The following is a 72,089-nucleotide window of genomic DNA, read 5'->3' on the forward strand; positions in this document are numbered from 1 at the left end:
ATACAGACAAAAATAAAAGATAATATTAATAAGTAAATATCACATAACTTAATAAATTTTGCCTTTGCACTGACCCTTCAATAACCTTATATACGAAGTACAGTAGCACCAGCATTGACGAATAGGTGTAGGTAAGAGTCTCATAAAATTTCATAAACAGTAAATACACAAAAAATCAGTTCATACAAATATTCACATAATATCTTTTCAATGGTTCAATAAACAAGCAGCATTCCTCAGAGTAGTTGACAGTTCCAACAGTAGCATCCAGAAACGGTCAACAGGTGCAAATAGCAGTCTCATAACATTTCATCAGCAGTATTTAAACAGCTCCAACAGTGGCACCCAGAAACGGCGAGCAGGCGCAGACACCAACAAGTGACATCATCTCAGTAGAAGCAGTTCCATCAGTGGCAACCAGAAATGTTGAACAGGTGCAGACACCAACAAGTGACATTATCTCAGTAGAAGCTGTTCCATCAGTGGCACCCAGCAATGTTGACAGGTGCAGACAGCAACAAGTGACATCATTTCAGTAGAAGCAGTTCCATCACTGGCACCCAGCAATGTTGAACAGGTGCAGACAGCAACAACTGACATTATTTCAGTAGAAGCAGTTCCATCAGTGGCACCCAGTAATGTTGAACAGGTGCAGGTAACAGTCCATAATATTCTCTATCACTAATCAGGCAGTTCATCAGAGTTTATCAGCAGAAATTAAACATTTCCAAGTGACACCCATCATATTTAACAAGTGCAAGTAACAGTCTATAATATTCACTATCACCAATCAGACAGTTCATAAGAGTTTATCAGCAGAAATTAAACATTTCCAAGTGACACCCATCACTGACGACAGGTGCAAGCTCGAACAACAGTTTGAATGCACACACAATTGCTTTTACAAAATCATTATCAATGCTCTTACACTAAACATACAAATTATAACATACACACAAATGATATCAGATAATTGTCATATTAACTATTACAATACACAAATAACAGTAAACCTATAATATTTATGGGTGTCAGTGCAAGCCACCACAAACAAGTAAAATAATATTTAGGAGGTAAGTCGGTACCAATTATTTGGGATTGGGAAACGAAGACACAATGTCCACACACAACATCTGTGTAATCCATCTGTCCCAAATCTTCTACTCATTATCAATTATAAAATACATTTTGGTTACCTCGTCCATCATTAAATAAAAGAAATGCATACATTACCTCTAACAGCCTTTACCTCGAATAACTTTCAGTAAGTAAGTACGAGTACGGAGTGTGAATGATTCTAATATTTCACAGTGTGTACACCACTTCAAGAATCATGGCAAAACAGAAGCAAACACGTGGAGTATTTCTTGTGTCAAGTGTCACTTGCTATTTTAATTGTTCACGAAGAATGCAGTGTAATAACTGTCAATGGTCTAAACCTAGTGCTGGTGTGTCGTGTCGTTAACTTCCTTCCTATTAACATAAATTTATACAGCTTCCATAAAACCTCCAGCTCATGTGACTTCCATGAAGTTTCTTGTACCAATGTCGTTCGTAGAATTATAGGAGTTCATTTTATTATCTTATAATATAAGGCACTGAGCGTAAGCAAAACATGCAATAGCGAGTAAATGTACCAGTAGAGAACAGAATGTTAACAAGTGGATGTAGCACAATCCTTATAACGAGCTCTGCCAAGCGAACAATCTATAATTAATACCATAGTGTGACCTAAACTCCATGTTCGTACACCGTTTATCAGCATTTATACATACCAAATGAAAGAGTAGTTATCACAACAAAACAGAAATTTGTAAATATGCAATCCATACGCAAAGCAGCAAATATATATATATCTTACATAATAAACAGGTCATTAGCATCATATCAGCATAAGCAAATAAATGTTCATATGTAATCTTAATAAGTAAACATGGAGGCGCAAGCAGATAAATCACAAATTATAACCTACATACATAACCATATCAGCACAATTAATCAGGTGACAATTATAATTTAAATAAATAAGCACAGCAGGCACATAATTAAAAAAAAGTGACATCAGTGAAACAGCAGTGCAGCGAAGCGATGCATAATATACATAACAACCCTGTTCATTAATCAATCATTGTCAAAATCAGATAACACAAAGTATAAATCACGTAATCGCGAGCAGCAAATTACGTCTAAAGTACGTACCCAAGTGGAAATATGTTACCTGAAAAATAAACTCAATTAATAGTTACCTTTTTAGTTCATTACTTTCTTCTTCGAAATTGCATTCTTCCTGAAATTTTCTCGATAGCAAGTCCTCTTAACGTCGGACACACACAGAATTTACCTGAAGTTCTTAAATATTTTATACAACTGTATCCTGAAAAAAAACTGAACGTTAATAACATAATTTATCAAGTCATTAAAGCTTTATACTGAATTTAATCAGAGAAATTAGATTGTGTATTTGCTTACGGCTGTCAGTGCATTCGCACTGAGCGCTCGATCAGCTGTAGGTACGCGTGACGTAGGAAGTAATTGTTTGCGGTCAACGACTGCCTTGTGCTGCACGCAGATTTGACTGTTGGTTTGAGTATGTGCCGCCGCCAAAACACGGCGCGGTATCCTTGTATTCTCTGCGTGTGTACGTATAACTGTTAGTTTCTCAAAAGTATGTTATCCCACAAAAATTTTAACGTTCGATATATGACGTATTCCCTTAGAGCGCCGAGATTTAAGAATTTCTACTTCGACAGTGTTATCATGAATAATTTTGCGAACTCTATATGGACCGTTATAAAGCAGAAAAAATTTGCGACACAAGCCTTTTCCTTTGTGAGACAAACGGTGAAACTTAATTAACACCTATTGACCAACTGACAAGGTTTTTAAACGACCAGGACGTTTAGCTGATTTCTCTCTTCTAGCAGCCGCAGATGCAATATTTTGTAGAGCCAGGTTGACAACTCTAGAACGCCGCAGTTTCCGTGAAGGCGGAAAAGGAACGATTTCAGAAATGCGGTTTGTCGGTGCATTATTTTTTAATATCAATATAGGCGGTAAAGAAGATGAATCATTAGGGAGTTCATTCAGAATGTTTTGAAAAATATGTAGATACTGATCCCACGTTCTGTGATTCTGATGACAATAAAGTCGACACAATTTATTGATTTCCTTCATCCATCTCTCTGAAGTGTTAGATTGAGGGTGAAAAAGTGAAATGAAAATTGGTTTAATCTTACGACGCCGTAGAGTACAAATCCAAATTTTAGAGCGAAACTGTAATCCATTATCTGATATAACCTTATCAACATGACCCACTTCTGTACGAAAATGTTTGATGAAAGCATTAGATACTGAACGAGCTGTTGCTTTGCGTAAAGGTGTAAAACACACATATTTTGATGTCAATTCTACTGCTACCAAACAATACACAAAACCATTAGTAGAACGAACCACTGGACCCAACAAATCGACTGCAGCCATCTCCTTTAATTTCGCTGGAATGATAGGAAACAACGGTGCTCTGTGAGAAATAGTTGGCGGCTTAGCCTTTTGACATAATTTGCATTTGGCAAGAACAGATCGAATACGTTTTTCCATATTACTGAAGTAGCAATTTTCTCGTAATTTATGAAAGCATTTTCTGGGACCAAAGTGTGCATAACTGAAATGTATATACCAAATCAATTTATTAACCCACTCATCAGGAATGTAAACTAACCAAACAGAGTTGTCGACAGATTTTCGTTTAAAAAGAATATCATCACGAACTAAATAATACTGTCTAATCGCTACGCTTTCCTTTCTCCTCCACTTCTCCTTAATGTCCTTCCAGATTGGATCCTTGTTTTGCTCCTTAGCGGTGTCCTAGGACGAAGACGAAATAAAGTTTTCAAACGCAACACCTTGAATATACATCAAACAATAATTGTTTTCTTTGCAGTCCTCCTCAGAACTTTGTTTCAAACCCATAGGTGCACATGATAAAGCATCAGCAATAATATTTGAACAACCATGTATGTAAACAATACTAAAATCAAATTCCTGTAGATACAGCGCCCATCGTGACAATCTTCCATGCGTTAATTTTGTTGACATAAGAAATTCCAGAGCTCGATGATAACGTAAACCTTAGTACATCTGCCATACAAGTTCCGTAATCGAATAATTCTTTTCTGATTTAGAGAGAACACGACTTCCTAATGCAATAGTTTTCTGTACTACAACACCGTTTCCTTCTATCTCTTGAAATAAGTGTGCACCTAGGCCTTTGTATGATGAGTCCGTCGCCAAACAAAAATCTTTAGATAAATCCGGACGTGAAAGAAGTGGAGCAGCAGCTAAAGCATCACAGAGTTGTTCAAATTCTGACTGAGCTGCCTCATCCCAACACCAATTAGAATTCTTTCCAGACAGTTCACTTAAACGAGGTGTGGCCAAATTGCCCAATCTAACAAAGCGTCTAAGAAAATTACAGACGCCAAGGAAACTACGAACATCACGTTTTGTAGTAGGAACAGCATAATTACGAATAGCGTCTAGTTTCTCTGGATCAGGAAGAATACCTTCTGTAGAAATAATGTGACCAAGAAATTTCACCTGAGTACGACCAAATTCAGATTTTTCCAAGTTCACTGTAATGCCAACCCTTGGAAACATACGTAATAATGAATTCAAAATTTAGTTATGCTCACTCCAAGAACGTTTAGCAATAAGACTATCGTCAGCATATGAGGAAATATTGTCACGAAGATAAACAGGTAAAATTTCGTTTAAACCACAAATGAATGCTGCTGAAGATGCAGTAAGTCCAAACGCAAATTTTCGAAATTGATAACAGTTACCAAAGGCTAAAAAGGCAGTGTATTTTCTACAATCAGGGTGGAGTTCTATTTGCCAAAAACTTGCGCGAATATCAATCGTGGATAAAACTTTAATTCCATGGAAATGTTGAAGAAGTTCATCTAAATTTTGTGGACGGTCGTCAGTTTCAGGAATTACGATATTATTTATCTGTCTGGAGTCCAGAACCAAACGAATTGACCCATCCTTTTTAAGAACGACATGTAATGGGCTGGTATAAGGACTGGCTGTTTGCTCAATAATGCCTTGATCTAACATGCATTGAAGTTCACTCTTAACCTTGTCTCTATAAGCCAAAGGAATAGCGTACGTTTTTCCTTGAAATGGTGTGTGTTCTTTTACTATAAACAAATATTGTAAGCCTTGTATAGTTCCTGTGTGATGACTAAATACTGTAGCATGTGAAGTCAAAATTTGGTGCAGTTCTTCTCTTGCAACGTCATCTGGCACTTCAGCTTTCTTAACCTTTTCATTAATTAATTCTTCGCTATTAATTATATCATCCATCCCGTCTCAGTATCTATTGTCGTTGTCGTGAATGAACACATTGTCGTTATAATGCTCAGCGAAAACATCTGAAGTAAGAAACCTTAAACATTTTGTGTCTGATTCAATTTCGTTACACACTCAAAAGATTTCAAACATCTCGGCATTCCGGCAACAGTCAAGTTCATACTTCCTTCTTTAAAGTTGTAAATTGCCTTACGTGTGTTAAGAAACTCCATACCTAATCCAATTTGTGTACTGAGTAATGGAACAATAATAAAATTAGCAGAAAATTCATATCCTTGACAAATGAAATTTAAGTTGGTTTGTTGTTTGATTTCCACACTTTTTCCAGAAATAGCTCCTCGAATTGTAGTTTTAGAAGCAGGTAACACAGGACAAGCAATAGTTCTTACACATATACGAAAAACTGATTCACTAATAACATTCAATGGGCTCCCAGAATCTAAACCCGCAGTGAAGTTATTCTTACCCACACATACTTCAATAACGGGATGTAAAAATGCGTCTACATTATTTTCCCTATCGTCTAGCAAAATGTCTCTCATGTGTTCCAGGCGCACGTAGTGTAAAGTCGTAGTGTCATTGCTTTCTGAACCGTCTATATTGCTGCCAGAAGCCGCAGCTACACGACATTGTCGATCGTTCGCGTCACGTCTTTGATTATTCGCGTCATGTTGCGGATCAATTTCTACGATTTGCACTTGTCTCTCTGAATTTCTGTCACGCGGAGGATGCCAATTAGGTCCCTCCTGTCTGTTACATGTAAATTCATATTAAAATTTCTATTTTCCTGGCTACCTGCATGGCTACTTCTTGTGTAATTTCGACTGTCACTTCTGAAATTATTGTTATGTCTACTACCCTGGTTATTTGTGTAGTAAGAATTCCTATTATTGTATGAATAATTTCTGTCTTGATGATACCGATTACTGTTTCCGTATGATTGATCATTCCAGTAGGACTTTCCGTTATTATAATTGTCTGTGTAATTTCTGTTAGAACGTCTGTTACTATCATAAGGCTGGTATCTATTGTCCTGTCTGTTTCGTCTGTCATTTTCAAAATTACCGCTATAACGTCCGTTCTGATCATTATCCCTTTTCTCTGAAAATCTGTTTTAATTACTGTTACTGAAAAAATTACAAGAAGTTCCGTCGTCGTTGTCATACTCAAGTTCCTCTAGCAAAGTCTTAAAAGTCTTAATGTCGTCTTTACATCTTCCGGCTAAAGCAATTTGTCTTATGGATTGTGGCAGCTTAATTAAACAAATGCGAATTAATTCAGTCGGGCTATAAGGGTTAGAAAGGAACTGATTCTTTCGAACCATGTCGTCAAAGTATTCTGCTGGCGTGCGGAACTAAGACTGCTTAAAATTACGCTGCACAATAAGACTATGTTTGACTCTGTCTTGCGTGTTTTCGGACCAATATGCCGATAGAAATGCATGATAAAAATCATTTAAATTATTACAAACTCTAATAAGTGCGCGCATCCGCGTCGCCGGTTCGTTTTCTAAATATCCACACATAAATCCAGTTTGTGACTTAGTGGCCAATTTGGTGGAAGTGCGTACATAAATTGATCTAACCATGAACATGGATGTATGTCATTCATAGAATTGCGAAAGATCTTAAATTTCCGAACAGTTAAAAAGTGTTTATAGTCAAAGTTTTCGCCTCGTGGCGACAAAGACCTACCGCGTCTGTCCCATTCCCGATTATTGTCAAGTTCGCGCGCCTGGCGCTCTCTTGTTGCATCTCGTAAATGAAATAAATTATTTTCTTCAAAACCCGCTGATACCTGTGATTCTAAATTTCTGATACTGTCATTTCCTACGATTTCGCTTTCAGTTTGTTTGACTTGCTTTCGTAACACCTCAGATTCCCTTTTAACGCGTTCATTAAATTTTCCCTGATTTTCAACATGTTTATTTATGTTCTGGTACTCTTCGGTTTCTGCAAATGGCAATGGAGCTGTATCATCTGAATCTGTGTCCCGATTTAAACTAAGACTTGTCAATTTATGTGAAATCTCCTCAACTCTTTCCGATAAGTCACCTATTTGTTCTTTCTGTTTATTTACGTCTTCCGTAAGTGTCGCGACTCGGGTTTCAGTATTGACACATTTAGTAGTTAACTGTTCATATTGTTGTGTTAGGTTAATTATTCTTTCATTTGGTACGGATCCCTCGATTCTTTCAAATATTTCTTCCTTATCATGTGCACGTTGTAAATTTAACACTGAGAATTTTTGTACATTCACGCGATCTCTTTCTTCCTGCTCTGTACCCTGTTCCTTTTGTCTAATCTCTACTGCAAATAATCTATTATTGTGAGAATTCAAAATCGGTTGTGCTTCTTCTCTAATTTCTTTCTTTAATTCGTCTTTCATGTTTTTAAAACATGTCCCTATTCTTGAGTCTAACCGTGTTTCCATTGTTCCCATATCAGTTTCTAACCGTGTTGCCACTGTTTTTAATTCAGATCCTGTGATCCCAGTAAGTCTAACCGTGTTTCCATTGTTCCCATGTCAGTTTCTAACCGTGTTGCCAAAGTTCCCATATCAGTTTTAATTGTTCCTATTTGTGATCCCACTGTTTTTAATTCAGATCCCAAATTTAATATTGCGCTCATCAACTGCTTCATTATAACTGGTTCGAAATTCTTTTCAACCCTAACATTTCCCGCAAAACCAGCTTCCTTCGTCATAGCTGTAAAGCTATCTGTGCTCGATACTATTCCAGAATCTTCTGTCGTTAATCTCGTATTCTGAAAATTTTTTGATTGTGATACGTTTTGAACTGGTTCCGGCCTATGTCCCCTGCTTATTAAATTATTTTCTACTTCATTATTCATCATACTGTTCTCCTGTGTTGGCGCGTTCACCATGTTAACAATTTCGTCATTCTGACTATCCATCATTTTTGCCTTTTTCATCGATCGCGTAATCATTTACAAAACATACAAAACTCGTCACTATACGAAAATTACACACAATATGACACTTTATCACCAACAATACCATTCACACGAAATGCTTCCCGACAAACACGCCTAACGAACAATTAAAACCTTCACAATTGCACAAAATTGTCAAACCCGTATACGACTTATCAAAAATTAAATTCCACAAAAATACCGTCAGAAGAATGACAAGACAACTACAAATGTTCAATTACAAAATCTATACATGCAATATAGACTACAATTACTAAACTACACATCACTACAACAATCCTACTGTCTGCTATTTTTACTATCAAAAGAATTCCAAGGGACGATCCGAAGCAGCGGTCGCCACGTGCATGGGGCTTAATTATTTTTAAATGAAAATATTTTTAGTAGCTGTATGTCCGGTTACGAAGTCTCGTAACCGGTTGGCCCTAAGTAGTATTAGTACGCAATCTGACTCCAGAGAGCCGGCCGCGGTGGTCTAGCGGTTCTAGGCGCGCAGTCCGGAACCGCGCGACTGCTACGGTCGCAGGTTCGAATCCTGCCTCGGGCATGGATGTGTGTGATGTCCTTAGGTTAGTTAGGTTTAAGTAGTTCTAAGTTCTAGGGGACTGATGACCACAGATGTTAAGTCCCATAGTGCTCAGAGCCATTTGAACCATTTTTGACTGCAGAGAATAACAATAAAGAATGAAAGGAAAATTGCGTTAACACAATTGATTAATAAGTCCCCAGCAACTATAAAAGCTACGAAACAACAAAGCACAAGAGTAACTGTTCTGTGTGTGGAAGTGTGATTCAACGCACACATCTGGCACGGTTCTTCCTCAATACGACAAGATATTTTAAACAGCATTTACAATGAAGTAATTAAAAAACCAGAAATACTATAATTGCATATAGAAACCAGAATTACAGTCTAATACATGAACACCAGCCAGATGCTTTGTTGACTGAACGTGTGACCAAGAGGCACTGTTATTTAGGAAATTTGAAATAAAAATTTTTTTATTACCTTCATATATATTGACGAAAAATACACTGTGATGATTGCAACATCCCCAATCAAACAACATCTGCTGTCTCACCCAACAGAACAACCGCACACGGCATGGCCTCAACTAATACAGCTATCGACATCCTCTCAACAAGCAGTGCCCACGGCAACCTCTGAACTACTACTGCCCACGGCAACTTCTGAACTAAAACTGCCAGTGGAGGCGGCTGAATAATACTCTTTGGCGCAATCTCTGGCGCTGTGACACAGTGTAGCCACCTTTCAATTTTCAATGGTTATTGAATGTTAAATGTTCTTTCTGTTACTCACAGCTGTTGGAAGACATGTGTCAGATGGAGTGCAATGACAGAGAAGAAAGAAGGTGAGGGCGTTTCCGTATAGAACGGTTGGAAGACATGTGGAAAATGTATAGTGAAGCGAGATGTATTGAGCGCTTTGGAAATATATCGAGAGGCCGGTGGAGAAAATCATCAACAACATGACAGTCGTTCTGCTAGTGTGTACTGTGTCTAAGACCGATGTAAAATAACTGATCAGTGATACTTTTTGTTGTTTCGTTGTGTCCTGTGTATAAAGTACTAAATGACTATATCTATCCTAGCTTATTGGTCGGAACTGGTACTCGGTTCATTAATCCAAAAAACTGATGTAAAGACCGTAGAGCTGCGTGAATGCTGTGATACATGATTGTAGAGAGCAGCCAGTAAAATGAAACAGAAGTGTGGTAACGCACTTCCTTGTCACACACTGACGTTAAGAACATTAATCTTGACTGTATGGTGAACCGATCGCCATTCAATTGGCGTGACTACAGTGAGTGTTCTGCACGGTACGGATTGTCTGATGTATAGCGTGGGTTGTTAATTCAAGCTACACATTTATTAACGCTGTTTACTGTTATTCCGTTGAAGGTTGCCGAGCCACGGTCGAACGGATAAACCATAAATCTGTGACCAGACACGGTTAACGAATATTATGACGTCGGGATTCGTCACCCGCTAAGTGAATGCAGCTTGTCTCACTTTCGTCGCTGCCTGTAGAAGCGCCAATTGAGATAATTCTACAAACGTCGTGCATCCCTGATGCGTTCACAACTAGTAGCTACGGTCGGGAGGCACAGCAAGATGACGATAATTGCTGCACTGTACGCTCAAGGGTTCTGAACCAACGACGCGAACGTCGACTTTTCACCGGCAGCACCAGCTAAATGGCAGCTGACTTTGAAAAACATTGCTAGAATGTTCAACTCTAGCGAACTGTCTCCCAAATAATCATCTAAAAGCTTTTGCAGAAGCAGGGGTAATTTCTCATTATCGATGATTATAAGTAAATGAAAATCATCACTCTGGTACCGCGCGCAGCGGAATTTGAATCCGCGCCAGACGTCAAGGACGTCGAAGACCCCCTAGAGGTCTCTGCATCATCGCGCCGAAAGCTGTGGCGGCGCGCGCCTCCTGGCCCGCTTTAGTGTGAGGTCTCGCTGCTCCTTTTTGACTGTCCTCTCTGTGAGGAAGTTCAAGTGGAAGTTTGTGGCCTGTTGGCCTTTACTCCCCTAAGAATCTTGATTAATCTTGTTTCTTGTACTATTTGGTTATATCTGGAACTGGCAAGGAGTAACAGCCGGGTTGGCCGAGCGGTTCTAGGCGCTACAGTCTGGAGCCGCGCTACTGATACGGTCGCATGTTCGAATCCTGCCTCGTGCATGGATGTGTGTGACGTCCTTAGGTTAGTTAGGTTTAAGTAGTTCTAAGTTCTAGGGGACTGATGACCTTAAATGTTAAGTCCCATAGTGCTCAGAGCCATTTGGCAAGGAGTGCCGATGATCTACTTCTGGTACTTGTCGATGTGACGCTTTTTCTTTTCCTTCTTACTGGTGACTGAGGATTGTTCCTCGGTGTCGGCTTCATGCGTAGCTTATTCAGCCTTCAGGTTTTCTCCGCAAACCAGAGTAGTGATTAGACAACGTATCTGCACTGCAGTGAAGATAAGGTAGGAATTGACGAGCTCATAATCCTCCCTGGTAAGTCCTAGAAGGCCTTCAGGATAGCTAACTGCTCAATGTGGGGGTGGCGGTATTGGATAGTTTGGTGGAACAAAAGAATAGGGATTTTCGTGGTGGCGGTATGTAACGTCGCGAAGCGAACTAGCAATCTTATTCATTACAGCACTTGCGCTGCACATGTCCGGAAGCGGCAGGAATGGTACTTCTTCCCACTCTTCTTCCTCTTTTGCAGCTGCTTCGGTGTCCTTTAGGCTGAGTCGCCTCCCCTTCGGCAGGCTCGTCAGTTAGCGTGGCTACCGTTGCGAATTCCTTCTCTCGTGCAGGAGTCGTCTGGGTGGCGGTGTCTTCTCTTGTGGCGGAGTCTTCTTTGGCTGAGCGAAGTTCCTGCGTCAGCACAGCAACCTGACGCCGAGCCTCGCCCACTTCCGCCAACATGGCAGCCCTCTCTTCCACCATGGCGGATTTGAAGGCGTCCTTTAGACGCCTGGAGACGTCTTCTTCTGTACAAGAGACCATCTCTTCATGTGTGGTGGTCACTTGCTTCTGCGTCTTCTTCTTGTCCGGTACGCGCCAATTCCTCTTGTAGGCGCAGGAACGGGCGTTCGCCGCGTGTGCGCCGCCGCAGTTGACGCAGGTACAAGGGGTGTCCTTCTCCTTCTTGCAGGCACATGTGTCATGTGCTTGCACACACTTCAAGCACGCAACTGTGCCGCTGCAGTGCTTGGCGACGTGGCCAAGCTTTTGGCAGCGAAAGCACTGCGCTACAGCCTCCTTCTTCTTGTTGCCGGACGTTCCTGCTACAGTGAGCAGCAACTCCGCTAGGGCTGCAGCTTTGCGTCCCCTTTCGCCTCCCGACATCTCGAGGAGCAGCAGTGACAACAGCGACCTCTCCGCAGACTGAGCGGGAATCCGTTAGTGTGAGGGCGCCACAGTGGAACACGTGGTTCCAGCGGCCAATAGCGGCGCCCCTGATAGAGTACTGAAGCACCAGCCTCTCGCTCAGCCAGCCAGTTTAATATCGCGTACGTCTGTGGACACATCGCCTAGCGTTAGACAACTTAGTTACTTTCTTGTTCTATGTACGAGTGGACGTGTTTGTTAGGTTTCCTTGTGACTCCGTTGTTCGATCTTGTTGTTGTTCGTTCTGTCCTTCGTTGGTCGTGTCTGTCCTCTACCGTGGTGTTGTTGTTCGCGGGCCTCTCCGCGCAGTCCCGCCGCGCTTTCCGTCATTTCAACCCCGCGACCGACCGGGTCGCAGTTACAATGATCACATTGAACTGCAGTTTATTAGTAAGATTCAGAATTCTAATTAAAACTTTTTCCGTTCATTAAAACATTTCTTGCTACAGATGTTATAATTTTACAGTCCCACTAATTTTCGACACGTCCTTATAATTGGAAATAATTGTTATTATTATTAACGAAACAAAACTTATTCAGTCTCTATTTTTCATTCGCCTTTTAATAACTCGCATGTTTACTTAGGTTCTTTTCTGTTGTAATTCTTTTATTTGCATGTTCCTTTGTTTTTGCGCCATTTCTCTTGCGGATTATTGTCGTGTGCTGATGAAATACACGCGTTGTGCAGTGTCCGCCATTACGTCAGCAGACAGTCATACCCCACCACGACCGGTCCAGTGTGTTTGTTGAAATACTTTGTTAGGGGGAAACATGTTTACTTTGGCAGATGGGTGAGCACTTATCATGTGGTATAATGAGCCTCGCTCACATGTGTGAGCGTAATATTTAGTAAATCCTGGAGAAACATTCAATGTTCTTGGTTTCAGTTATTCCAAAACGCAAGTACTTCAGAAACCAGAGGGGACGTATCAGGGTTCCTCCACTTTTAGTAGACGCTCACAATCATTTCTAGTTGACTGATATGCGAGGGGTGTTCTGCTTTGTCACAAGAGGACGTGCCACTTAAGGGAGGTGGGTGAGTATCGAGAAGTAGTAACAGCAGAATACTTATAAGCCCGCCCGGTTAGCCGCACGGTCTGACGCGCTGCTTCCCGAGCAGGAAGGCATGCCGGTCCCCGGCACGAATCCGCCCGATCGATTAGCGTCGAGGTCCAGTGTACCGGCAAGCCTGTGGGTTGTTTATAAAGCGATTTTCTGTCTGCCTTGGCAAATGTGGGCTTGTTCCCCTTATTCCGCCTCAGTTACACTATGTCGGCGATTGCTGCGCAAACACTGTGTCCACGTACGCGTACACCATAATTACTTACTCTACCACCACGCAAACGTTTGGGGTTACACTCGTTTGGTATGAGACGTTATCCGAGGGGGGGGGGGGGGTACGAACCACACAATAACCCTGCTGGAACCCTGGGTTTGGTTTGTTACGGGGTGGATGGACTGCTGTTGGCCTGGAGTTGTGAACCACTGAGGGCTATGGCGGGACGAAGCCTCTCCGTCGTTTCTAGGTCCCCGATTCAATATACTCATAAAAAACACTCACATCCCTATAAGTTGCTCATGTCGACTGTTGATGAAGTGATTGTAAAGTAGAAATGCAAAGAAACCATCACAGCTAAACCAAGACCAAGCATACTCATGTACTGACGGACATGGACGGTAGGGTATTGCGGAAGATGGCTGTAAAAAAAAAATCGAATTAAATCTGGGGAAAGAATCACGCATGAGTTAAGAGTGCTGCCAGCACAATGACTGTGTGTATGGATTTAAAAGAAAGTTGTACAGTGGTCGAACAGCTGCTCATAAGCCACGTAATTCTGCAGTAACATGCCAAGCGACGCCTGGGATTCTGTAAGCCTGATGAGCGATGACTGGAAACGAGTGATGTGAAATGATAAATCACACCACACTCCGTGGTAATCCGATGAATGGTTTGACTATAGCGAATGCGTGAAGAGCTTTGTTATGTCTAGTGAAGTGTGGAGGAGGTGGTGTTACTGTATGGGGATACGTTTCGCTGTCAGAATGTGATTCACTTACTGCGCTTGAGAAAACGCTAAATGCTGAAGGATATGAAAAACTTTTACAGCATTGCGTATTGTGTACAACAGAGGTACAGTAGGGAGACAATGACTGGTTGTATCGACACGACAATTCATCCTGTGGTGAAGCAGCATCTGTGAGGCAATGACTTGTGGACAAGACTATTTATGAAAATATGTCATTAAGTTCATGTTGTGGCTATGAGCTGTCTTGGGAAGACAACGGAAGCGTTTCCGGAATCGTTTACTTAAACAGCGTCTGCTCGGCGCCGGACCGAACACAGTTTATGCACACGTGGGGAGGCAAACGATCAGCGAGTGCGTGAATCAGTCCCGTGCCGAGCGCGTGACAGCGGCGTATGCTCCTAATGATCTACCCCAAATATGGTAATGGAAATGAAGTGGAAATGAGCGTTTGGCGTCATTGGCCGGGAGGCCCCTTGCAGGGCAGGTCCGGCCGCCTTGGTGCAGGTCTTATTAATTCGACGCCACATTGGGCAACCTGTGCGTCGTATGGGGATGAAATGATGATGGTGACAGCACAACACCCAGTCCCAAAGCGGAGAAAATCCCCGACCTAGCCGGGAATCGAACCCGGGCACGTAGGACGGCAATCTGTCACGCTGACCACTCAGGTATCGGGGCGGACGATATGGTAATTTTCACCACACACATGGCCGTTATATACGTCAGAGGGAGTCGTCTACAAATTTAGTCAGTGGTATAAAGAGAGGACTCGGCTTGAAGCGATGGAGGGACAGTTTAGTAGTCGTCTGGGACGCAATCCCGTTTCGGTCGTCGCCAGGCTGCTGGCTTCGATCTTTTGGAGAATGTCGAGAGGGTAGCATCACTGAGACACGGGTTCGCGAGTTCGGAGGCAGCTGACTAGTAGAGCTGAATAAGCCATATACAGCAATAGCGTGCAATGAGTTAGAGCAACTCCAGTCTGTAGTTCCAGAAGTATACTCACATTAAACTTTGTTATTCGGAGTTAAATAGGCCCGAGTTTCCTTGAGAATTACACCGAATTCTGTGTCTCCCAACACCCTTCCAGCTTGTAGATTCTTTACAGGTTTCAGTCCTGTAAGCTGCCCACACGGAAGCCGCTCTTCGATTGCATCGTTCGAGGTGAGCCCTTCTCAATCAAAACCTGTCCTTCTTACTCTCTGTCGTGACTCGGCACTAGAGTCCCGACCTGAACGAAATGGAAGACTTTGGGATGATTCAGAACGTGGACTACACTCCACAACCCAGCATCGAACGTCACTACCTTCTTCGTTCCGGGTCGTGTTAAAAAATTAGATTCTGTTCCTCCACAGACGCAAGGCCGAAAGGTGGACACACGCCAACCTACAGTCCGGTAACTGGTGTACGGATACTGTTGATCAGACTGTGTGAGGTGGCGCAGTGGCCTCGCATTCCGGAGGACCACATTTCAAACCCGCGTCCAGCCATCCAGATTTGCCTTCTTTGTGGTTACCCTAAAGCGCTCCAGTCATATGCTGGGGAGGATCCTACGAAACAGCACGACCGCTTTCCTTCCACATCTTTGACAAAATCCGAACTTGTGTTCCGTCTCTAATGACCTCGATGTCGACAGGACATTGAACCCAATCTTTCTTTCTTCCTTCATTGTGATTTTTACTCTATAATTTCTTCTAGTTTTGTATCTGTTCCCGATAAAAAATCCTTTCTGTCTAGCGCAATTTTCATCATGAGTTCTCCTGTACGCCGTTATTTCACAATGCTTATCCGGCTCCCTGTTGTTGAAGCACCCCACTGTTGAAACTCGTTTCCGCCCAAGAGAGGTTTTCGCAGGGTATAGCGGGAAGCTTCGGGCAGCGACCGCTCGAACGAACAGCGTGTAGAGGAGGGGCGGCGACGCTACTGGCGAGTCGTTCGTCTGCGGCGGCCATCGCTCTGGGGGCGGCGGAGCAGAGCTGGTGGGCGCTCACCGGCCGCGCCAGACCGCAGAGGCGGCCGCCAAATTGATAAGGCTGGAGGCAGCTCCAGCTACCGCCTCCATCTGCCGCCTCCCCCTGCCGGCCGCCGCTACGCCTCCGCTCCGCTCGCAAAGTAGATTAGGCTCGGTTGCGGCCGCGGCGGCGATAAATTCGGCCGGCCCTGCGTAACGCGCCGGCGATACAAAGCGCCGCTTTATTAGGCCCTTCCGCCTGCCCGAGATTAAACATCAAGTTAATTACGACACGGCGCCTGCATGTGAGCGTCGTATCGAGTCTGGGCCTGAAAGGTAGTCGAGCACTGTCTGAAGCACTATGCTCTCCAACGGCGGAAAACGGCCTACGATGGACAGGGCGCTAATCGCTTGTAATAGGGCTCTTGGGCGGATCGTTGTTTCCCCCTCTCTTCTTCTCTCCATCTAGCACTAGGGACTTGTCCATTGTGATGCCCATCTCTTCTTTGACTTTAGTTGATTACTTATTCTTTCTCATCTGTATCTTAATATTTTGTGAGTCAGTGTATGTCAGCACACACAACTAACGAGCGCTGCATTTAGTGAACTGATTTTAACATTTTTTAATTAGCTCGCTTTCTCGTCTGTCGACCTCTTTAGTACAAATTCTGCAGCTTATTTTGAAGTACCCGATGTGCTAGATACTTGAAATTTTAAACATAACTCGTAAGTGGATGTCATTGCAATATTAATTAGATTTCTTGTCTCTCTGACCACCTAGCTCTAATATTGCTTGCGGGGGTGGGGGTGGGGGGCGGGGGGCTGGGGGTGAATTAAATGATATTACATGTTTCTAGAGACCTTTACAAGTCTCAGACATCTATTATGATATAGGTTGAAGCGATGAATGAAAATTTGTGCCAAGGCTGGGCTTTGGATCTGGGTCTCCCACTCACTGAGTAGATGCACTAACCACTACGCCACCTGGCACAGTGGCTTTTGTTTTTCCACAACTGCACAGACTAGCATGCCGCCCTCCTCAAGGGGGCTCAAGTGTGAATGGGAATTTGGACTGAGGAGGGAGCCAAGCTAGGTTGTCTGTTCAGTTATCCAAAGCCACTGTGGCAGAGTGGTCTAGTGTTAGACACATCTTCCCAGTGGACAGGAGACTTGGCTTCGAATCCCAACCTTGCAACAGATTTTTATTCTACGTTTCCGTCAGCTTATAAAAATGAGCGGTGAAAAGATGCCGCGTGGTGTGGCCGCGCGGTTAGCTCCCTGGCACGGATTGCGCGAGCCCTCCCGTCGGAGCTTCGAGTCCTCCCTCGGGCATGAGTGTGTGTGTATTGTTCTTAGCATAAGTTAGTGTAAGTTATTGGAAGTAGTATGTAAGTCTAGGGACTGATGTCCTCAGCAGGAATTCACAAACATCTGAACATTTTTTAAAGAGGTTTTGGTAATACATGACATCTTAGCTGCCCTGCAGGATCAGCGTGTTGTGCAGTTAGTATCCAATGCACTTCAGGCGATATGCTTGGAACTCGACGACGGCGCCTAGACGGCTCTGTCAGGTGCCAGAGCGCAGCTGTAGGGTCGTGCCCACCTTTTCGGCCAATTACCACTCTTGGATGCGTTATAAATCTACTTGCTCCGCAACTCTGTCTTCCGCTTTGTATTATTATTGCTCTTGTTTATGTTTTATAGCTCCATTGCTTGATCTCCGATTTCGTTACGCCTTAGGTTTTGCTCTTCGATCGCTGGTTTGCAATTATTTACTTTGGAGTGCCGTCTTCATTGTCCATTTCACTCTTGTTGTTGTCCTCCTGTTCACTTACGGCTGTTGACGGCCCTTGACTGGAAAGACAGTACCTGCTGCTTCATTGAGTCATTACCGATCTTTGTCAGATTCCTGTCACAATACTTTGCAACAATAAAAACAAAAATGTTACAGAAAATCATACCAAATCACAAAAAGTATTTTAGAGAAACAACAGTTAAACAGACTATTATATTTTTAGTTGGTAGGTACAACACTATAGTCCAATCAATGAAGGAAAATTAGGTGAAGAGGGGAGACTTTTGTAAACAAGATACTAAAAATCTTGACGTGTGGAGTGTGACCGTGGGCGGATTGTAAAGGTTACTTGTTCATCTTTTTCTCAAAAACATAGAAAACCGTGGCTTCTGGCGATAATGTTTCACAGTACAAAATTAAACTGCATCAAATTGCCTACAAAAAGGTATATTCGTTGTTGCCCTAGAACAAATGTTTCTGTATTGCAGTGGATGTAAAAATCGCAGATTATTAAAAATACTGTTTTCACAGTATAAAGTTGGTCTTCGCTCTTAAATGAAGTGGATTGAGAAAAAATATTAAACATGTACCATATACAAATGAGGGAGAACCGTATTAAGGGATACACTGTATTCTAGGGCTGTAACAGAGAGTAAAGGGTGAATGGAGGTTAGAAGTCTGAGGAGAGATACGTCACTGGATTCCGGTCATGCACTTCCCTCATTCATGGTCTCCAGACTGAAGAGCGAGCAGGCGATTCTCACTTTACGAACCCCACCACATCACAAAGAGCAACTACAGTGTGCTTAAAAAGCATAGACCGAGCCTCCCGCACCTCGCCCTATCAATCACTGGCGAAGTAGCGTGTAGATGGACTGGAAGTTTTTATGTTCCACAAAAAGTGCGTTAACACTACATGAAATACAGATATGAATTACTAATAATATTAACATAAGAAATACGTTAAGCACAGTATCTACGAGAACGTAAATCTCTGCACGCTGCTCTACACTGCTAGAGGAGAAACTGATTCTTAGTCATCCTGTACTGCCGCTGTAGCGTTCTGCTGGGAAAGGAAACTTCCCCCACCACGAGCACTGCTTGCTTTTCAGTTTACGAAAAAAACTGTGCGTCCCCTGCTTTTCGTGTTCATTTCTCTCGTGTTTATATGGTGAAGTTACTTTCAGTGAATTAAGAGAGTATTTATCTGCTGTAGTTAAGTGAGCCACTATGTAACAAAGCGCCGCATCTGGAACTGTCAACTGTCTGCAACCCTGAAGAGTCTGTCGCAAGTCTAGCATGGTAGAGAAGTGTACTTTGCAATGTTGATTTCATCGTGTCCACTAATATTGGCTGGAATAGTATCTGCAGCATGAGAGATATTAAACCCATCACACTCATTCAGCACTCCCAACATCTGAAAAGACCCAGATGCTTAAACTGGCTGCCTCTGTAACAGACGTCGGTCACCAAGGTGCTTTGGAACTTCAGAAATTTCAGTCTAAGGATCACTTTACATTAGATTATTATTAGATTTGAACATGATCAGTCGTATTGACTCCTACCTTCGAAAAATGTATGCTGTGGAAGTTTTATGTGGCTCCACTCAGTGCAGCCCACACTGCAACTGCCATAATTCCTTAATTGAAGAGATTATGTAGTCTACAAGTAAAACAACTAATGGTAATGGAGGTGAAGTAACTTCGTCGTCATTCATTAATTCGCAACCATGTGATTACAACATAGCTACATCGATTTACAATATGCTGTTGACGACAGAGAGAAGCAAGGTGCCATATTTACCAATCCACTCCCTTTCCCACCAACACTAAATAGATCACGTACATCACACCTACAAATCAAACATTCTCATCCATCGTTTATAGAAACGTATTCTACGATAAAACTCACTTAACAGTTACAACTAAGTTCTCATTTAATAAACCTAAAATAACCCCACTACATAAACAGAAGGTCAATGAAGTCATTTTTTCTACTTACGTAAGAGGGCTGGACAAGAAATGCTGGGGAGGCGTAACCTGTCTGTAAACTGAAAAACGCTCTTGGTAGGGAAAGTCGCCTTCCCTGGAAGAACACTACACCTGCTGTTCAGGATGATTAAGATTCAATTCCCCCTCTACTAGTGTAAAACAGTGTGCAGAGATTGATTTAGAATCTGTCCATATCTCTCCTTGCGTTAGTATTAAAACTCCACTTAGCAATTGATATCTCTATTTAATACATTGTTATTACACTTCGTGGAAAATACCCCTCCCCCACCGGAGTGCCTGCTCACTGCGTCGCCAGTGATTCGTATAGGAGCTGCGGAAGGGTCGCTATTACTTTGTGAAACAGCGTGTAGTTGCTTTTTGTGGCGTAGTGGGGTAGAGATAGTCGGGAATCATCGCCTACTCCATACTCGGTCGCAGACCTATAAAGGAAGGAAGCATGACCACAATCTGGCGACGTGCCTTCCCTCAGCCGTCTACTCTCCAACCACCCCCGGCCACGAAGTCGCTCCAGCCCATCTCACACAAAGAACACAGTTTACCCCTGAACCGGTTTTAATGCACACAGTTAATATTTGTTCTAAAACCTCTTTATTTAACATTAGACTTCCATTTTACACCGTAAATGTGATGTTTAAACGCTTTCTACCGGACCCCAACCCACCCCACTCACACCTATACCCCACCGGTCAGCAGTTTCACTATGTTATTCATTACACTCCTCCCGACCACTGCACAAAAATTTGCGACAACGCGAATCTTTCCCCCAGTCGACGGTTTTCGGTCTTCGTTGACTGGGTTACTACTCTATTACAGATATGATCGGATAAAAAGACACTGAAATAAACCTTAAATTTACATATGACTATCTCATACTAGTAATTGCATCGAAATATTCAAAATCCATTGAGAAATCTCACACACGCAAGACTAAATAATAATAAATTTTGTTGCTGTTGATGCCGTTGACGTGTTCCAAGAAATCGACAAGTTTCTCACTTCGATGGTGCTAACTGGAAAATTGCAATGCTCTTCCTCGTAGTCCTCGTCCACCTCAAACTAAAGATACACATTGACCACAGTGTCTATAGATAAGCTACGAATACCAATCTGTACTGGCACGCCATCGTCATCATCTCCCTATATAGAACCGCACTCTGTTACGAACATTGGTACATCATGCAACAACGACAATGATAACAGAGCTGATAAAGTGGTCTATAAGCTGAGCCACCTACACAAAGTCTTTAGGAACAATGGCTAGCACGTTCATCAGATAAATGAAGCCATCTCAAGCAGGAGTCAGAAAAAGACCATCCACGAGGAACCGGAAAAGAGACTTGCTTGTTAGCTATTCTGAAGCTCTTCGACGGGGAAGAGAAGCCGCTTATAGAAAGGACACAAAGTAATGTTGATCTGAAGGCCTCCAACAAGAATCCGGCAGTTGTCGAAACCAATAAAAGATGCGGCAGTTCCAAGAACACCCGTTGTCTGCAAGAAACCTTGCGAGTGCGGCGTGTATTACATCGGAGAAACAGTGCGCTCTGTGGAATAAAAGAGGAAGGAGTCAGATGTTCTAGCCTTCACAACCTCAAAAACCCCGATTTATCTTACTCTAGGAAATGCTCACCAGATCAAAGTTGTCAAAACCACGGCCATGGCTCGCACTAGCGGATTCTCGAACTGTGTAATTAAAGGAGCCCTTCATAGAGGCAGTGGCCTACAGCTCAGTGCAGGGTGGAATCCAGCGACCCCGAGCTTGAAACCGAGGCATCCAACACGGAGTCACTGTACGTCCACATATGACGATGCCATGAGCACCAGTGACGCCACAGGCGGCAGCTAGAGTATACGAAGACCTATCAGCAGCCCGTCGGCTGTCATTCCATTTGACAGTCCCTAGGAGTGCTCTAGTGGAAGCTTGTGGAATTTTATACACTTGATGCGATTGGGAGCTCAAGAACATTTTATTCTATCTGCTAACGCTGTCTCACATGAGAACGCAGTGTCTACTAGTCCTTCATAGTGATTACTCAATATCTGACATTGTTCGTGCCCTATACATGCTCTACCAAGCCAGGTAACAAAACTAAACGAGAACTGAGCTAATACTCTATGGTGACCGTCCTTGCTATCACACAAGGAATGCCTTAAGTGTGAAGGCGCAAAATGGCCAATGATGTTTACGACATTCGACGACCCACATACTGCCTATCATGCAACCACAATATTTGCTGCTAATGACAACGGTAGGGGAGGATGGGAGGGAGGGGGGGGGGGGGGGGAGCGGGCGGGGCGGAACTGGAGGTATCCAATGACGAGCACAGCATGAGGCTACGGTGCGTGGCTGAACTGCTTAGTCGATGAGTAAATCACAACAGTGCATTGAAGTATATCTACAGAAACAGGTGTCGATGGGTACATTACGTCAAAAAGAAGAAACCCAAGGAATTTCATGGTGAGAAAGAAGTGGCCGATGAAATATTGGCGTTTCTGCAAGATGGGTTAGTGGAATGTGGGGTGTCGTATACGCTGGACTATGTGAACAATGTACATGAGGAGTATAATGATGAAGATGCGTGCTAAAAAGTGAAAATGATATTGGAAGAGATGTTAAACTACGCAGTTATTTATCTTCGTCGGAAAGCGAGCCACAAATTCTGTCTCCAGAAAAATGTAGTAAAGGACAACCGTTGTCCAAGGAAAGGATACCAACATAAAAACGTACAAGGAAAAATCATCCACAGCATAGTAAAAGAACAACTATGAATAGATCTCGAATAATTTAGCAGCAATGTAACCGTGTGGTGCATAAGAATAATTGTGGATATTCAAGGGAGGACAAGCCCGCATCTCGTGGTCGTGCGGTAGCGTTCTCGCTTCCCACGCCCGGGTTCCCGGGTTCGATTCCCGGCGGGGTCAGGGATTTTCTCTGCCTCGTGATGGCTGGGTGTTGTGTGCTGTCCTTAGGTTAGTTCGGTTTAAGTAGTTCTAAGTTCTAGGGGACTGATGACCGTAGCAGTTAAGTCCCATAGTGCTCAGAGCCATTTGAACCATTTTTTGAAGGGAGGACAAGGCGCAGTTATTACAAAAACTGGTGTTAGCGCGTGTCAAGGATGCTCGAACCAATTTACACGATGTGCACGATAGTGACCTTTTACGTCATGCACATAATTGGGAATGACGTTGATTACAGTGATTTCAATAGAAGAAGTCGACGTCTGCGTGTCTTCAAACAGAGCTGCATAACTGGAAGACGTAAAGTAACTAAATTCCAAACAAAGCGTCAACTTGACGATGGAAAGTTGTTTAATGTGCTGCGAGAATTTTGAGGTGCTCTGCCCCCTACGATTATTTCTCTTGTGCGTGATCTTGAAAGTACAGTAAGGAATATTTGCGTTACAGCGAGCAAAAGTGGGAAAACGGGCCGCGCGGGATTAGCCGAGCGGTCTAAGGGGGTGCAGTCATGGACTGTGCGGCTGGTCCCGGCGGAGGTTCGAGGCCTCTCTCGGGCATGGGTGCGTGTGTTTGTCCTTAGGATAATTTAGGTTAAGTAGTGTGTGAGCTTAGGGACTAATGACCTTAACAGTTAAGTCCCATAAGATTTCACACCCATTTGAATATTTTTTTTTTTGGGGGGGGGGGGGGGGGGGGAATGGGTGTAAGATATGAACTATGATACTCGCACTGCTTTCGCCTAATATCTGGCCAAAAAAACTGATTTTGTTTGGTTTCTGGTCGGCGCATAAAAATAATGCTCCTTTAGAGAAAAGTACCCCTCCTGAAAATAGTGTGAAATTCCAGTTCATACCATCTGGAAGCACTGGACAAACTGAGCTTCTGGATCTTTGTTTTTTACGTGCCAATAAAACACATTATGTCACTATCTGCAGCTACGCGTTAAGGGATAGCCAATTTCACGATATGCTCCACGGCAGTCTATTTCCCATTCGTTTGCATGTCATGACATTCCGTCAGTTCTCTTTACCCCGTTACACCAAAATGATCCAGTGATCCTACATGCGTTCTTGAAGAGCGAATACATACCTGAGCGTCATGCACGGTTTGTATCCGCCAAGGAGTTCGCCTCCGAACTTGACGGCGCGAACCTTGGTGATCACTGTTGCGCGCCATTTTTCGGTCGGTGTTCATGACATCGGGCAGTGGTTTGTTTTGAACATTTCTTGAATGTCCATTTTGTAAAGTGTAATACTTACGTCCCATAGAAGACTGATTTCAGCAACTCCCCCCCCCCCCCCCCCCTGCCCCCCCCACCCCTTATTTTCTGTCGCCCTCCTGAGTCATTAGCAGGCAATATTGTTCATGTCATAATTGTTAACGCAACAGATGAGCCTTGTGACCTCGCCCTAAATGGGTTCCTTGTCGTGAACTGCAACTCTTAGGGCTAGCGCGCACGTTTAATTGTCACCGTGACAAAGAATTTTCCGTCACTGCCATGCTACTTTAACAAAATGAAGTGCGCTCACGAAGAATAACAATCATCAAACTTTGTTTGAAATCCAAGCGTTATTTGTCGACATGGATTTTGAAGAGACATTATTTATTTGCCATTTTATTAGACGTAAATGAAAATTTGAAAATGGTTCAAATGGCTCTGAGCACTATGGGACTCAACTGCTGAGGTCATTAGTACCCTAGAACTTAGAACTAGTTAAACCTAACTAACCTAAGGACATCACAGACATCCATGCCCGAGGCAAGATTCGAACCTGCGACCGTAGCGGCCTTGCGGTTCCAGACTGCAGCGCCTTTAACCGCACGGCCACTTCGGCCGGCTGAAAATTTGAGACAAAATAATGGTGGGTGCACCCACTTTTGATTGACAGGCAAATAAGGAAACTCTTACAGAATGTTTCATAAGCTTCGACAGCATCCAAAGAAATTTTTATAATATTTTCCAATGAGTGTTGAAAGTTTTGTTGAATTATTTCGCACTTTACCTGCATTAATATATAAAAATAAAACATGAGATTGTATGTTCCACCCACCTGAAAATATTATTCTTCGGATTTCTTCCCTTCTATTTAATTTTCATATTTATGTCCAAATAATTCTTCACGTTTTTGTCGCTATGTGTTGGTCTACCTATTATCTGATGATGAGTCCCATACTTCTTTACACAGCTTAGGGGAGCGACGCGGGAGACCCGCGCCGACTTACTAGGCAAGGTCCTAGTGGAGGTGGTTTGCCATTGCCTTCCTCCACCCGCAACGGGGATGAATGATGATGAGGAAGATGACACAACAACACCCTGTCGCCTCGAGGCAGGAAAAATCCCTGACCGTGCCGGGAATCGAACTCGAGACCCCGTGCTCGGGAAGCGAGAACGCTACCGTGAGACCACGAGCTGCGGACACCTTTTATCTAAGAATATCATTACTGATTTCGTCTTCGTGCACAGTCACCTTGGGCGAAGACGTTGATGCTATGTTTGCGTGTCACGGTGTCGGAAATTGGAAAGCTAATGGGGAGCGGGGAACGAATGACGAATGACAATTTTGTCACGCGTGCGTGCGTGACTATCAAAGCCTAGCAGCGCAGTGACAGTTTTGTCACAGGTTTGTTGGAGAATCGACTTACAAAAGTGTAACCTAGCTGTCATGCCGTAAAAAATTCGCGTCTGTGTGTATAGACAAGAGTGACAAAACAGTCACGATAACATGTATCACCCGTGGGCGCTAATCCTAATCATTTACGTACTCGCCGATGACGTGCACGTGTACGAAGACAACCGACCATGTGTTCTGCGTGTTCTACTTTTTCTCAGGCAGTGTATTTTTTCCACCTCAAGTGCCCCAGCGACACCAGGTAGTGCTCATAGCGTTTTTGATCGTCATATTTTCTGTGTACATTATGCGTGCGACGTCCATGTAGTTATCGGTGAACTATAACGTAAATGAGAGGCAAGACACCGCCTTTTACTAAATCCATCGTGAATTTCGGTAATGGGTGCTGCTAAACTATAACAAGTACTTTGCAGTTTTTCACATCCGTGCGGCGAGACTGCGAATGTGTTCTCAACATACTTGTAAAAAAACTTGACTTCGTGGAATCCACGACCGGGGTGATGTCCTGAAAGACCATAAACCGGCTGCAAACTTGACGACGACAGGATGTGCTTCAGTATAACCACTATCGTGCTGTGAAGGAACTGCGAGATCAGATATAGCAAGAGTTTTTCAAAAACATGAGTGAATAATGATACCTCATCGAGTATCATCGTCTCCAAGGTGCAGGCGCTTAATTCGGCTGTCGCAGTCGGCCATATTCCTTATGTTATGCGCGCTGTGTCCCACATGGGTAGCAAGTACACTGGCAAGACGGTTTACCTGTCACGTACTGTGCATTTCATGACACACACACCCACACACGCACACACACACACACACACACACACACACACACACACAGACATACATACAAATACCGGTGAGCAGCCATTAATTTTCTTATTGACATGGGTGTATCAAAAAGGACATATTTTCCTTTTGAAAAATTTTGAGAAAACTATAAAATTCGCAAGTATAGTACTGTCCTCTCGCATACTTAAAAGTGAAAGAACTATTCCTAGTTTTCAAAACTATCAGTTCCTTCCTCATGGCAGGAACCGAGGGTAAGTCAATTAAGGATGGGACTGAGGGACAGATCACTTAGCCCAGAGGTTAAGAGGAATTCACTCACAAATGTATCCATCGAGTGTACTGCTATTTAACCTTGTGAAGGTAAATACAGGTTAGCCGTTCTATCAATTTCAATTTTATAATAGTTCATCTCACAGTCCTGTCCACAATCAGGATGTCCCAGATAACCCTCAGTTCTCAGTTTCCTCTGAATCAGTGCGTTCACCCTTTTTCGGGTAAAATATATTTTAGATAATTCTTTAAGGACAAGTTGTATGTGAGACCTCACATTGCCAGGAAACTGAAGGAAAAAAATCTCACATCCAGAGTTTCAAAAGGAAGATATCATAAAATTATTACCGCTGAATTGACCCGAGTTCTCTTTGTTTATTTTTTTTTATGTAAAGTTGTTTCACGCATTTCACCCTTTCGAGTACATCATCAATCTTAACGCCACTGGAAAACTGAACAACTGCTAATAAAGAAGCAAATACGCTACCTGATATGTTAATAATATCTTGTTAACATTGTAATGAAGAAAATAAATTTCAATAAGTTTCAACTTATATATAAAAGTGCTTTTTTTCATTTTCACGACGCAAAACGTGGTGCCCAGCTATTTAGAACCAAAATTGTTTGAAAATTATTACGAAAGAATACTACATTTTTCAAATTTTTTCATCGTAATGTTCTTTAAAAACACTTATCACCTTGTGCAAGACACTAAGTATCGTATTACAGTGCTACTGTCAAAGAAAAAGGCAGGGCTGTAAGGGAATGACGTGTGTCTGCCACAGGGAACTGTTTCGTATTAATCACTGAATTGCAGTAGAACAATTTAAAAGTCGCCGTCGCCAGATTTTATGGTACGCTTCAGCAATATGCATATAAAATAATTGAATGCAACACGAAGAACAGCAACGAGTTAGCTGTTCACGTCGTGCAGTAAGGCCAGTATCACTGAACAGCTGTATAAGATAGTACTGTTCACATACAGATCTCAAACTGCAGCTATATCATGGGGCGAGTGGACGATTACGGGATCGTCACCTTTGAATAACACAAGCTATCTCTAAAACTGGTGACAATCACCATGTTGCCACAGAGTTTTCATTTCATTTTTCTCTGTAGAACACCCCTTTCATACACTGTGTTTTCGATGTACATAAAAAACTTGGTAATGACAAATTAAGCCGGCGTCTTTTCGTCTGAAAACATCAGCAATCGATCAGATTCATTTCTTTAAAGTAAATTTATCATCAAATCCAAATCAGACATATACCGTCTTGAAATTCATACTACATAAAATTTTAATAATTCTACTGGTTCAATAGGAATTCGTACGACATCCTAAAAATTACAGTGAATGCGGAGAAATAAGCTTCTGTATGCCAAGAGGAACACAGCTGAATTTTTCACGCTGGAGGTTCTGTGATTTACACACTGCACTGTGTATTATACGAGCGGTGTATTGGGTGTATTTGCTAGCGACAACATGCTGCACGGAATCCTGTGGTTGTCGAGTGACGGATTGGAATTGCTTATTGAAGGCACACAGGAGCGTGGTCGCGTGCTTTGTTAGCAGCGTATTTCTTCTTGTTAACTATATATGATTAGCCGACTTCATCCTAAAGTCTTTTGTTTAAACCACGCCGTGAGAGTGACTGCTTAGAACTCATCGTGTTATTTTTTCTTTGAGAATAATCAATAGTTTGTGTAATTGTATAAAAATTTTTAAGACATATGCATAGGCAGTTTGGTAGAAATTTTGTGGCTTGTTGTTGTAGCTATCTGATGATGGTAGTAGCAGCAGACCATTACATAGTTGTGTGTCATGATTCTAGTTAACTTTCATAGCTGTTTTATCATTTTATGTTTTAATGCGGAAATTGTCTCAGATATGATGTCCGGCTATGGCTGAGGACCCGGCACTGTGAACTGTTAATACTCTGGCCTGGTTATGTGTATTAAGACAAAGATAGTATTTTAGTCTTTTATTTAATGGTAGACATTTGTCTATTGGTTGTGCGGAAATCTACTTAAGGTCCTTCACAGGCTAGAGCAATATTTTACTTTGGTGAAAGTGTGTTTCTATTCTGTTGTCATTAGTTAAAATAATAGATGAGATTCACCTCTGTACAACAACTATCCTGAACCCCACTCCACCCTAAATCCTTCGCTGTGAATCTACTTTGGTAAGTAAGTAGGCACAGTTACAAGTCAAATAAGACATGCCATCCGGAGTGTTAAAAGAATTGTTACACATACTACCTCTAATACCTAAAATATCTTCTCAAGCGACGTAATATAGTCCTACAAAATGCAAGTAATATTGTGGTGTCACCGCCAGACACCACACTTGCCAGGTGGTAGCTTAAATCGGCCGCGGTCCATTTAGTACATATCGGACCCGCGTGTCGCCACTGTGTGATCGCAGACCGAGCGCCACCACAAGGCAGGTCTCGAGATACGGACGAGCACTCGCCCCAGTTGTACGACGACTTTGCTAGCGACTACACGGACGAAGTCTTTCTCTCATTTGCCGAGAGACAGTTAGAATAGCCTTCAGCTAAGTCCGTGGCTACGACCTAGCAAGGCGCCATTAGCGTTACATAGTTTGATAGTTATCGTATGAAATGTCTCATCAAGAACGATGTATACAACAAAGATTAAAAGTTAAGTATTCGAGGAGCTGCAAACTTTTCTTATTAGCATTCACTACTTATCCTGTTCCAGAATTCACGCCCGTCTGCGTTAGATAGCGTGCATTTTGGCCTCCTCTATCTACAAGGTGTTGGCACATTTGCCAACACATCAAATATAGTTTCGGAAACCATTGCGGTTGCAGGGTGTCAGATGATATTTCACAAGTAATGCACGAGTAGCAGCTTTTCATCACTGCTCGGAAATAAATTCGCGGAATGTCGCACGTAACTTTGATACCCCTTCCCATCAACGACTCAAGATAGGGACATAGCGTTTTAAAAATGATGGTAGGCAACGTGACAGGTATTTAGCAGTGTGTACTAAACGCCTAATTTTTTTAGCTGCGAGACCAAATCGATGTAGTTTTGTTAACACTCTTTAATACCTATTTAAAAATGGTTACAGTGGTGGAATACTCGTCAAATTTTTTAAAATGGTTTCACAGGAATAACCAGAAAACTTATTGAAAATGAATGACAAACTGCTGGAACAGTGAACTTCCTCTTCAGTGGCCGCATAAACATCACGGAATGTGTATCAAATTGTGCTGCACAGAAAAAGCTCACCTCAGCCATTTCTGAGGCACGATCTGAGCCTGGCACAGACATGGAGGTGGTAACAAAGGAATCTTATTTGCATGAAATAGCTCAGTGACCACGTTGGTAATGGCTCTGAGCACTATGGGACTTAACATCTGAGGTCATCAGTCCCCTAGAACTTAGAACTACTTAAACCTAACTAACCTAAGGACTTCACACACATCCATGCCCGAGGCAGGATTCGAACCTGCGACCGCAGCGGTCGCGCGGTTCCAGACTGAAGCGCCTAGAACCGCTCGGCCACTCCGACCGGCCCGCGTTGGTAATGCTACTTTATGAGAATCTCGTGAAAACGTCGAATGTAGCAGACGTAGAACAGCATGGAATGAAGAACCTGCACAAAGGAAAGGGCGTGTGAAGAACGAACTATGAGTAACCGTATAAAGGTTCCGGGCGGGAAGATGTGCCGGTCCCTGGCACGAATCCGCCCGGCGGATTAGTGTCGAGGTGCGGTGTGCCTGACAGTCTGTGGATGGTTTTTAAGGCGGTTGTCCATCTGCCTCGGCGAATGCTGGATGGTTCTCCTCAGATACACTATGTCGGCGATTGCTGCGCAAACACTTACTCCACGTACGTGTACACCATAATTACTCTACCACGCAAACATTGGTGTTACACTCGTCTGGCGTGAGACGTTCCCGGTGGGGTCCACTGGGGGCCGAACAGCACAATAACCCGGGTTCGATGTGGGGCAGCGGTGGGGTGAGTGGACTGCTGTAGCCTGTTGTGGGGTTGTATACCACTGAGGGCTACAGCGGGGACGGAGCCCCTCCGTCGTTTCTAGGTCTCCAGTTCCATACAATACAACGCAATACAAGTATATAAAGGGATAGTGCGTGGTGACAGAATCGAGCAAGAGCAAGTGAGTTTAATGTGAGGCAAGTGCCCATCTAGAAGTTTCTCGTTTGTTTTTCCACTCTCGCACTCTGGTCTAGATTCCCCCTGTTTCTTGAGTCCATCAAGAAGGGGATCATGGGTTTTATTCAGGAGACTGAATCAAGACTTTCCGTGAGTGTATCCTGTTATGACAAATTCCCAGAAGTTGGAGGTCTGTATCACCAGCAACGTTTATCTCGCCCCAAGCAGTTCTACAATCGAACAAGGACAGAGTAATGCTGGGTATGCCGCACGTTAACTACAGCAAATGAAGCACGGGACAGGAGAGTGGACCAGGTATGGAGCCCCTGACCCGCCGACATCGCCCGCAGGTAGAAACCGTAGCCGCACCGCCAAGGTGAGTGTGGTTCACCTCAATAGACAAGCGTTTACGCATAAACACCTAGGAAATTCTCACAGAATTTGTCGGAGAGTGCTCCCCCTTGCAACTCGAATAAGGCAAGATGACAGCTACAGGCAGCTCTAGCTGCTCCATTAGCCGCCAGAATTGAGCGACGACGACGTGGAAAGTGATAACGACGGTACACAAAAGAGATGTGCAAAAAATCCACTACCGATGTGGCGATTGCGACGACGAGGTCTGCTAGCAATGAAAACCAGAGGCTAACCAATAGGTCAAATGGAAGAAGCACCGATGTTGACAGATTCATCGCGTCACGAAACCCAGTGCCAGCTGCTAAACTTCGAACTCCATCGCCAGTACTATGCACGGTGTGTACTTTAACCGCCCTGAAAAATAACGAACAAAATTGCTGTGTAGCCCATCGGAGATGCTCTACTCCACTGCCACTTGTGGCGGAGTGCTGTTGTGACTACATAGATGAGAACCACTATGCTCCAGGAAGGGGACTGGCTTCCATACATATGCAACAGTGCCGGAGAGGACTCGAACCAATATCTCGAGGGTTTCAAGTACGACGTCAAAAACGTCTAGCAGTTTTTGGAAGATGTTGGATGTATAGTGAGATCTGTAACTCGCCTCAAGTAGCCGGCGCGGAGGGAGATGCCATAAATCCCTATAACCCTTTCCGATACTGAGCGCAACAAGAAGATATACCAAGGCGCCAAACTAGCTGTGAGATGACTTCCGAGGAACTGCGGGCTAATCGAAGACATCTTCATCGCTTATACTGCCGAGGTCTGTGCCTTGTTGCTCTGTGGTAGGCCACTAAAATACGTGAAGTAGACAGAACCTCACCATCCTAACGAGTGCACCATCGACCGCCGGGTACAGAAGGCTGTCTGTCAGCCTTGAGGAGGGATGCTCATTCCACAAAGCAGTTGCGGCCTGCTAGCATAGAAATAGAAGATGAATAGGTAATGCACATCCTGGATTATCTTACACTGCAGCCGTCTAGTCATCAAAAACCGCGTAATCTTCAACTCAGCAGAGGGCGCACTACGAAGACAACAGATCAGACCCCCCCCTCCCCGCAAACGGCTTCACCGAATGAAAGTGCAACGGGTATACATAAAGAATCAAACGGCAATGCAGTCGTTGCAACCAGCCAGAGCAGAAGTGAAATTTACGTTTCTTAACAAACACCATCAGCCGCCCTAAGCAAACTGTACAACGACCTGAAAGTACGGCAGCGCGTCCCACTCAGCATTACAGCTTGCTTCAACCAAGTGACGGCCATCATGGCACAATGCCGGAGACGTTAACCAAGATGACATCCGCAAAAGATTGAATCTGCAGACCAGTCCAGCTACAGAAGGAGTCAGGTGGGAAGCTTCAGACAGCAGTATGGTTTCGTATTATATGGTCTAAGCAGACATCGTATGGAATGTCAATGAAATCCATCTGCAACAAGAAAAATACCACGAGACCTGGTTGATAAATCGTTTCTGTGACGCATCTGACGTAAGGAGTTCATACTACAACTACCAATTACACTTCACAGATCGTCTGGCTGTTGGTGGCGTCTCAGTAGTCTACACACACTCCACATTGAATCACGACCTCTTACACCTACTACAACAGCTGAGGCAATAGCCATAACCATCGACACCAGGCATGGTCTAATATCGTCGACAGCAGGCGAATGACCGACAAAAGCATTTCAGGACACCATTAACAATGAAGTATTGCTGAGACATCTATGCATGCAATTCCTAGCAAGAGACATTAATGCAAAGCATGTTGCTTGGAAGTCAATGACCACCAATCGCAATCGTGGAAGGTTGCTATGCGTCGTTGAGCAAGAGGACGTGTTGGTGCTAGAGTCATCTCGACCACAAACCTATAACTGGAGAGAATTTGGCAGCTGCAATTCAAGTGAAGTGTCTGCCCTTTTAAATCATTGCAGAAGTCCTGGATGTGTTGGCTCCAGATCATTCTCCTGCTATCTTTAATACTTATACAGCTAGCTCATGGACAACCACAAGTGCCTTTAACTCAAAGAGGACGAACTGGGACAGCTACTGAACTCTTCGCTGACCATTACTCTCTGCCAAACTCAGAAGATTAGAACAGAAGAAGCACTTTACCCTCATGCAAAGAGATGCTGTACGCCGCTAGAGGCACCACTCCCCATGAAAAGGGAATACCGCGCCAGCAAACCCGGCGTGTGACTCATGACGTATCATGCCGGCAGATTTGAGTGCGCTTCACCAGCTTTTGGCAGCCAAATCAGAGAAGAACAGGGGTCGACGCGAATGGTAGCTTACATGGAATTCTGCCACGAAAAGCCTGATTCAAAGAATACAGTGTGACATTCGCAAAGAAATTGATGACCAGGTGTTGGACATTAGGGTCGAGGCATTATGTGTGGTACGACCCGAGGTACACCTCCAAATCCCACAACTTCACATCCAGTACTTGGTCGCCAGCGACATCGACGCCAAAGCTGATGCTGTCACAGATGTCGTTGTGGACAACTTCACTCTGCTGAAGATCCCGTGGATACCGCTTAAGTTGCTCTGGTCAGTCAGTGTCTTCCTTAGTTCTTGGGTACCAAAGTGGAAGAAGAACATATTCAACAGATCCTGGCAGATAAGGTCCGCTGCTAACTCGTTCAGCTCAGCCTGAAGAAGTTGAGTGAAGCATACAGTCTTCAATCCACTGCTTAAGCAGGTGCCACCCACAGCCACTAACAACAATACGAGCCTCTTCTACGACATTCTGGAACCTGCCGAATATCCAGCACCAAGGAAGCGTGCAGAGATGGTCGCCGTTCCTAAACCGGGAAATTATTTGCGATCACCACAAAGCTGAAGACACATAATCATTTATACAGCGATGTCGAATGTGTCTGAACGACTTTTTTCGCAGAGCCTGCTGCAGCAAATTGAAGAAGGAGTCATCTTCTCAAACAGCCACTTCGGGTTTAGGAGTCGTCACTCGACCACTCAGTAGGTGCCGCGGCTCTCTAATGAAGCGAAGAAAGCCGCTGATCGCCAAGAGTTCTTCGGTATCATTCTCCTTGATGACTCCAGCGCCTGGTGTGGCATGATGAACCACTGGGGTCACATGTGAGGCTCTTCTGCAGCGACCTTCCACAAAGCAACTTCTACGTCTGTGCTAGGAATAGGATCTCTAAAGGACTCCAGATCCTGGCTGACGAACCTCTAGGATTTGTATTGATCCCAAATCTGTATATCTTGTATTCACTGAACTTGCCACAGACACGAAAAGTTCAGCTGGCATTGTATTCTGACAACACGACTCTGCCACCTACATCACTACCGAATGACTATCGATGTGTAAGCTTGCGGTCAACGTGGCGAAAACGCAAGCAGCCATCGCCACACAGCGGAGAGTTCCTGCAGCCTACCATTCCGCTGCGCCCGAGGTAGTCCAGTTGCATGGAACGCAGCAAATCTCTACTTTCGAGTCACACTGGAGAGGCGCCCACCATGGCGCCAGATCATCGTACTACAGTGCAAACCACTGGGAAGATTGAAGACCTCAGCCGAATACTAACTGATAGGTCAACATGGCCAGCAGCGATCAGCTTGTCATCTATAAAAGCCTCATACGACTGCAGTACGCAGCTATTGTACAGGGTGTTTCAAAAATGACCGGTATATTTGAAACGGCAATAAAAACTAAACGAGCAGCGATAGAAATACACCGTTTGTTGCAATATGCTTGGGACAACAGTACATTTTCAGGCGGACAAACTTTCGAAATTACAGTAGTTACAATTTTCAACAACAGATGGCGCTGCAAGCGATGTGAAAGATATAGAAGACAACGCAGTCTGTGGGTGCGCCATTCTGTACGTCGTCTTTCTTCTGTAAGCGTGTGCTGTTCACAACGTGCAAGTGTGCTGTGGACAACATGGTTTATTCCTTAGAACAGAGGATTTTTCTGGTGTTGGAATTCCACCGCCTAGAACACAGTGTTGTTGCAACAATACGAAGTTTTCAACGGAGGTTTAACGTAACCAAAGGACCGAAAAGCGATACAATAAAGGACCTGTTTTAAAAATTTCAACGGACTGGGAACGTGACGTATGAACGTGCTGGATAGGTAGGGCGACCGCGTACGGCAACCACAGAGGGCAACGCGCAGCTAGTGCAGCAGGTGATCCAACAGCGGCCTCGGGTTTCCGTTCGCCGTGTTGCAGCTGCGGTCCAAATGACGCCAACGTCCACGTATCGTCTCATGCGCCAGAGTTTACACCTCTATCCATACAAAATTCAAACGCGGCAACCCCTCAGCGCCGCTACCATTGCCGCACGAGAGATATTCGCTAACGATATAGTGCACAGGATTGATGACGGCGATATGCATGTGGGCAGCATTTGGTTTACTGACGAAGCTTATTTTTACCTGGACGGCTTCGTCAATAAACAGAACTGGCGCATATGGGGAACCGAAAAGCCCCATGTTGCAGTCCCACCGTCCCTGCATCCTCAAAAAGTACTGGTCTCGGCCGCAATTTCTTCCAAAGGAATCATTGGCCCATTTTTCAGATCCGAAACGATTACTGCATCTCGCTATCTTGACATTCTTCGTGAATTTGTGGCGGTACAATCTGCCTTAGACGACACTGCGAACACCTCGTGGTTTATGCAAGATGGTGCCCGGCCACATCGCACGGCCGACGTCTTTAATTTCCTGAATGAATATTTCGATGATCGTGTCATTGCTTTGGGCTATCCGAAACATACAGGAGGCGGCGTGGATAGGCCTTCCTATTCGCCAGACATGAACCCCTGTGACTTCTTTCTGTGGGGACACGTGAAAGATCAGGTGTACCGCCAGAATCCAGAAACAATTGAACAGCTGAAGCAGTAAATCTCATCTGCATGTGAAGCCATTCCGCCAGACACGTTGTCAAAGGTTTCGGGTAATTTCATTCAGAGACTACGCCATATTGTTGCTACGCATGGTGGATATGTGGAAAATATCGTACAATAGAGTTTCCCAGACCGCAACGCCATCTGTTGTTGACAATTGTAACTACTGTAATTTCGAAAGTTTGTCTGCCTGAAAATGTACTGTTGTCCCAAGCATATTGCAACAAACCGTGTATTTCTATCGCTGCTCGTATAGTTTGTATTGCCGTTTCAAATATACCGGTCATTTTTGAAACACCCTGTATGTGGAGACGTCATTTATATCCATGGCAGCATACTTAAGAGGATTCAGAACAGGGCCCTTTTCGATATTTTTTCACTTTCAGATGGTTGAAATGGCTCTGAGCACTATGGGACTTAACAGCTGTGGTCATCAGTCCCCTAGAACTTAGAACTACTTAAACCTAACTAACCTAAGGACATCACACACAGCCATGCCCGAGGCAGGATTCGAACCTGCGACCGTAGCGGTCACGCGGTTCCAGACTGAAGCGCCTAGAACCGCACGGCCACAACGGCGGGCTTTTTCACTTTCCCTGGGAATATCCGGACCAACAGCTGGGTGTACTCACCGATATTCAAGCACACAGTATAGTCGTTCTATGCCAAGAATGAGGATGCCACCAATGATAACATCCGTACCCTAGGTCGTCGACTCCACTGCCGCAGGGGGAACCGATAACCTGATGTGCTGTGGCACTGAACGTCTACCGCTAGTCAAGATCGTTTCCAATGAGGCAGAAACCCACCTGATAATTATGCATAAGGAAACAGAGTAAACAAAAAGACAGTCAAAAATTACTTCTAGACGTCGACTGCAGGAAAAACACAGTGTTGATACCTCACCAAAACCGGGGACAGTGTACGTCCTAAAAGGAAAAGAGGAATGTATAATGCGCCTATTGATGACAACTCGTTCTGCTGTCGAAATCTCTGATACAGCGATCGTTCTCTTCGTCCTAGGTCTTTTCCTTCGCATTACACGCCGGGAAAGTCTGGAGAACTAGCGTCACATCTGACTGCAATTGCACTGCTCCAAATTGTCATCCTGTTCTTCTGTACTGAATCAGTTGTTTAACAACAACAGCTTCTACTGACTACGGTTTGGTTCTCCTCGTTGTTGTACATATCAGTGTTTGAATTTTAATTGCACTGGATGCAGTGATGTTCCACTCTTTTTTTCTAAAAGTTTTATTTTGTAGTTTCCACATTACACTGCAGCGAGTTTTAAAGTTTCCACATACATTGAAGTGAGTAATTAAATAACTTATTGTAAGTGATATTCAAAACGTTCAAATGTGTGTGAAATCGTATGAGATTTAACTGCTAAGGTCATCAGTCCCTAAGCTTACACACTATTTAACATAAATTATCCTACGGACAAACACACACATCCATGCCCTAGGGAGGACTTGAACCTCCACCGGGACCAACCGCACAGTCCATGACTATAGCGCCCCAGACCGCTCGGCTAATCGCACGCGGCAGTGATATTCAGATTAACTTTGATATATATGGTGAGTTTCTAGCTCTTTGCACAAAACGTCTAGGGGTAACAGATCACGTCACAGATAACAACTTTGCTAGAGACGAAACATTAACTGAAGCTTTCCCTCTGAGGCTGTAAGGTTATGACTGGGTTGAGAGCGTTAAGGTACCGGTACCCGTCAAATAACATTTTATTTAATATTAACGAAAGGAAAAGTTTTACTTCCCCTTTTGTGTTAGCGACTTAAAAACAACACACCACCTGCAAAATAACATGTTAAGAATTCCACTAGGCTCAGTTAATCAGACTTCAGAGACTAACCAGAGACCAATCCAATCACAAAGAAAAGGAAGAAAAGATTAAGTATTCTCATACAAGTATCATGTATGTCCTATTCTTCACATCCACAGAAAAGAAATAGAAGCACAGTTTAAACACGCACTGGAGGCATCGATGTAAATCTGAGACACCACAAAGAAACAAAGGTGTATATATCTTCGCCTTTCACTTCTTACAGGGAACCTAATTAGGTATTCACTAAAAGGTGTTTCGTCCAAAATTTTACAATATGTGATTTAAACACACTTACAATTTCCGTCGACCCATGCAGCTATTCGCGCCTCCAGCTATGAACCTAGTGTTTCGAATCCCGGAGGCCGGAACAGAGGGTCCGTACCTTCCCTAGCCCCATCAATGCATAGTAACCAAATAAATTCAAACTATTCGGGGAGCTTACATAAGATCCAACTTAAAACAGAGACGGCGCTTATAGAATTACCAATTGCCGGCCACTTCTGAGACTTCACAGTTGTTAATAGCTTCGCTTTTAGTGACACTGAAAAGTGCCTCAAGAGCATACTTTGACAAGAATTGATTAAACAACAACACTACGTGGAACAAGAGAAATAGTACTGCCAAGACAGCCAGACAAGTTAATGATACATTAAAAAAAAAAAAGTACCCAAATCCGTCAGAAGAAATCATCACCACAATGCAGATCCCAGTATAGCGTCAAACAGAATGAATGTACTCAGATTATTATAACACACTGAGGTGATAAAAGTCATGGTGTAGTGTAGTGATATGATGCTCACATACGGAAGGCGGTAGTGAAATGGCAGAGTTACCATTTCTACTCACAAGGGAACCTCACCATCGCACCCCCCTCACATTTAGTTATAAGTTGGCACTGTGGATTGGCCTTGAAAAACTGAACACAGATCAATCGAGAAAAAAGGAAGAAGTTTTGTGGAACTACGAAAAAAATAAGCAAAATATACAAACTGAGTAGTTCATGCGCAAGATAGGCAACATCAAGGAAATAATCATACAAATGTTAGACAATCGTTCGATCCCTTAAGGAACTTTCTGATTCCTTACAAAAAATGGTTAAAATGGCTCTGAGCACTATGGGACTTAACTGCTGAGGTCATCAGTCCCCTATAACTTAGAACTACTTAAACCTAACTAACCTAAGGACATTTCACACATCCATGCCCGAGGCCGGATTCGAACCTGCGACCGTGGTGGTCGCGCAGCTACAGACTGTAGCGCCTAGAACCGCTCGGCCACTCCGGCCGGCCGATTCCTTACAGTTCGGAAAATATTCATTGACCTTGTTATTGAAGTCGAGAGCTATATTTGCTGGATTCATATTGCCCACGGAATACATCTCAAGTTGGCACTGTGGATTGGCCTTGAAAAACTGAACACAGATCAATCGAGAAAAAAGGAAGAAGTTTTGTGGAACTACGAAAAAAATAAGCAAAATATACAAACTGAGTAGTTCATGCGCAAGATAGGCAACATCAAGGAAATAATCATACAAATGTTAGACAATCGTGGCAGTTCAATAAGTAATGCAACACATTTTTTTTCTCGTCCAATTTTGGTTGAAAAAACCGGAAATTTCTTGTGGAATATTTTCAAACATTCCCGCTTCGTCTCGTATAGTTTCATTGACTTCCGACAGGTGGCAGCGCTGTACGGAGCTGTTAAAATGGCGTCTGTAACGGATGTGCGTTGCAAACAACAGGCAGTGATCGAGTTTCTTTTGGCGGAAAACCAGGGCATCTCAGATATTCATAGGCGCTTGCAGAATGTCTACGGTGATCTGGCAGTGGACAAAAGCACGGTGAGTCGTTGGGCAAAGCGTGTGTCATCATCGCCGCAAGGTCAAGCAAGACTGTCTGATCTCCCGCGTGCGAGCCGGCCGTGCACAGCTGTGACTCCTGCAATCGCGGACACACTCGTTCGAGGTGATCGACGGATCACCATCAAACAACTCAGTGCTCAACTTGACATCTCTGCTGGTAGTGCTGTCACAATTGTTCACCAGTTGGGATATTCAAAGGTTTGTTCCCGCTGGGTCCCTCGTTGTCTAACTGAACACCATAAAGAGCAAAGGAGAGTCATCTGTGTGGAATTGCTTGCTCGTCATGTGGCTGAGGGTGACAATTTCTTGTCAAAGATTGTTACAGGCGATGAAACATGGGTTCATCACTTCGAACCTGAAACAAAACGGCAATCAATGGAGTGCCGCCACACCCACTCCCCTACCAAGAAAAAGTTTAAAGCCATACCCTCAGCCAGTAAAGTCATGGTTACAGTCTTCTGGGACGCTGAAGGGGTTATTCTGTTCGATGTCCTTCCCCATGGTCAAACGATCAACTCTGAAGTGTATTGTGCTACTGTTCAGAAATTGAAGAAATGACTTCAGGGTGTTCGTAGGCACAAAAATCTGAACGAACTTCTCCTTCTTCATGACAACGCAAGACCTCACACAAGTCTTCGCACCCGAGAGGAGCTCACAAAACTTCAGTGGACTGTTCTTCCTCATGCACCCTACAGCCCCGATCTCGCACCGTCGGATTTCCATATGTTTGGCCCAATGAAGGACGCAATCCGTGGGAGGCACTACGCGGATGATGAAGAAGTTATTGATGCAGTACGACGTTGGCTCCGACATCGACCAGTGGAATGGTACCGTGCAGGCATACAGGCCCTCATTTCAAGGGGGCGTAAGGCCGTAGCATTGAATGGAGATTACGTTGAAAATTAGTGTTGTGTAGCTAAAAGATTGGGGAATAACCTGGTGTATTTCAATGCTGAATAAAACAACCCCTGTTTCAGAAAAAAAATGTGTTGCATTACTTATTGAACTGCCCTCGTATACAAACTGAGTAGTTCATGCGCAAGATAGGCAACATCAAGGAAATAATCATACAAATGTTAGACAATCGTTCGATCCCTTAAGGAACTTTCTGATTCCTTACAAAAAATGGTTAAAATGGCTCTGAGCACTATGGGACTTAACTGCTGAGGTCATCAGTCCCCTATAACTTAGAACTACTTAAACCTAACTAACCTAAGGACATTTCACACTTCCATGCCCGAGGCCGGATTCGAACCTGCGACCGTGGTGGTCGCGCAGCTACAGACTGTAGCGCCTAGAACCGCTCGGCCACTCCGGCCGGCCGATTCCTTACAGTTCGGAAAATATTCATTGACCTTGTTATTGAAGTCGAGAGCTATATTTGCTGGATTCATATTGCCCACGGAATACATCTCACATATTAAATGCACTCTCGTCCAAAGTAGCGAACAGTCAACTGCCAGTCATGGAGCCTCGTTAGCAGGAATACTCCCTCTTCCGTGGGCTGTAATCGACTGACGTCGTGTGTTTCGATGTTTGTTTAGGTGTAGCGTCCCCATACGACTTCGCAGTTACCTCGCATCGGACGGACGGACGGACAGATAATAATTGTCTGAAAATAAAAAATTAAACTTTTCACTCAGACTTGAACCAATGACATCTCGTTCCTCAAATGCTCACGCTAACCACGAGACCACGGCCCTCTTGAGTTCACGCTCTCCTTGATGTTGCTTATCTTGCACATGGACTACTCAGATTGTATATTTTGCTTATTTTTTTCATAGTTCCACACAACTTCTTCCTGTTTTCTCGATTGATCTGTGTTCAGTTTTTCAAGGCCTATCAACTGTGCCAACTTATAGCTAAATCTGAGGGGGGTGCGATGGGGAGGTTCCCTTGGTGATTTATGTGGAAAGGTTTCCGACGAGGCTATGGCCCCGCGAATTGAATCAACGGACTTTGAACGCATGGGACATACCATTTGGATAATCGTTAGGGAATTCAGTATTCCGAAGATACATAGTGTCAAGAATGTCCCGAGATGTTTAGGACGCGTTGTAGGGATAGAGCATAGAGCGACATTATACTGAGTGAACTATCCGAAAATTACCTCGAGCAATTAAACAGAGAACCGACTCGTGGAGATAACATCTTGGACCTACTGATAACAAACAGACCCGAGCTTTTCGACTCTGTTAGTGCAGAACAGGGAATCAGTGATCATATGGCCGTTGCAGCATCCCTGAATATGGAAGTTAATAGGAATATAAAAAAAAGGGAGGAAGGTTTATCTGTTTAGCAAGAGTAATAGAAGGCAGATTTCAGCCTATCTAACAGATCAAAACAAAAATTTCTGTTCCGACACTGATAATGTTGAGTGTTTATGGAAAAAGTTCAAGGCAATCGTAAAATGCGTTTTAGACAGGTACGTGCCGAGTAAAACTGTGAGGGACGGGAAAAACCCACCGTGGTACAACAACAAAGTTAGGAAACTACTGCGAAAGTAAAGAGAGCTTCACTCCAAGTTTAAACGCAGCCAAAACCTCTCAGACAAACAGAAGCTAAACGATGTAAAAGTTAGCGTAAGGAGGGCTATGCGTGAAGCGTTCAGTGAATTCGAAAGCAAAATTCTATGTACCGACTTGACAGAAATCCTAGGAAGTTCTGGTCTTACGTTAAATCAGTAAGTGGCTCGAAACAGCAAGAGTAATAGAAGGCAGATTTCAGCCTATCTAACAGATCAAAACAAAAATTTCTGTTCCGACACTGCTAATGTTGAGTGTTTATGGAAAAAGTTCAAGGCAATCGTAAAATGCGTTTTAGACAGGTACGTGCCGAGTAAAACTGTGAGGGACGGGAAAAACCCACCGTGGTACAACAACAAAGTTAGGAAACTACTGCGAAAGTAAAGAGAGCTTCACTCCAAGTTTAAACGCAGCCAAAACCTCTCAGACAAACAGAAGCTAAACGATGTAAAAGTTAGCGTAAGGAGGGCTATGCGTGAAGCGTTCTGTGAATTCGAAAGCAAAATTCTATGTACCGACTTGACAGAAAATCCTAGGAAGTTCTGGTCTTACGTTAAATCAGTAAGTGGCTCGAAACAGCATATCCAGACACTCCGGCATGATGATGGCATTGAAACAGAGGATGACACGCGTAAAGCAGAAATACTAAACACCTTCTTCCAAAGCTGTTTCACAGAGGGAGACCGCACAGCAGTTCCTTCTCTAAATCCTCGCATAAACGAAAAAATGGCTGACATCTAAATAAGTGTCCGAGGAATAGAAAAGCAACTGGAATCACTCAACAGAGGAAAGTCCACTGGACCTGACGGGATACCAATTCGATTCTACACAGAGTACGCGAAAGAACTTGCCCCCCTTCTAACAGCCGTGTACCGCAAGTCTCTAGAGGAACGGAAGGTTGGAAATGATTGGAAAACAGCACAGGTAGTCCCAGTCTTCAAGAAGGGTCGTCGAGCAGATGCGCAAAACTACAGACCTATATCTCTGACGTCGATCTGTTGTAGCATTTTGGAACATGTTTTTTGCTCGAGTATCATGTCGTTTTTGGAAACCGAGAATCTACTTTGAACGAATCAACATGGATTCCGGAAACACCGATCGTGTGTGACCCAACTCGCTTTATTTGTTCATGAGACCAAGAAAATATTAGATACAGGCTCCCAGGTAGATGCTATTTTCCTTGACTTCCGGAAGGCATTCGATACAGCTCCGCACTGTCGCCTGATAAACAAAGTAAGAGCCTACGGAATATCAGACCAGCTGTGTGGCTGGATTGAAGAGTTTTTAGCAAACAGAACACAGCATGTTGTTATCAACGGAGAGACGTCTACAGACGTTAAAGTAACCTCTGGCGAGTCACAGGGGAATGTTATTGGACCATTGCTTTTCACAATATATATAAATGACCTAGTAGATAGTGTCGGAAGTTCCATGCGGCTTTTCGCGGATGATGCTGTAGTATACAGAGCAGTTGCATCATTAGAAAATTGTAGCGAAATGCAGGAAGATATGTAGCGGATAGGCACTTGGTGCAGCGAGTGGCAACTGACCCTTAACATAGACAAATGAAATGTATTGCGAATACATAGAAAGAAGGATCCTTTATTGCATAATTATATGATAGCGGAACAAACACTGGTAGCAGTTACTTCTGTAAAATATCTGGGAGAATGCGTGCGGAACGATTTGAAGTAGAATGATCATATAAAGTTCATTGTTGGTAAGGCGGGTACCAGGTTGAGATTCTTTGAGAGAGTCCTTAGAAAATGTAGTCCATCAACAAAGGAGATGGCTTACAAAACACACGTTCGACCTATACCTGAGTATTGCTCATCAGTGTGGGATCCGTACCAGATCGGGTTGACGGAGGAGATAGAGAAGATCCAAAGAAGAGCGACGCGTTTCGTCACAGGGTTATTTGGTAACCGTGATAGCGTTACGGAGATGTTTAGCAAACTCAAGTGGCAGACTCTGCAAGAGAGGCGCTCTGCATCGCGGTGTAGCTTGCTCGCCGGGTATCAAGAGGGTGCGTTTCTGGATGAGGTATTGAATATATTGCTTCCTGCTACTTATACCTCCCGAGGAGATCACGAATGTAAAATTAGAGAGATTCGAGCGCGTACGGTGGCTTTCAGTTAGTCGTTCTTCTCGCGAACCATACGCGACTGGAACAGAAAAGGGAGGTAATGACAGTGGCACGTAAAGTGCCCTCCGCCACACACCGTTGGGTGGCTTGCGGAGTATAAATGCAGATGTAGATGTAGAACAGCAATTTTCACGCATTACCTCACACCACGGCAACACAGTGGCCTTAGGCCTTCGCTTAACGATCGTCCCAAGAACATGTGTAAGCAATCAACCTGCTATCTGTTGATATCCTAACAGAAATTGAAGAAGAATAGTAGACATGAATGTAGTGAGTACAAAATACGAATTGAGTGTAAATCGAATAAAGATGAGAGTAATGAGATTGGTGTTTCCATTGGCATCAAAATCGTTGGCAACAAATTAGTCAAAGTTAAGGAATTCTGCTGTCTTGAAATCCAAATAAAGTATAACGGATGAAGCAAGAAGGACATAAAAAGCAGAGCAGCACAGGCAAAGAAGGTATTTCTGGCTAAAAGAACTCTACTAGCTTAGACCTCAACCTGGAGAAGAAAATGGTTCAAATGGCTCTGAGCACTATGGGATTCAACTGCTGTGGTCATAAGTCCCCTAGAACTTAGAACTACTTAAACCTAACTAACCTAAGGACAGCACACAACACCCAGCCATCACGAGGTAGAGAAAATCCCTGACCCCGCCGGGAATCGAACCCGGGAACCCGGGCGTGGGAAGCGAGAACGCTACCGCACGACCACGAGATGCGGGCGGGAGAAGAAATTAATGAGAATTTACATCTGAAGCGCTGCATTTATGGCAATGAATCATGGTCTATGGGAGATCCAGAAAAGAAGAGGGGAGAAAATTAAGTGGACATGTAAGAGTTGATAAGGTTCTTCGGAGAATATATGATAAAAAGGGACTGGATGATAAGACATGTTATTAGAAAATAATTTCCATTGTACTAGCGGGAACTGCAGAGAGTAAAAGCTGGAGGGGAGCAAAAGCTGGATGGGAGCATAGAGGTTTTCCTGGTCTCTGAGTATGCTATGTTGCATTATTACTGCTGTGTGTTAAATATTTTACGGAATATTGATGTTTGTGTTAGTATGTAAAATAATGAGCTCCTGTACACTAATTGGTGTAATTTTACCGTTGGACACGAGTATTGTTTATCGATGCATGATTAATGAATTTTATTTACATTTTATAGTGTTACCGAGCACAGTACGCTGTACAATGGCACTCGTATCGAGAAGTGCCACACATTTCGAATGCTCTGTTGCAGTTTCTTCGGAATAGGCACGTTACGTAATATAGCAGACCGTATAAATTACAGTGTGTAAACTGAATTAAGATTGCAGTCTTTGTTATGTAAAATCGGTGACTCATCACACAACCACGGGAATCACTTGCACGTAGTTTACTTTCAAATGAAAAAATTTTATGTCCGAAGAAATGTATGCTTGCAAACGAACAATTTTTGGTCATCATTGTTGCATTTGAAATACCAGCCTTATTTAAAGGATGTCTGAACACTACAGCGATAAGGGTCATTTGTATTTGGCAGAAAGTCTTTCGTATTAATGAAGTTTGGGTGTAACTCGGAACACCAGCGGTACAGTATGTTACAAAGGGCTAGTAACTTTAAGCGGTTGTAGAAACAAAGTTTACTCAAAAGACAGTAAACAAATCACATCAGTAAATGGTGCTGGATGAGTTGGCATTGTTAGGTACAGATCGTTCTCAATAGAGTGAATTAGAAAGAGCACCACCATGAGAAAATTATTATTCTATTTATAGAAATAATAACAATGTCAACCACTACTGTACAGCATGGTTTTACTAGCTCATAAACTAACAATCGTGAATATGTCAATACGTTACGGAAATGTTAAAACATGTCAGAGCACAGGAACACCTTATAGTGCCAGATAACTGGATAACAGTAAAAGGTAGAACAATGCCGGTAGAAAGAGGAATGGGCATTGTCAGGGACGAAACACGTGGAGTGAGAGAAACTTCTAGCGTTCTATTACAGGCTTCAGATCGCTGCTGCTCCTCTTCCAAAGTAGCAAAATATAAATTCATACTTAGAAAAGATCGAGGGAAATGAGAGGATATCAGTTTCATTACTTCCTGTGCATCCAAAAATTTAGGAAGCATTCAGTGGATTGGAAAGTATACTCGGGAGCAGATATGGATAGAGGTCGCAACAGAGCAATTATGTACTGTCGGTTGAATATAAAAAAACAACAAAATGGTGGCACTTGAGTGTTTGAGCAGTTAAAAAATTTAGAAACAGTGAGAAGAAACTGATATAATCCAAGGTAATGTGTTGGAGTTAGGACAAATATTGAAGTTTTCGAAAAGAGTGAGAAATATTATGAAAAATATAATGGTGCTTGGAGAGGTGATTGTAGATTCATCAAAGCAAGGATATGTAAAAAAAATTACACTGCTTGCGTATCAAAGAATATAATTTGAGACCAGGTAGGGTAAGAAAGGAAGCCAGTCGCATACATTTAGAGATGATATTAACAGAAAGTACAAAATTAATGTAAATGAGAATTACATATACGAAAGTCAAAAAGTTAAGGAGAGAGATAATATTATCTTCTCTTTGATCAGTAAATGTACTACATATCTGGCCTAAAATGAATGTTGTCTTATTACTCGCCCAGTGCATGTTCCATACTAGAAATTTACGCGATATAATGCATTTTGTTACAATATTAACATTTGTTTTATGTGAACCTGTGAAGTGTTCCAGTGAATATTAAGTGGTATGTTTCTGCTTGACTTTGTATTGCTGCATTATCATTGATCATTATTTAATCACTGTGAATTACACATCACGCCGTTCCAGACTATTTCCCAATATTCGCTTTGGTTAACGTTAGTACGTAACCTTTACCTCCCAAATGTATTACTAATTACATGATAGTCTCGCTGGCTAGGTGCAGCATTAAAGAAATACGTAATATTTACATCGTATACGGTAACTCGTGTTACCACGTTCGCAAGTACATTAACCATTTAAATAGAAATTCCCATGATCCTTGTTACTCACACGAGACATAGCCTTTATTACAAAAAAAGGCTATTTTATAATAGGATATCAAAACTAAAAAATTCTGTGCGAATTAGCATTATCCATGTCGTAAATCAAGACCCCGTTGGTGTTTGCCAGAGTAATAGCTATTTTTTATTTGACATATTTATGACAGTAAGATCGTAAACCCTATTATCAGTAACGAATAAAAATTATTTATGCAAGTAAATACTATTCAAAAAACCATGTACAAAATGGCACATCTTCTGAGACCTACGCAGACTACAGAGTTGCTCTGAAATTGTTGATAATATAACCAGAGAACGAATGTATATGCCCTAGCAAAATGTCATTTTCTTTACATAAAAATTAGAGACATGATTTCAGAAACACGGTTTCTATGAGAAGGTATAAAGGATTTTACTTTTATCGGGAGGATTAGGAGGAAATTAATGTCCCGTGGAAAACAAGTCATTGTATCACAAGCTCAGATTAGGTTAGGAAATCGGGCGGGCCCTTTCAAAGGAACCATCTCGGCATTTGCCTGAAGCGATTTAGGGAAATCACGGAAGACCTAAATCAGGTATTTGGACCGTCGTCCTGTCGAATGTGAGTCCAGTGTGAAAACCACTGCGCCATTTCGCTCGACGATTTAACTTCTATGATTCTATAAACAGCGCTAGTGGGGTGCAAATTACAGTATGAGATATTCCCCATGTTTGCACCTCAAGATCATGGAACAGTAAAGAAATCAGTACATGTTGCTGTATATATGGTATGGAAAGAGACAGCGCATATAAAAGATAACGGCTATGATAATTTTTATTGTTTATATCTCTTAATACTGGACGTCGCTGATTTCAGTTACCAACAAACTGAGAGCTTCATAAATATTTGTAAACAGGCTGCAGCTACCTAACATGGCACTTCAAAACCAGCGACATTTTATTTTCTCACAGCGCAGAGACATGAAATAGGTGAACACACCGTTCTTGTGAAGGACGACTTTAGTATTGCAGCCGCGCTACATTCACGTAATACATTCACCTGTCGTTATGTGGACAAATAAGCTTAGAGCAGCAACAAATAAAACGTTGTACGCACGTGTGTCAACACTCTGAATCGCACTCATCGTCCGTGGTGCTTCCGCAAACAGGACATGCCCGCAATATAAACATCATTGTGGGCTTAAACACGGGGAACTGTTCGCCTGTTTTCTGGAAGCGCGTTCGCTGTAGCGTCTGCTTTTAACGAGGTGAAAGAAAAAGAGCCAGAATTCGTAGTACGTTATCCATGCAGTTTGTGTAAGATTCACTGCTGCCTACGCTGTAATCATGGCTTCCATTGTGAAGACTTTGAGATGCGGAGGCACTGAACCTATGACCAAACAGAAATTCTCTCATGCCGGTTAAGATATATTGCGCTTGACGGAATATTCAGTTTCAAGAAACCTAAAGATTTTGTTGTCCGTTATCTTCTTAAACATGAAAAATTGGTAATAAATGATATACTGGAGCAAAGAACGAAGATTCCGTATATTGTATATTACTCAATTTCGAAAACTTTTTGTAACTCGTCATTTTGAACATCACGTGGTTATTAATGTCACGCTAACAATTCCTTTGCATAATCAACTTATACCTAACAAACGAGGCCTAGAGAAGTATAAGGATTTCTTTGTACCTTTAAGTGAATCTCTGAACAATTTTATGGACTAATCGTGAGGAAGCAGGATCTGTTTATCAACAAAACTCATATGTAGCATCTGAAGTTTGGGGAGGCGACTGTTCATCTATGTTACTTGCGTATCCTTTGCGCATTTCTGCTGTGATCATGGATTTTATTGCTAACAAACGGCTGTTGTGTGTTTCCATGAACAGAAATATGGAAACATGTATATCAGTATTATCCATGACTCAATGTGATTCTGGTTTATTTATCATTCGCATATCGTTCACTTTATATTGTTCTATGGGATGCAGATCTTCAAAATAGTTTCATTATCAAACGTATTTTCACGAATTTATTTTAGTTATTGTGTTCCTAAATTTCTTTATTCCCAGTCGGGATAGAATCTGTACATATCGCAACCATTCACTAGAAAGTACACGAACTAATACTTTTCTAACAGTCTATTTTTTTGCCGACAGACGTTCTAGTGTCAGTATTACAAGTCAGAGGAAAACATTCCTCTTGTCCCACATGACTGCTGTAACGTATCACACGTGGCTACATACGGAACAATTAGAGCACAAATGGAGGGAGACTTTGGCGCAATCAGGAATGTTACGTAGCGTTGGTTCTAATGCTGTAAAGAAACTCAGTTGTTCTTCCACAAGAATGTGTCGTTGCGTTTCGTTGTTTGAAGTTCAGTTACTTCACATACATAAATTTCAAGATTTCCATATAGCATTTCGCTTCTAAAAAATTATGTAGCTTGACCGCTCCGAATTGGGTGATGCCATTCTTATCTGGTACTGGTCTCAAACTTATCTGCGTCATTTCACGAATCGAAAAATGCCAACAAGTTCAGGTTGGCTTGCAATGTATTTCTGAGAAATTACTTACATGTTCTTTTCTTTCGTATCTCTAGGCCACATTACGTCAGGTTATGATGTATCCATGGGCTACAATCGCATACATCATACACTTGCTTTGGTACGATCTGTCACACGTAAATCTAAAATTCTTTCAGTGGACTTAGTATTGGTTCGTATTGGGATGCGGGTTCGACTCCTGGCCTGGTCGGAGGCTTTATGCAGCCATGAGCAGGGTGTGGTGTTGTCCTCCTGCCGCCGGATTTTATGACGGGTTTTATTATTTCCGTTCCAATGCCGGAGGGGCGTCGCAATGTCAATAAATTTCGGCCTCTCACAATGATAAATAGCGACTAAAAAATCTTTATACGGCTACTAGCGTCTCGTCTTAAACTGGTGATATAGAGAACTATCTCCAACGGGAAGGCTTGCCTAAGGATGTAATACAACATCCACGCGGCTTTAAGCGAATATCGTGATGTTATAGCCCCAGCGGAAACGTGTCGACTGCGCGCAGCTCTAACTTCGGTGGACTTAGATCATGCCTTCTACAGGGTGAACCATGATATTTTATTGTCAGTTATGAGCAGAATGGCGGTTCCAGTCAGCTCCGTATTTACGAGACTTGATCCGAGAGTCTACCTCGAAGGCAAACGGCCGGGAAGCGGGCTCAGTTCACATGTACAGACCGGTTCATCAACGTTGCCCGCTTTCAGTGGTACTTTGGGAAAGCACTCGAGCCGATGACGCATATTATACGACGCCCTCTCACTGAAATAGCGCTACATAAGATCTCATTCATTCTATGTGCCTATGCGGACGACCTGATACTCCGTCCGTCCAGGACATCAAGTGCGTCAGGCTATAGGGCATTTGAACACTTGCGGGATGGCGGCAGAATAGTGTCGTTATCATGACAAACTGTTGAATAGTAAACATTGGACGAGGTCTGCAAGACTTTTCAGTTCCGTATCAGACTGTGGAAACTGCGATGCTCATGGATCATATTTACTCGTTCTTTGAGGCTGTCACCAGCGACGAGTTGTTGATGACTACTTCAGAACGTCAGATTGTCTATAAGCAACAGTTCGTCCCATGAGACAGCCCACGACAGGAAATCGATCGCTGCTTGATGGGTTACCAAGGCCGCAACGTCATGGAAATCAAACGTCCAACGAGAGCTTGGCAGCATATCTGTCGTGCAGTGCATAAGCCAGTACAGTCAACGGCATCACAGTCGACATGGTAGATCCTCATCAACCGTAAAATTGTCACACGGAACCGATTATATGCCATTTGTATGGTTGTTGGACACGGAAGAACATGGCTTAGTGTGTGGTGCTGTGAGGGATATTTGGATGATGAAGTGTCGAATATTGGTCTTGCATCGGCACCCCAACCATGCAGAGATAACGTCGCTTGCACTTTTCTTACCGGGCACGACGTTCATTCTCAAACATAAGAGCATAAGACGTATGCGGTTAACTGGAAGGCTGGACAGACACGTAACACACATTTTCACACTATATATTGTGTGCGATGCATTATTGGATAATTGGATATACATTTTTTTTTTTTTTTTTTTTGTCATCTGTCGACTGACTGGTTTGATGAGGCCCGCCACGAATTCCTTTCCTGTGCTAACCTCATCATCTCAGAGTAGCACATGCAACCTACGTCCTCAATTATTTGCTTGACGTATTCCAATCTCTGTCTTCCTCTACAGTTTTTGCCCTCTACAGCTCCCTCTAGTACCATGGAAGTCATTCCCTCATGTCTTAGCAGATGTCCTATCATCCTGTCCCTTCTCCTTACAAGTGCTTTCCACATATTCCTTTCCTCTCCGATTCTGCGTAGAACCTCCTCATTCCTTACGTTATCAGTCCACCTAATTTTCAACATTCGTCTATAGCACCACATCTCAAATGCTTCGATTCTCTTCTGTTCCGGGTTTCCCACAGTCCATGTTTCACTACCATACAATGCTGTACTCCAGACGTACATCCTCAGAAATTTCTTCCTCAAATTAAGGCCGGTATTTGATATTAGTAGATTTCTCTTGGCCAGAAATGCCTTCTTTGCCACAGCGAGTCTTCTTTTGATGTCCTCCTTGCTCCGTCCATCAATGGTTATTTTACTGCCTATGTAGCAGAATTCCTTAACTTCATTGACTTCGTGACCATCAATCCTGATGTTAAGTTTCTCGCTGTTCTCATTTCTACTACTTCTCATTACCTTCGTCTTTCTCCGATTTACTCTCAAACCATACTGTGTACTCATTAGGCTGTTCATTCCGTTCAGCAGATCATTTAATTCTTCTTCACTTTCACTCAGGATATCAATGTCATCAGCGAATCATATCATTGATATCCTTTTACCTTCTATTTTAATTCCACTCCTGAGCCTTCCTTTTATTTCCATCATTGCTTCCTCGATGCACAGATTGAAGAGTAGGGGCGAAAGGCTACAGCCTTGTCTTACACCCTTCTTAATACGAGCACTTCGTTCTTGATCGTCCACTCTTATTATTCGCTCTTGGATGTTGTACATATTGTATATGACCCGTCTCTCCCTATAGCTTACCCCTACTTTTTTAGAATCTCGAACAGCTTGCACCATTTTATATTGTCGAACGCTTTTTCCAGGTCGACAAATCCTATGAAAGTGTCTTGATTTTTCTTTAGCCTTGCTTCCATTATTAGCCGTAACGTCAGAATTGCCTCTCTCGTCCCTTTACTTTTCCAATAGCCAAACTGATCGTCACCTAGCGCATTCTCAATTTTCTTTTCTATTCTTCTGTATATTATTCTTGTAAGCAGCTTCGATGCATGAGCTGTTAAGCTGATTGTGCGATAATTCTCGCACTTGCCAGCTCTTGCCGTCTTCGGAATTGTGTGGATGATGCTTTTCCGAAAGTCAGATGGTATGTCGCCAGACTCATATTCTACACACCAACGTGAATTGTCGTTTTGTTGCCACTTCCCCCAATGATTTTAGAAATTCTGATGGAATGTTATCTATCCCTTCTGCCTTATTTGACCGTAAGTCCTCCAAAGCTCTCTTAAATTCCGATTCTAATACTGGATCCCCTATCTCTTCTAAATCGACTCCTGTTTCTTCTTATATCACATCAGACAAATCTTCACCCTCATAGAAGCTTTCAATGTATTCTTTCCACCTATCTGCTCTCTCCTCTGCATTTAACAGTGTAATTCCCGTTGCACTTTTAATGTTACCACCGTTGCTTTTAATGTCACCAAAGGTTGTTTTGACTTTCCTGTATGCTGAGTCTGTCCTTCCGACAATCATATCTTTTTCGATGTCTTCACATTTTTCCAGCAGCCATTTCGTCTTAGCTTCCCTGCACTTCCTATTTATTTCATTCATCAGCGACTTGTATTTCTGTATTCCTGATTTTCCCGGAACATGTTTGTACTTTCTCATTTCATCAATCAACTGAAGTATTTCTTCTGTTACCCATGGTTTCTTCGCAGCTACCTTCTTTGTACCTATGTTTACCTTCCCAACCTCTGTGATGGCCCTTTTTAGAGATGTCCATTCCTCTTCAACTGTACTGCCTACTGCGCTATTCCTTATTGCTGTATCTATAGCGTTAGAGAACTTCAAACGTATCTCGTCATTCCTTAGTACTTCCGTATCCCACTACTTTGCGTATTGATTCTTCCTGACTAATGTCTTGAACTTCAGCCCACTCTTCATCACTACTATATTGTGATCTGAGCCTATATCTGTTCCTGGGTACGCCTTACAATCCAGTATCTGATTTCGGAATCTCTATCTAACCATGATGTAATCTAATTGAAATCTTCCCGTATCTCCCGGCCTTTTCCAAGTATACCTCTTCCTCTTGTGATTCTTGAACAGGGTATTCGCTATTACTAGCTGAAACTTGTTACAGAACTCAATTAGTCTTTCTCCTCTTTCATTCCTTGTCCCAAGCCCATATTCTCCTGTAACTTTTTCTTCTACTCCTTCCCCTACAACTGCATTCCAGTCGCTCATGACTATTAGATTTTCGTCCCCCTTTACATACTACATTACCCTTTCAATATCCTCATACACTTTCTCTATCTGTTCATCTTCAGCTTGCGACGTCGGCATGTATACCTGAACTATCGTTGTCGGTGTTGGTCTGCTGTCGATTCTGATTAGAACAAACCGGTCACTGAACTGTTCACAGTAACACACCCTCTGCCCTACCTTCCTTTTCATAACGAATCCTACACCTGTTATACCATTTTCTGGTGCTGTTGATATTACCCGATACTCATCTGACCAGATATCCTTGTCTTCCTTCCACTTCACTTCACTGACCCCTATTATATCTAGATTGAGCCTTTGCATTTCCCTTTTCAGATTTTCTAGTTTCCCTACCAAGTTCAAGCTTCTGACATTCCACGCCGCGACTCGTAGAACGTTATCCTTTCGTTGATTATTCAGTCTTTTTCTTATGGCAACCTCCCCCTTGGCAGTCCCCTCCCGGAGATCCGAATGGGGCACTATTCCGGAATCTTTTGACAATGGAGAGATCATCATGATACTTCTTCGATTACAGGCAACATGTCCTGTGGATACACGTTACGTGTCTTTAATGCAGTGGTTTCCATTGCCTTCTGCATCCTCATGTCGTTGATCGTTGCTGATTCTTCCGCCTTTAGGGGCAATTTCCCACCCCTAGGACAAGAGAGTGCCCTGAACCTCTATCCGCTCCTCCGCCCTCTTTGACAAGGCCGTTGGCAGAATGAGGCTGACTTCTTATGCCGGAAGTCTTCGGCCGCCAATGCTGATTATCTATGAAAATTTAGCAGTGGTGTGGATCGAACCCGGGACCGAAGACGTTTAGATTATGAATCAAAGACGCTACCCCTAGACCACAAGTGCTTGGCTTGATATACCTACAAAAACAATATGAACTCATACTTTGTCATAATAAATATAGAACCTACTCCGCCAACTATTTAGGAAGCGTGTTTCATTATCCGCGCGTCAGCTGGGATATCCCAGGAATGACACGTTGAAAGGTGGCTACACTGAGTCACAGCGCCAGAGATCGCGCCAAAGAATTTTATTCCGCCGCCTCCACTGGCAGTGCTTCTTCAGAAGTTGTGGTGGTTAGTGCTTTGCTGAGAGGATGTTGATAGCTGTACTATTTGAGGCCATGTCGTGTGCAGTAGTTTTGATTGGCTAGACAGCAGATGTTGTTCGAATGGAGTGTATTTTTAGTCAATATATATGAAGGTAAAAAACAATTTTTTTAAATTTTTTTTTAAATTTCCTAACTAACAATGCCTCTTGGTCACAGGTTCGGTCAACAAAGCATCTGGCTTGTGTTCATGTATTAGACTGTGATTCGGGTTTCTATGTGCCATTATAGTATTTCAGTTTTATTTAATTAATTCAGTGTAAATGGTATGTAAAATATCTTGTCTTATGGAGGAAGAACCGTGTCAGATGTGTACGTTGAATCACACTTCTACACACAGAACAGTTACACTTGTGCTTTTTTGTTCGTAGTTTTTGTTTCGTAGCTTTTATAGTTGCTGGGGACTTAATTAATTAATCGTGGTAACGGAAATTCCCTTTCATTCTTTGTTGTTATTATATGCAGTCAGATTGCGTACTAATACTAGTCAGGGCCAACCGGTTACGAGACTGCGTAACCGGACAGACAGCGACTAAAATTAAAATTGTTTGCATTCTATTTAATTAAGCCCCCATGCACGTGGCGACCGCTGCTTCGGATCGTCCCTTGGAATTCTTTTGATAGTAAAAATAGCAGACAGTAGTATTGTTGTAGTAATTTGTAGTTTAGTAATTGTAGTCTATATTGCATGTGTAGATTTGGTAATGAACATTTGTAGTTGTCTTGTCTTTCTTCTAATGGTATTTTTGCAGAATTTAATTTTTGATGCCTTGTATACGCGTTTGACAATTTTGTGCAATTATGAAGATTTCAATTGTTCGTTAATCGTGTGTGTCGGGAAGCATTTCGTGTGAATGGTATTGTTGGTGATAAAGTGTCATATTGTGTGTAATTTTCGTATAGTGACGAGTTTTGTATGTTTTGTCAATGAATACGCGATCGATGAAAAAGGCAAAAATGATGGATAGTGAGAATGACGAAATTGTTAACATGGCGAACTCGCCAACACAGGAGAACAGTATGATGAATAATGAAGTAGATAACAATTTAGTAAGTCGGTAAAATAGTCCGGAACCAGTTCAAAATTTTTCACAATCAAAAAATTTTCAGAATACGAGATTAATGACAGAAGACTCTGGAATAGTGTCGAACACAGATAGCTTTACAGCTTTGACGGAAGAAGTTGATTTTGCGGGAAATGTTAGGGGCGAAAAGAATTTCGAACAAGTTAATATGGAGCAGTTGATGAGTGCAGTATTAAATTTGGGATCACGGTTAGACTCACAAATAGGAACAATTAAAACAGAGATGGGAACCTTGGCAACGCGGTTAGACTCACAAATAGGAACAATTAAAACTGAGATGGGATCAATTGAAACACGGTTAGACTCACAAATAGGAACAATTAAAACAGAGATGGAAACAATGGAAACACGGTTAGACTCACGAATAGGGACATGTTTCAAAAATATGAAAGATGAATTAAAGAAAGAAATTAGGGAAGAAGTACAACCGATTTTGAATGCTCATAATAATAGATTAATTTCAATAGAAATTAGACAAAAGGAACAGTATAGAGAACAGGAAGAAAGAGATCGCGTGATGGTACAAAAATTTTCAGAGTTAAATTTACAACGTGCACACGATAAGGAAGAAATACTTGAGAGAATCGAGGAATCCGTACCAAATGACAGAATAAATAACGTAACACAACAATATGAACAGTTAACTACTAACTATGTCAATACTGAAACCCGAGTCGCGACACTTACGGAAGACGTAAATAAACAGAAAGAACAAATAGGTGACTTATTGGAAAGAGTTGAGGAGATTTCAGATAAAGTGACAAATCGTAGTTTACACGGGGACAGAGATTCAGATGATACAGCTCCATTGCCATTAGCAGAAACCGAAGAGTACCAGAACATACATAAACATGTTGAAAATCAGGGAAAATTTAACGAACGCGTTGAAAGGGAATTTGAGGCGTTACGAAAGCAAGTCAAACAAATTGAAAGCGAAATCGTAGGAAAAGACGGTAGAAGAAATTTGGAATCACCGATAGCAGAGGGCTTTGAAGAAAATAATTTATTTCATTTACGAGAAGCAACAAGAGAGCGCCAGGCGCGAGAACTTGACAATAATCGACATTGGGACTGGGACAGACGCGGTATGTCTTTATCGCCACGAGGCGAAAACTTTGACTATACACACTTTTCAACTGTTCGGAAATTTAAGATCTTTCGCAATTCTAAGAATGACATACATCCATGTTCATGGTTAGATCAATTTATGTACGCACTTCCACCAAATTGGCCACTAAGACACAAACTGGAATTTATGTGTGGATATTTAGAGAACGAACCTGCGACGCGCATGCGCGCACTTATTAGAGATTGTAATAATTTAAATGATTTTTAACATGTATTTCTATCGGCATATTGGTCCGAAAACACGCAAGACAGAGTCAAACATAGTCTTATTATGCAGCGTAATTTTAAACAGTCTGAGCTCCGCACGCCAGCAGAATACTTTGAAGACATGATTCGAAAGAATCAGTTCCTTTCCAGCCCTTATAGCCCGACTGAATTAATTCGCATCTGTTTAACAAAGCTGCCACAATCCATAAGACAAATTGCTTTAGCCGGAAGATGTAAAGACGACATTGAAACTTTTAAGAATTTGCTACAAGAACTTGAGTATGACAACTTCGACGGGACTACTTGTAATTTTTTCAGTAACGGTAATCAAAATAGATTTTCAGTGAGAAGGGATAATGATCGGAACGGACGTTATATGGGTAATTTTGAGAATGACAGACGAAACAGACAGGACAGTAGATACCAGCCTTATGACAATAACAGACGTTCTAACATAAATTACACAGACAATTATAATAACAGAAATTCCTACTGGAATGATCAATTATACGGAAACAGTAATCGGTATCATCAAGACAGAAATTATTCATACAATAATAGAAATTCTTACTACAGAAATAACCAGGGTAGTAGATCTAACAGTAATTTCAGAAGTGACAGTCGAAATTACACAAGAAGTAGTCATGCAGATAGACAGAAAAACAAAAGTTTTTATAACAGACACAACCAAGAATTTACAACTAACAGACAGGAGGGACCTAATTGGCGTCCTCCACGTGACAGAAATTCCGAGAGACAAGTGCAAATCGTAGAAATTGATCGGCGACATGACGCGAATAATCAAAGACGTGACGCAAACAATCGACAATGATTTGTAGCTTCGGCTTCTGGCATCATTATAGACGGTTCAGAAAGTAATGACAATACGACTTTACACTACGTACGCCTGGAAGACCTGAGAGACATTTTGCTAGACGAAAAGAAAAATAATGTAGACGCACTTTTACATCCTGTTATTGAAGTATGTGTGGGTAAGAATAAGTTCACTGCGGTTTTAGATTCTGGGAGCCCATTGAATGTTATTAGAGAATCAGTTTTTCATATATGTGTAAGAACTATTGCTTGTCCTGTGTTATCTGTTTCTAAAATTACAATTCGAGGAGCTATTTCTGGAAAAAGTGTGGAAGTCAAACAACAGACCAACCTAAATTTCATTTGTCAGCGATACGAATTTTCTGCTAATTTTATTATTGTTTCATTACTCAGTACACAAATTATATTAGGTATGGAGTTTCTTAACACACATAAGGAAATTTTAAACTTTAAAGAAGGAAGTGTGAATTTGACTGTTGCCGGAATGCCGAAATGTTTGAAATTTACGAGTGTTTTACAAAATCTGAATCAGACACAAAATGTTTAAGGTTTCTTACTTCTGATGTTTTCGCTGAGTATTATGACGACAATGTGTTCATTCATGACAACGACAATAGATACAGAGACGGGATGGATGATATAATTAATAGCGAAGAATTAATTAATGAAAAGGTTAAGAAAGCTGAAGTGCCAGATGACGTTGCAAGAGAAGAACTGCACCAAATTTTGACTTCACATGCTACAGTATTTAGTCATCACACAGGAACTATACAAGACTTACAATATTTATTTAAAGTAAAAGAACACACACCATTTCGAGGAAAAACGTACACTGTTTCTTTGGCTTACAGAGACAAGGTTAGGAGTGAACTTCAGTGCATGTTAGATCAAGGCATTATTGAGCCAGCAGTCAGTCCTTATACTAGCCCATTACACGTCGTTCTTAAAAAGGATGGGTCAATTCGTTTGGTTCTGGATTCCAGACAGATAAATAATATCATCATTCCTGAAACTGACCGCCCACAAAATTTAGATGAACTTCTTCAACATTTCCATGGAATTAAAGTTTTATCCACGATTGATATGCGCGCAAGTTTTTGGCAAATAGAACTCCACCCTGATTGTAAAAAATACACTGCCTTTTCAGCCTTTGGTAACTGTTATTAATTTCGGAAATTACGATTTGGACTTACTGTATCTTCAGCAGCATTCATTCGTAATTTAAACGAAATTTTATCTGTTTATCTTCGTGACAATATTACTTCATATGTTGACGATATTCTTATTGCTAAACGTTCTTGGAGTGAACATAACAAAATTTTGGATTCATTATTAAGTATTTTTGCAAGGGTTGGCATTACAGTGAACATGGAAAAATCTGAATTTGGTCGTTCTCAGGTGAAATTTCTTGGTCATATTATTTCTACAGAAGGTATTCTCCGTGATCCAGAGAAGCTAGATGCTGTTCCTACTACAAAACGTGATGTTCGTAGTTTCCTTGGTGTCTGTAATTTTATTAGACGCTTTCTTAGATTGGACAATTTGGCCACACCTCGTTTATGTGAACTTCTCGGAAAGAATTCTAATTGGTGTTGGGATGAGGAAGCTCAGTCAGAATTTGAACAACTTCGTGATGCTTTAGTTGCTGCTCCACTTCTTTCACATCCGGATTTATCTAAAGATTTTTGTTTGGCGACGGACTCATCATACAAAGGCCTAGGTGCACATTTATTTCAAGAGATAGAAGAAAACGGCGTTGTAGTACAGAAAACTACTGCATTTGGAAGTCGTGTTCTCTCTAAATCAGAAAAGAATTATTCGATCACGGAACTTGAAGCCTTGGCTGTTGTTTGGGCTTTCACAAAATTTCGCATATTTTTGTATGGCAGGCATACTAAGGTTTACACCGATCATCGAGCTCTGGAATTTCTTATGTCAACAAAATTAACACATGGAAAATTGTCAGGATGGGCGCTCTATCTACAGGAATTTGATTTTAGTATTGTTTACATACAGGGTTCTTCAAATATTGTTGCTGATACTTTATCACGTGCATCTATGGGTTTGAAACAAAGTGCTGAGGAGGACTGCAACGAAAACAATTATTGTTTGATGTATATTCAAGGTGTTGCGTTTGAGAGTTTTATTTCGTCTTCGCTCTAGGACATCGCTAAGGAGCAAAATAAGGATCCAATCTGGAAGGACATTAAGGAGAAGCGGAGGAGAAAGGAAAGCGTAGCGATTAGACAGTATTATTTAGTTCGCGATGATATTCTTTTTAAACGAAAATCTGTCGACTACTCTGTTTGGTTAGTTTGCATTCCTGATGAGTGGGTTAATAAATTGATTTGGTATACACATTTCAGTTATGCACACTTTCGTCCGAGAAAATGCTTTCATAAATTACGAGAAAATTGCTGCTTCAGTAATATGGAAAAACGTATTCGATCTGTTCTTGCCAAATGCAAATTATGTCAAAAGGCTAAGCCGCCAACTATTTCTCACAGAGAACCGTTGTTTCCTATCATTCCAGCGAAATTAAAGGAGATGGCTGCTGTCGATTTGTTCGGCCCAGTGGTTCGTTCTACTAATGGTTTTGTGTATTGTTTGGTAGCAGTGGAATTGACATCAAAATATGTGTGTTTTACACCTTTACGCAAAGCAACAGCTCGTTCAGTATCTAATGCTTTCATCAAACATTTTCGTAAAGAAGTGGGTCATGTGGATAAGGTTATATCACATAATGGATCACAGTTTCGCTCTAAAATTTGGCTTCGTACTGTACGGCGTCGTAAGATTAAACCAATTTTAATCTCACTTTTTCACCCTCAATCTAATGCTTCAGAGAGATGGATGACGGAAATCAATAAATTGTGTCGACTTTATTGTCATCAGAATCACAGAACGTGGGATCAGTATCTTCATATTTTGAAAACATTCTGAATGAACTCCCTAATGATTCAACTTCTTTACCGCCTATATTGATATTGAAAAACAAATCACCGACAAATCGCATTTCTGAAATCGCTCCTTTTCCGCCTACACGGAAACTGCGGCATTCTGAAGTTGCGAACCTGGCTCTACAAAATATTGCATATGCGGCTTCTAGAAGAGAGAAATCAGCTGAACGTCCTGGTCGTTTAAAAACCTTGTCAGTTGGTCAAAAGGTGTTAATTAAGCCTCACCGTTTGTCTCACAAAGGAAAAGGCTTGTGTCGCAAATTTTTTCTGCTTTATAACGGTCCATATAGAGGTCGCAAAATTATTCATGATAACACTGTCGAAGTAGAAACTCTTAAATCTCGACGCTCTAAGGGAATACATCATACATCGAACGTTAAAATTTTTGTGGAATGACATACTTTAGAGAAACTAACAGTTATACGTAAACACACGGAGTGTACAAGGATACCGCGCCGTGTTCCGGCGGCGGCACATCCTCAAAGCAACAGTCAAGTCTGCGCGGCGTACAAGGCAGTCAATGACAGCAAACAATTACTTCCTACGTTACGCGTACCTACAGCTGATCGAGCGCTCAGTGCGAATGCACTGACAGCTGTAAACAAATAAACACTCTAATTTATCTGATTAAATTCAGTATAAAGCTATAGTGACTTGATAAATTGTGTTATTAACGTTCAGTATTTTTCAGGATACGGTTGTACAAAATATTTAAGAACTTCAGGTAAATTCTGTGTGTGTCCGACGTTAAGAGGACTTGCTATCGAGAAATTTTCAGGAAGAATGTAATTTCGAAGAAGAAACTAATTAACTAAAAAGGTAACTATTAATTGAGTTTATTTTTCAGGTAACATATTTCCACTTAGGTACGTCCTTTAGACGTAATTTGCTGCTCGCGATTACGTGATTCATACTTTGTTCTAAATTTCATGTTCTATGAATTTACTTGTGAAGCGACGTGCTTGCGTACATTAACTGATTTTGACAATGACTGATTAATGACCAGGGTTGTTACTTATGTATATTATGCATCGCTTGGCTGCACTGCTTTTTCACTGATGTCATATTTTTTTGTTAAGTGCCTGCTGTGCTTATTTATTTAATTTATAATTGTCACCTGATTAATTGTGCTGACTGTGGTTATGTATGTAAGTTATACTTTGTGATTTATCTGCTTGCGCCTTCATGTTTACTTATTAAGATGACATATGAACATTTATTTGCTTATGCTGATATGATGCTAATGACCTGCTTATTATGTAAGATATATATATATTTGCTGCTTTGCGTATGGATTGCATATTTACACATTTCTGTTTTGTTGTCATAACTACTCTTTCATTTGGTATATAGAAATGCTGATATACTGTGTACGAACATAGCGTTTAGGTCACACTATGGTATTAATTATAGATTGTTCACTTGGCAGAGCCTCGTTGTAGGAATTGTGCTGCATCCACTTGTTGACATTATGTTCTCTACTGGTATATTGTCTCACTATTGCATGTTTTGCTTGCGCTCAGTGCTTTATATTTTAAGATAAGAAAATGAATTGCTATAATTCTACGAACGACATTGGTACAAGAAACTTCATTGAAGTCACATGAGCTGGAGGTTTTATGGAAGCTGTATAAATTTATGCTAATAGGGAGGAAGCTAACGACATGACACACCAACACTAGGTTTAGACCATTGACAGTTATTACACTGCATTCTTCGTGAGCAATTGAAATAGCAAGTGACACTTGACGCAAGAAATACTCCACATGTTTGCTTCTGTTTTGCCATGATTCTTGTAGTGGTGTAGACACTGTGCAATATGACGATCATTCACACTCCGTATTCGTACTTACTTACTGAGAGTTATTCAAACTAAAGGCTGTTAGAGGTCATGTATGCATTTCTTTTATTTAATGATGGACAAGGTAACCAAAATGTATTTTATAATTGATAATGAGTAGAAGATTTGGGTCAGATGGATTACACAGAGGTTGTGTGTCTACCTTGTGTCTTCGGATTGCATTGGATGATGAATTGAGGTTTGCACTAGGATTTTATCTGTACTTGTTTGAGGAGACTGACTAGAGGAAAGAGTTGTTATGGAAGTGGAATGATATTGGCGATAAGGTTTATATGTGTCGACGTATTGAAGAGGTATTATTGAGGTATTGGGATTGTGTGAAGTTGATGATTATTGGAGTTTTGGTGGACAAGAGGTAAGGTAAATGATATTGATGATAAGGTATATATGTATCGACGTAAGAGGTATTATTGAAGTATTAAGATTATGTGATGCTGATGATTATTGGAGTTTTGGTGGATAAGAGGTAAAGTAAGTGAGGAGCATATTTTTTGTTGGTTTATATGGAACAAGGAGGATGAAGATGGCAGACTAGAACACTCAAGTGGAAGGAAGATTGTCTACACACACTTTGTTAAATCAATAAGCAGTACATACTTTTTTTGGAGAGAGGAAGTATTTGCATATCTTGGCACACTGACAGTTGTTCAGCAACTGTACATTTGATTTGGCATGGCAAACATTGGTCTTGACATGATGACTATGACGTTGACTAACTATTATTGACTGTTATACATTGCTGCCACTACTACTTGATACACATGTCGAACATCAAATCTTTAACAGAATTGCATTTACACAGTTAACACTATTCAATTACACAGTAGCACTTAATGTGGATGAAAGATGAGTGAGTGTGTTTTGTATGTTTTCCTTTCCTAATCCCAAATAATTGGTTCCGACCTATCTCCTAAATATTATTTTACTTGTTTGTTGTGGCTTGCACTGACACCCATAAATATTATAGGTTTACTGATATTTGTGTATTTTTAACATTTAGTATGACAATTATCTGATATCATGTGCGTGTTTAGTGTAAGAACATTGATAATAATTTTGTAAAAGCAATTGTGTGTGCATTCAAACTGTTGTTCGTGCTTGCACCTGTTCAACATAGATGGGTGCCACTTACAAATGTTTAATTTATGCTAATGAACTCTGATGAACTGTCTAATTAGTAATAGTGAATACTATTGACTGTTACCTGCACTTGTGTTCAACATGATGGGTGCCACTTGGAAATGTTTAATTTGTGCTAAAGAACTCTGATGAACTGTCTGATTAGTGATAGTGAATATTATGGACTGTTACCTGCACATGCTCAACTTTACTGGATGCCACTGATGGAACTGCTTCTACTGAAATAATGTCACTTGTTGGTGTCTGCACCTGTTCAACATTGCTGGATGCCACTGATGGAACTGCTTCTACTGAAATGATGTCACTTGTTGGTGTCTGCAGCTGTTGACCATTGCTGGGTGCCACTGTTGTAAATGCTCAACCAGTGATGAGAGGTCACTGGTAGCTGTCTGCATCTGTCAACATTACTGGGTGTCACTAATGGAACTGCTTATACTGAAATGATGTCACTTGTTGCTGTCTGCACCTGTTCAACATTGCTGGGTGCCACTGATGGAACTGCTTCTACTGAAGTGATGTTACTTGTTGCTGTCTGCACCTGCTCAACATTGCTGGGTGCCACTGTTGGAAATGCTCAACCAGTGATGAGAAGTCACTTGTTGCTGTCTGCACCTGGCAACATTATTGGGTGTCACTAATGGAAATGCTTCTACTGAAATGATGTCACTTGTTGCTATCTGCACCTGTTCAACATTGCTGGGTGCCATTGATGGAACTGCTTCTACTGAAATGATGTCACTTGTTGGTGTCTGCACCTGCTCAACATTGCTGGGCGCCACTGATGGAACTGCTACTACTGATGAGGTCACTTGTTGCTGTCTGCACCTGTTCAACATTGCTAGATGCCAGTGATGGAACTGCTTATACTGAAATGATGTCACTTGTTGCTGTCTGCACCTGTTCAACATTGCTGGGTGCCACTGATGGAACTGCTTCTACTGAAATGATGTTACTTGTTGCTGTCTGCACCTGCTCAACATTGCTGGGTGCCACTGTTGGAAATGCTCAACCAGTGATGAGATGTCACTTGTTGCTGTCTGCACCTGTCAACATTATTGGGTGTCACTAATGGAACTGCTTCTACTGAAATGATGTCACTTGTTGCTATCTGCACCTGTTCAACATTGCTGGGTGCCATTGATGGAACTGCTTCTACTGAAATGATGTCACTTGTTGGTGTCTGCACCTGCTCAATATTGCTGGGCGCCACTGATGGAACTGCTTCTACTGAAATGATGTCACTTGTTGGTGTCTGCACCTGCTCGCCATTTCTGGGTGCCACTGTTGGAACTGTCAACTACTCTGAGGAGTGCTACTTGTTTATTGAACTATTGACAAGATTTTATGTGAATATTTGTATAAACAGATTTTTTGTGTATTTACTGTTTAAGAAATTTTCTGAGACTCTTACCTGCACTTCGTAATTGCTGACGCTATTGATTGAATTGTGTAACCACATGATACTTGTGTAAACTATTATGTAAAATCGCATGTATGCAAGCATTTGTATTCCTTACTGTATTTTATATATTAGGTTATTGTAGGGTCAGTGCAAAGCCAAAATTTATCTAGTTATATGATATTTACTTATTAATATTATCTTTTACTTTTGTGTGTTTTTTTGACGAATTTGGTGGTATTTTCACCACCAATGCTGGCAAAAATACCATCAAATTCTAGCCCGTGGAGGTGGGGCATATGAAAGGTGGCTACACTGAGTCACAGCGCCAGAGATCGCGCCAAAGAGTTTTATTCCGCCGCCTCCACTGGCAGTGCCTCTTCAGAAGTTGTGGTGGTTAGTGCTTTGCTGAGAGAATGTTGATAGCTGTACTATTTCAGGCCATGTCGTGTGCAGTTGTTTTGATTGGCTAGACAGCAGATGTTCGAATGGAGTGTATTTTTAGTCAATATATATGAAGTTAAAAAATATTTTTTTTATTTTTTTTTAAATTTCCTAACTAACAAAGCCTCTTGGTCACAGGTTCAGTTAACAAAGCATCTGGCTTGTGTTCATGTATTAGACTGTGATTCGGGTTTCTATGTGCAATTATAGTAATTCAGTTTTATTTAATTAATTCAGTGTAAATGGTATTTAAAATATCTTGTCTTATTGAGGAAGAACCGTGCCAGATGTGTACGTTGAATCACACTTCTACACACAGAACAGTTACACTTGTGCATTGTTGTTCGTAGTATTTGTTTCGTAGCTTTTATAGTTGCTGGGGAATTAATTAATTAATTGTGGTAACGGAAATTTCCTTTCATTCTTTGTTGTTATTCCATGCAGTCAGATTGCGTAGTAATACTAGTCAGGGCCAACCGGTTACGAGACTGCGAAACCGGACAGACAGTGACTAAAATTAAAATTATTTGCATTCTATTTAATTAAGCCCCCATGCAACGTGCCATGCGATCGAACGTTCAAAGACAATAATGTACACGGTTTCAGTATGCTGGACTATTCGTGCGGACTGGGAGAATGATCACAACTGGTACATCATGTTATTGGTATACCCATTACAACTGCGTCTTTCCTGTCCCGACCCTTTTGTATTTTAGGGAACTATCAGTTAAGACGATTTCGTGTTGTTTTATGCAGTACACCAGCTTCTACCCACAACTTCAATTGTTTTTTGTTTCTGGGGTGAAACAGCGAATCCATGTTTGATCAGTAGGAACAAACAGGCACATAAGATCAGCTGTGCTGTTTTTGAAACGGCCCAAAAAATCGTTACCGAAGTGGATTTCGCATTATTTTCTGGGCACCATTCAAGGTGATACTCATCGTACACAAAACTGAGATAAAGACCCCTAAAAACGAGCTCCTCATGCAGACCTTGAAAGTCCAAGTGATGTCGACCGGCCGCCGTGTCATCCCCTGCCTTGCGGCATCAAGCGGGTGCAGTATGGAGGATCATGTGATAAGCACGCCTCTCTTTCAGGTGCTTCTGGACTTTCCAGTCCGTGGACCCGGTACTCCATATTCACATAGCTCCTCAATGGGTATCACGAGGCTGAGTATACCGCACACCAGTCCTACAATCGCAGGACAATCTTTGGCAGTACTGGGATCGAACCTGGGTATCCGCATATCAGCTATCTATCATAACTGCTCAGCTACGAAGTGATACACTCATTAATAAGAATGGAGAAAATTTTAAGATAATGTGAAAATTGATTTGTTCCAGGATATTCATATATAATTTCAACCAGAAATTATAGGTTACGGAATGGATGAGAACAAGGAAAGAAATCAAACATTTCCTTATCAAAGACATCAATACGGTGTGATCCTTAATCGATTTATATGAGAAAAAACACGAAAAATCTATGCGGCTGAAACTGTACTTTAGCTGTCCTTCAGATTATAGTGGTAGAAGGTTATTCCACTGCTAGAGAGAAACACACTAACATATGTAGCGAATCCTATTACGAAAGTGTGTTTTTACCAAACGGAGGCGTTTGTTTTAGTCAGATACGACCTGAATAAAGCCCTGTTTCTGATATGGAGCGGCTGCGGTTCTGAAAAGGGCATACAGATCGGAGTTTTGAAGTAAAGAGATTGATATAACTCACGTACATACCTCAAAAATTATTTGCTACTCACTTAGATAAAAGGAAAGCATATTTATACATCTGGTCATAAGTGAAATCAAGTTCAACATCTCGAAACCTCACAGAATAGAAATAACGACGAGATGGCAATCAGCATGGGGACTGATAACTTCTTCCCTTAGCAGCAGTTCAAGCAAAATTTAGAGTAGTGAAGTGTTCAGAGCAGTGCTCCCAACAACCTGTTTCAGCTCAGAGCCCCCTTACTGTCTTGGGATGCTGACTAACATCCCCCTCCCCTCTCCATCCAACAATCCTCACCAAGACCAGTCTTCCTAGTTTAAAGCCAGTTAAAGTTTACCTTTGTACGACATGATATTGTCACTGTCATATCTTGAACAGTCGGAAGCTTTTTGTATTTAGTAACCTTATGTGAAGACAAATATAACAACTTTTTAAAATAATTTCAACAAAATGTTTAAACTCTTGTACTGCAGCAATGGTACTCATTTTTGTACTCACTTTTGTAAAAGTTGTTTTTACTGAGAGATTAGTATTAATTGTGAAAATTATCAAAAAGTTATGGTAATCAGACGTGAATAATTAAAAAGAGCTAAGTATTTGACACATTAAGTTCTGACAGGGAAGACATTTCTTAGTTACTTATTTAGCTTATGGCATGACACACTACATTGGAAACAGTTTAAGAGAGAATATATGTTATATGTTGTTAAAATTTAGGACACAGACATAATAAAATAATGTAAACTGAACATTGGCACATAACGATAAATGTATAACTACATTGCAAAACAATAATATTGCATAAAGTTCTCATTCCAGTATTTTAAGCAATAACAATTCCACACTGATATTCTGCAGCCGCTACACAGCTTGTGGTGTTGACCTCAGGAAGTCGTCATCAGTGCCGGTGAACGCCCTCAGTGGACACTCGTGGATGGTTTGTTCTTTGGCACCACAGTCGCACCCAGGGCCAGGTCTCAAGTTCTATCTGTACATTGAGGAAACGCATCGGCCATGACCTGTCCGTACTCTGTTCAGTGTTGCCCAGGTTTTCGTTGGGAGGTGAAAGCCATCTGGATGGTTGGGAGTCTCAAGTAAAGTATGCCATCCTGGATTGGCTCTGTTTTTCCAGTCCGTTCGCCAGCTTTGAGCGTCATTATAGTTTTGGCTCAGAAGTTCCTGTGCAGTCTTCACAGGGGGATTTCTGGATTTGAGTCTTGGTGGTATCACTGGAGATCTTTTCAAACTCTCTTATGAGTATGTTGCATCGTCGTATATAAGGCAGATCGATGTTACTGAGGACTGGTAGCCAGAGAGTGGAGTGATTTTAATACTCCAGCAATTATTCGCATCGTCTGATTTAGCACCACATCTACTTTCCCCACGTGCGGATTGCTTAACCACACCGATGCCGGGTATTCAGCTGTTCAGTAGACTAAGTTTAGAGCGGTGTTATGGAGTGTCTCTGCACCAGCTCCCCAGGTCGTTCCCGCTTATTTGTGGAGGATGTTTTATTGCGATTTCAGTTTTGCAGCCGGGTTTGGTAGGTGTTTTTTTTATGAGAGAGAACGTGATCCCATGTTACGCCAAGATATTTTGGATGGGAATTGTAAGGAAGCGCAGTACCATTCAGATGTATCTGTAGAGGTGTTCCAGCCAGCCTATTATTTAGGTGGAAGCATAAGGTCTCCGTTTTAAGTGAACTTGGTATTAGTTGCCATTTCCTGAAGTACTCAGCCATCAATTCCAGATCTTGGGTGAGAGTTTGTTCAAGCGCAGTCATATTATTATGTTGGCATGCAAGAGTGATATCATATGCATAACTAAATTTTCTGGATGTATTTCTTAGTAAGAATGAATAATTCAAATTTTAACTACCATTTGATAAAAACGTAGAAAAAAAAGAAAATGGAAGATACATATTATACATAGGCAATTAATATAAACTTCAACATCTTCAGTACACCATGAATTGCACTAGAAAAATTTACTTGCCAGAACAAGTACGGAGGTTTGCAATGAACGATCAGTGAAATCTGTTAGAGAGGAAGGTTTTGGTGGAGAGTTCCTATAGGACAAAACTGCTGAGCTCATCGATCCCTAGTCTTACACACTACTTTAATCTAACGTAAACTGACTTACGCTAAGGGCAACACACACACCCATGCCCGAGGGAGGACTCGAACCTCCGACGGGGGAAACGCGCGAAACGTGACAAGGCACCTCATAGCGCACTGATACCCCGTGCGGCTATTAGAGAGGAGCAAACAACAGCATTTACATCTGTTTCCACAAAATGAAACTGCATATACAGGGTGTCCCATTTATCTAGACCACTCAAAATAATTGTTTGTCCACATGCTAATTACAAAATGTTTCAAACAAATGTTCTTTAACCATCAGCATGATTGTTTTCGCTGTAGCTTTGTTTCTTACAAAGATATGATCAGTGGTATGACTTTTTAAATGGCACGCTGTATTTTTTATTCGGTAATTCATTTCAACTCCTAAAGACTTATTCAAAAATGTATCACAGTGTACCATTCACTGAAACACAACGTTATTAATTACATAACACAACACTGAGTTTGAGCCCGGGATCACAATCTCGTCGGGTTGCAGGAGTTGTCAGAAGACAAATGAAAACCAAGTAAAAACGCAACACAAAATTCACTTTGACTCTCCTGTAAAATTTCCCAAGAGTAGAAAATTCAAAGGTGCTCAGAGTGGTGACCCTGGACGCCGACACACTAGTGCACTCGTTGAATGAAAGAATTATTTACTGCTTCCTGTGTTGCCTGCTGAAGATAATTACAAGCATGTACGATACTTTCCTGCATGTTCTCAGGAGTTGTTGGTAAATCGCGATAGACAACGTGTTTAATGCACCCCCAAAGAAAAAATTCCAGAAGATTTAAATCAGGAGACCTGGCAAGCCAAGTAACTGTTCGTCCTCGACCAATACATCTGGCAGGATACGTTCGGTTCAGAACACGACGTGCACGCAAGGCAATATGTGCTGGACAACCGTCGTGTTGATGCCACATAATCATTCTGGTTCTTAGCGGCACTTCATGCAGAAGAGGAGGAAGAATTAGTCTGAGAAAGTTGGCATACTCTGTGCCGTTTAGACTAACATTGATGAAGTAAGTGTCAGTAATTGTAGTACAAAGCATCCCAAACTAGAAGTTAACTCTCCATTGACGCTGATGTTCCATCGTGGGTTGCCGCTGGACCAATGATGCATGTTCCTTGTATTCAGCTGTCCTTTGTTTGAGAAGCAACATTCATCGGTAAGTAGGACACTGGAGAAGAAGTTCGAGTTGGCGAGGATTTACTGCTGTGCCCACTGACCGAACTGAACACGATTCTGGGAATGATTCCCATGCAATTCTTGATGTAGGTTTAAATGTGGATGGAACCAGTTGAAAGCTGGTTGGTAGGTACTCAGAGAGCTCACAGGATAAGGTTACAATTGTGGTTGGAGCCGTAAACAGTTACTGTGAGTTGCACAATCAAACACACAATTTTATTTGTCTAAGAACCACTTATTTACACATTGCTTTAAAAGATCACAATCAGACAGTACGGCTGAAGGCCTAGTTAAATAAAACTTGAGATTCTTTCTGGGCTGAAGGCCCAAAACCACACCAAAAACAAGAACGGCTGAAGGCCTGGCTTAGAAATCAAAAGCAATTAAAAGAGAAGGTAAAATTTCAAGAAAAAAACATGCAATTGAAAACAATTAGCAGCTGAAGGCCTACAATACACGTCTGAAGGACAACTATAATTAAAACACATTAATAAACATTTTTTTCTAACTAAGAAATTTCTTTTTAAACTTACAACAGAACGGCCGAAAGCCCAATTAAAGAAATATTAACTTATTGCAAGGTTGATGCCACAAACAAATTTGAAACAACGGCTGAAGGCCTGATCAACAAGTCAGACAAACAATTTAAAATAAACCCCTTTCTTCCTATAAAAAATTTCCCTTTAAAGAATACACACGGCTGAAGGCCTTAGTAAAAGGGTCTCACGTAAATCCTTGGATGAAGGCCACACATAACACATCGAACAACTAACAACTTACGGAC

Source organism: Schistocerca americana, chromosome 4 (genome assembly GCF_021461395.2).
Source record: "Schistocerca americana isolate TAMUIC-IGC-003095 chromosome 4, iqSchAmer2.1, whole genome shotgun sequence".
NCBI lineage: Eukaryota > Metazoa > Arthropoda > Insecta > Orthoptera > Acrididae > Schistocerca > Schistocerca americana.